At 35.3% G+C, this 54598-nt stretch overlaps 4 protein-coding genes across 4 annotated transcripts; all 4 read right to left on the reverse strand.

The window, feature by feature from the left end:
* Window positions 1–336: 336 nt before the first annotated feature.
* LOC147563530 (uncharacterized) lies at window positions 337–2693 on the reverse strand. The gene is made up of 5 exons (XM_086664732.1): window positions 1547–2693; window positions 1178–1270; window positions 995–1060; window positions 821–886; window positions 337–730 (listed from the first exon to the last, which is right to left on the reverse strand). Exons 1-5 carry the CDS (start codon window positions 2285–2287, stop codon window positions 605–607), a joined length of 1092 nt encoding a protein of 363 aa, XP_086520858.1. The 5' UTR covers window positions 2288–2693; the 3' UTR covers window positions 337–604.
* Window positions 2694–20083: 17390 nt separating this feature from the next.
* Window positions 20084–24133, reverse strand: LOC147563531 (auxin efflux carrier component 3-like). The gene is made up of 6 exons (XM_086638661.1): window positions 22048–24133; window positions 21629–21929; window positions 21462–21547; window positions 20956–21113; window positions 20726–20802; window positions 20084–20640 (listed from the first exon to the last, which is right to left on the reverse strand). The coding sequence occupies exons 1-6, from the start codon at window positions 23354–23356 to the stop codon at window positions 20574–20576; spliced, it is 1998 nt and encodes a 665-aa protein (XP_086494787.1). The 5' UTR covers window positions 23357–24133; the 3' UTR covers window positions 20084–20573.
* Window positions 24134–34368: 10235 nt separating this feature from the next.
* Window positions 34369–36780, reverse strand: HB17 (homeobox-leucine zipper protein 17). Its single transcript, XM_086664742.1, has 4 exons — window positions 36525–36780; window positions 36215–36423; window positions 35967–36046; window positions 34369–34879 (listed from the first exon to the last, which is right to left on the reverse strand). The coding sequence occupies exons 1-4, from the start codon at window positions 36610–36612 to the stop codon at window positions 34579–34581; spliced, it is 678 nt and encodes a 225-aa protein (XP_086520868.1). The 5' UTR covers window positions 36613–36780; the 3' UTR covers window positions 34369–34578.
* Window positions 36781–42127: 5347 nt separating this feature from the next.
* Window positions 42128–44598, reverse strand: LOC147563533 (putative GPI-anchored protein At4g28100). The gene is made up of 2 exons (XM_086638662.1): window positions 43599–44598; window positions 42128–42818 (listed from the first exon to the last, which is right to left on the reverse strand). Exons 1-2 carry the CDS (start codon window positions 44286–44288, stop codon window positions 42468–42470), a joined length of 1041 nt encoding a protein of 346 aa, XP_086494788.1. The 5' UTR covers window positions 44289–44598; the 3' UTR covers window positions 42128–42467.
* Between the last annotated feature and the right edge of the window lie 10000 nt (window positions 44599–54598).

The raw sequence follows: 54598 nt of genomic DNA on the forward strand, positions 1-54598 counted from the left end.
GATTCACATAATCTTACAATACATTATCAACACAAATTCATAATTCGGTCTATTCATTTTGGGAGAGTATGTTGGAAGAAATAGTGTTTCTCTAAAAAAGTTGAACACCCTTCCCTGATAAAACCTTTTAAAGTTTGAAGCCTAGAAATGTCAAAATAAATAATGTTACTAAGAGCCCAGAGGACTCGTATCATCGTATAAATGGGTGAAAATATCGGACCTCATTTAAGAAGACAAAAGAAAACAAAAAATGAATGTGGAAAATCCACCCCGTTTAATGTTTCTTAATGTTATATAGATGACACACGAATATAAGTAGCCCTAATATAATTAAGCTAAATAAAGTTAAAATCTTCCATTTTTTAATTTTTCTCATCATGATACATAGAAACCAGACTGCCTATTAGGTTAAGTTCCCCAACTTCCCATTACAGAGGTCAAAGGGCAGAACAGGAACAAAAGAAAATCAAATAATACAGAAATTTCTTGTTACTGAACTTCACAAAAGTTCAAACTATCCCTTTTTTGCTTGTGGATAATTTTGGTACTTTTGGTTTTTACATAAAATTTACTCCCAAATTCATGGAAAAAATTAGGGTTTTTTTTATTTTGGACTTGAGCTTCTTCTATCTCTGTGAGTAGATAAGATAGCATCAATAGCTTCCTTTACTTGAGTAACTTCAGGAGCTTTTCCACCTTGGGTTGGCCAGAATTCATCTGTAGCTAATACCTTCATAATTAACAACAAATAAAATTAGTTTATTAGATAATTAATTTAGCTAAAATCTCAATTAAGATTATTAATTGATGAAATTCTCACCTTTACTTGTAATTGAAGAAACTTAACATAGCTAATAGCTTTCTCTAACATTGTGACCAAATCAACCTGTGTTTATTAATGAATAATTAGAGAAAAGCTATCACTTTGAATTAAAGAAAAATTATCAAAATTATGGACACATATATGAAGCTAATTTTCCATGCATATAATCACCTTTGAACCGTTGGGTACGAGGTCTTGTAATGTCTTTAGCCGCTCGCTGATTCGTTCTCGTCGATTCTGAAATACAATCATAGTAGATTTTAATATAGGAAATATATAGTTTAATTTTTCAAAAAATTATGAACCAATGACTAAATTTTTTCTTGTTAATTGATATCAAAGTTATTTTCAAACCTTAGCGGCTAGACTTTGTGGATCCTTGGCTGGAGTAACATTCTTTGATGGTTTAGGTTTCTTGGATGCCTTGGTAGCTTGTATTTCACAATCCTGCAAAAAATAACAATTCCGTTATAATTTGATAGTTTAGCGAATAATGTCTAATATTAACAATTAGTATGATCGAATTAGTGATGACTCGTGTCTTCCACCTTCAAAAATATATATAAATTTGATAAGCAACTAGTTAAGTTGCATGGTTTCATAAATATCATATTGTCATGTACTATTTGATCGTGACGATTTTTTTTCTATTTCAGATTTGAACCCCGGTGTATCTAGTGAAAAGACGTACGTACGTGAAGAAAGATTTCATGTAATACTTACAGAGCGAGGACGCTTAAGAAAGTTTGTTTCTGAAGTTCCAGATTCTTGAAGGCTATCATCGGAACCACCACCAGAGTACAACCACCCGAACCGCTCAACTCCATGTTGATCATCTTTGATGGTAGTGGTCTCGAAAGAATTTAAGTTCCCTGGTATCCGAGGCTCCACCATACTAGTGCTCTTTGCATGACTCCATTGATAATTTTGATCAGTACTAGTACACATGACACTATCCCAATTGGGAGATTCATCTTCTTCTTGAGGAATCCTCGGGTAAACGTTATGGATATCGGGTAGTGTTCGTTCACCGAAACTAAGCAAAGATCCACTAGAATGCATCCAATGATCAAACCCACCTTTAAAATTGATCAAACCTTCATTATGATGATGATGGTGAGATTCTTCTGGTGAAGAATTCATATCTTCATTAAGCATAATATTAGTAGATGAAGTTGGATCAGCAAGAAATGGAAGACGGTTCATGGTATAGTAATTCTTATTACCACCACTACCACTTGTCTTTTCGGACCCGTCTGATCCTTCTTCATCATCATCAAGAACCATCTTGGTATAATTCTCATGATCATGAAAACCAAATGAAGGATCCGAAATCGATTGTTGACGATGAACTAATGAAGTACCTCCATACATATTATTTCCATAGACATGAATGAAGTTCATGTGGGAAGAAGAGGAAGAATCAGGTCCAGTAGTACTACTTCTTTCTTTTGCTAGTGCCATTAAAATTGATCAAATAGCTAGTACTACTAAAAAGTACTACTAGTACAAGTACAAAGAGAAAGGAGATATTGATATATAAGCAAGCTAGCTAGCTGAAAAACAGAGCTAGGTCTTTACTAATACATATTGGTCTTACATATATATAGTCTATCATATGTCTCAATATATACTATAGTATATAAAAAAAGTAGGTTTGATGAGTTGGGTTGTTGATTAATGACTTTTAATTACTAGAAGTGAAAACTGTGTAAAATTGTATTTGTTTTTTTGGGGATTGTTAGCTGGCAGAATGATGAATGGAGATGAAACGTAAGAAATTAAAGAGGGAGGGGGAGAGAAGATAAATTAGCATAACCTACGCCGAGTTTCTCGGTCTATCCCACGTCTACAGATTCTTCTTCTTCTCTCTCTCTCTCTCTCTTAAACACAGCCTTTAAAGAGAGAGAGATGGAACCTATACATACATTTAAGACTATATCACCTTCACCTAGCTAGCCTCCTGAATTTCCTTCTAACTTCCCCAAAATCTTTAGCACGTGGATTCATACCTTCGAAACTCTTTTTTTGATTTATCTTTTTGGCTACCATCAATGCTAGGTTACCTAGCTTTTGATTTATGTCGATTGAATTCATGTACTTAAATACTACTTAAACTTAGGTGTTAGGATTAATATTAAGGGTTTTTTAGTTTGTACTTTGTAGTCAACCGATTCAGAATTGGTAATCAATTTAGAACACCTACATATTATATTCTTAGTTACGATATTATAGTTTGTCTGTGAGTGAGTGAGACCATTCTCATGACCCGCATTCTCGTGTGTAATGTTCTTTTCAGTATATATGTTTGTTAAATTTGTAATTATCTCATTCAAAACAATAGAATGACACCGAGTGAAAAGTATTAGGTCTAGAATATAATGGGAGGGTAATCTTAACTTACTCTCAGACAAAAATGCGAAATTGCAAATATTCGTGAAGGTGATGTCCTTCGATCAAGATGACAATGCGTTAAATTTGTCGGACAAGACAAATCATGAAGACCATCAAGTAATGTTAAGCTATTAACCAACTACAATATGCGAGTTACTCGGATGACTCGCGTCTAACGACTACCAGATCCTACAACTGATTACACAAAAGAGTGTCGACTCAGTCAGAAGATTTGACTAGAGGGAATGGGATAAAAGGGTGCGAGTTAGATTCACCTTAAAGTACCCACAGAGCCCGTTTAAAAGCCGAACAAAGCTAGCAAAAGGTCGGGGCAACTGTCTGGGTCAAAATGGTGACATGGCCCTGGCCATGCTAAGGCCGACCAAAAGCATGAACAAGCCAGTCTAATGGGAATGGGCATAATGAAGTCCCAGATGGGACAAATTTCTTATATGAGAATCCCTTCAAATTTCTTATATGAGAATCCCTTAGTTTAGGTTTTATGTTTCTATTATTTTTAGGAGTCCTATTTTGATTAGGACTTTGACTATAGAAGTCCCTATAAAAGGACATGGTTCTAACAGAAATAAGGGCGGAAAATTTTTTCTGGCTACATCAAACAAAAGATAGAAAATAAAATACTCTCAAGATACCTATCTAGTTTAAAGAGGAGTTCTCATCTTTACTGTCCAAGAAGGTTCTAGCTAACTAGAACGGCCGAAGATTAAGTCAATTACTCGGGTGTCTCAAGTAGATGAGCTGCACAAGTGGACCTTTAAATCTTCGGAAAAATGTGACCAATTTATTCTGAGGGAAGGCGAATTAAAATAATTTAAATAAATACCTAAACTTCTAATTCATCTTTAGAGTGTATCTATTTTACTACTTAAGAAAGATAATCTGAATTAACCCTTGACAACTAAATTTTTTGGAATTGTTCTTGAGTGTTGCAGTACTAGAGTTGCTGCAAGGTTGGTGGTGCCAAAAGTTCATAATGCTGAGAAATTCCTTGTTTGAAGGAGATTTTATTGTTCCCTTCCTCCTCGAACATACAAGTATTTCTCATTAATTTCATCATACGTCACTGATTCTAATCATCTCTAATGATCAATTAATACTCCATTTTAGTTAATTAGTTTATTAACTAACATTTTTATAATAAGTTCCAGCTTAATTTATCAATACTGCCCTTATCTACGTTTAAAGTCTAATTAATTAATTTAAATTTGGGGTTATTAATTGATCGTGACTTAACAGAAGTGTTAATTTGATTAATCATTCCACCTGTCGGTATTTAAGCTCTTCTTAATACTTGTTAAATAAATATTGTATAATTAATTTTAGAACTAATTGTTGTGCCCTAATTAAAGGGTCGGTCTGATTACAGATAAATGAAATCTGAACATCATAAATGAACATTTAGATCTAAGATAAGTGGATAATAGTTACGGATACACCGAGAGAGATCATATATGCGAACCTAATGCAATTTTGTAACTAAACAATTCCAGTAGGCCACGACTTTGGGGCATAAAGAAAAGTCTCCGGGGAATAAAGATTTAGTCAATTAAGATTGACTTCGGGAGCATATTTATTCTTTAGTCCAAAACTAAACTTCTTGTTGTTTAACACTTAGTTTCATCTTCACCTCACCTCCACACACAAATCTCAGCCACCACCACCATAATTTCCGACCGTCAAACTCAGATTCCAAATTTCCATTTGTCAAACTTTTATACCATACTTTCCTCTTGTTAGAAAAACTTATTCTTGAAACATACCTAATCCTAAAATATCATAAAATCATCCATGAGTATCATGTTTCAGTAATGTCATTATCTAAAAGTCACTAATGTTCAGTAATGTTTCCTTTGGAGACAATTTCTCTTATTTAATTTAAATGCTACCCTAGCTTTGAGCTTTTCTCCTCCTCAGTACTCTTCACTCCCACTAGCTGCGAGAATTGTCCCACATGGGAGAATGGGTATCTAGCAACAAAGAATATAATGTCTAGGTCCTCTCCACTCATTGCCAATTGGTTTTTAGTTGGATGACCACAAACTTAACACTAGCAAGCTCTCAAAACCTTTTTCTCACTAACCTTTCCCATGGCTTGCCGACCATCAAGATGTTGGGAAAAACGGGCACTTAGGCGCAGCGGAAACAAGAGTTTTTCCCCTTTGTGTTAGTTACGAGGATAATATAGAAGAATAGTGGGAGCAATAAGCAAAGAACTTAAAGTAAATAAGACAACGATTTTTAACGTGGAAAACCTCCTCAACGTGAGAAGTAAAAACCACGGGACTCGTAGTCCAACCAAATCAACTATGATAGCAAAGTAGTTACAGACTACGTCCAACCGAGACTCAGACCCTTCCCAAAAGAATCAATCTCAAACACGAAGAAACACGGAGAAACCCTCACAAGAAAGAACAAAACAGTCCAGAAATCTGCAGCCCAAAACGACCCTAAATTCACTAGGATTCCGGCGACCAATCAACGATCCCTCCGTACAAATACTAGATCAATATGTCAAGAACAGTTCTGCCAAATTTCAGCTCAATCGGAGAAGAACTCACCGTCGGATTTTCCGAACAACGAAGACTGCGCGTGCTGAAAAAGTTCTGCCCCGCTCTTCTCGGCAACCTCCTTCTCTCCCTTCTTCTCTTGTGCGTTTCTAATTGTGTTGCCCCCTTTGGTGCTCCTCACACACATCTAAATTAGGTTAAGGTAGTATTTATAGACTCCCCCTTAATCCTAATTCCACCGTCATAAGTAACCGACCCAAAGAAACTCGACTCAGGTCCGGGTTTGGTTTCCTAATCCAAACCCAACTAGGTTTCCCCACTAGGAGGAAAACCCATTTTATTACTGGTTTTAGCTTTAAACTCATTTGTAACATCTCTGTATCCACGAGTTACAGTTTGAAAGTGAGCTTCTTCGTCACTTGTTTCTCAGATTCAGAAAGGGGTTTATCTAAGGTTTTATCATCGATTTTTGTGGATTTATAGATTGATTTTTGGATTTCTTTGATTTTGGGTGCAGGGAAAACTCCCTTTTGGAAGAGTCTTTGTTTAACATTTTTGTCGGAATTTGTGGGTGAATGGGAGGATGAAGATGAAGATTGAGGGCTAAAAAACAATTGGATTTATTTTTAGGCTAAAGAATAAATATGCCTCCTAAGTCAATTTTAATTGACTAAGTTTTTATTTCCCAGAGATTTTTTTTATACCCCAAAGCCGCGACCTTCCAGTAAACCAATCTCTCAATAAATGTACCTAGGTTGAATAGGGCGAGACTGTAACGACTGTCACTGAAATTCGAAAGTGTGTTAAACAATAGAGCCAAAAGCAGACCGAAATTCGGAGTGGATGGTTGGATTTGACAAATGTTTCGTTCGATTTTGGCTAAACTTTCTGAGCAGTGTAGGGCCGATATAACTTCCTCTTGTTATAGGCAAGCCCCATCTTACAGCATCATCGAAAACAAATACCTTTATCTAACTTATGTTACAACGTGAACTTACTATTTCAACAAACCTCAAAAGGTTTAGACATTTTTCACCTCTTCCACCAACTCAACATTGTTTCTATATACAATTCTGAATTAGATAAATTAAAATAAAGAAGAGTTGGCGAGTTTTGCAATAATAGATGTTAAAAACTTTTGTACCCTATCTATTAATATGTGATAATTCAAGTTGAAGAATTTTCAGAATAACACAATTCTTTTGGGAAAATTTTGCAACACTTTTGATCACATTTGGCGACCAGTATACATAAACTGCTAAAAAGTGACCTAAGAAACGTCAAGAGGTTATACATAAACTGCTAAAACTGTATTGATATGACAATCATGCATGATTGCGTCTCAGAACGAAAAAAATTAGGGTTTTCTTGATCTGGAGATTTTAAACCCAAAACTGTATTGCACTAAATCCAATATAAATTTTCTCATTTGGAGCTGTTAAACTCTTGTGGTTGTGAATAAAACTTAGCACCAAACCTGCTCCTTGTGATTATGACTCACTCGAATACTAACATACCCACACACTCTCTCGAGCCTTCTTTCAAAAAAGCAAAATAAAAGGCGCCTACTGAATTAGCAGCCCAAACATTTATAGCTATTATAGTTTGAGAAATTCTATGGGCACTCCCAATGGGTTAGATACTTAGATGGAAACTCTTTAAGTTTATTCTTCTATTTTACAAAGACATTATTTCAGTATTACCTAGTAAGGTTAATCATCAATTAAATATTTGAGATATCTGACCCACTCTATGTGTAGGGCCTTTACATTTTGATGACAATAAAATTCCGATGTGTATAAAGTACTCTTTGTATTGTACCATTTTAATACCCCATTTTTTTCGTACTTGATTACCTATGAAGTCGTTTGAAATAGACTTCGACTAAAATAAGACTTAGAAAGTAACTTATAACTTAGCTACCCCACTACCTTAACCAATGGACTATCGAGCTAAATGATTTCATGATCGAACTCAGATTAAGGGATCAAATTTTTCTTGCGCAGTTTCTTTTCAACAACTTCTTCATGTTTTTATCCAAGAAAAAAGTAACAATGTTAGAATGAATCGAAAATTATAGTTATAAATATCCGATGCTGAAAATAAGAACTACTTAAAGAGAACAGAAAGAAATTAGACATGGAGCTTCTACTTGACAAAGATAACTCCTAAGAAAAATAAAATGATTGGACTTGACGAGACTTGAATTTATTTTGGTAAGAGACCCTTTGTCACATTAGTCTGTTTCATGGTCGAACCAGCAAACAGATGGTGGAACCCAGTGGTCGGACCCAGATTCGTGTTAATGTTTGTGGTTCACCCAACATAGAACATGACACCCCTGTTTTGTTATATAAATTTTCGGTTCGAATAGTTGAATATGTGTCTTTCTTTTGTTGCCATGTATTTATTCTTATGTGATAATATTGTCCCATCCTATCCCCCCACACAAGCCCACTTCAATCTTTTCAAGCCCAATTTAAGTTTCATCAAATTATTGTGTTCATGTGTATAGCATTCATTGTTTCTATCTTCTTCTTAAAGTTCAATCACTTTCATGTCTGCTGCACACGTGAATTTTGCACGTGCCGTTACATGTATATAAAATACATTTTAGAATTATTATTGAATTAATCTTACTAGAGTACCCTTTACTTTACATTTGTATGTATATATGGTCCCATTTGCAGGCTGGCTGGTGGATAAAGGTTGGCAAACCAGACAGCCCAATATGTTGTTTGTCTAGGCCTCTCCTCTAATTGGGCCCATTTCTTAACTTTCAACTAGATAAGAGAAAAGAAAATTAGAAATTCCCTTTGATTTAAAATGAAAATAAGTTCATAATATATCTTTAAGATATATGTTTAGGGTTCTTTACACTTTTACAAGTATCATTCTTAACTTTTATCTACGATAACATATAGTAACAGATAAAACTACTTCTGATTAATTATCTACAATCATCATTTTCAAAATTATACAAATAAGAGAAGAAAAACGACCATGAACGTGGGCGGAGTCACTAGTAAGAATCCACTGTTTTATTGTATTTGAATCTCGATCAAGCTTATGATTCTCTATAGTCACGTGTCTGATATTTCATAATTTTTAATGAATTGAAAATGATTTTTCTTAGAGGATATGTAACGGGGACCAATTTTTGTTTCTATATTTCCTAATAAAGAACAACCAAAAAAATGAAAATGAACTTCTCTTTAAAGCTACAATTCTCTTTTTCTTGCAATAATACATAAACCAACTACATATGGGCACCATATGGTGTCCACATGAACTAGGACCTACAAATATTGATTAATAATTTGGCAACCGTGTTGATGATGGGTGTACGATACTAAGAAACATCTTCTGTGTTTTTACATCGTCGCTTGACAGACACCGTATGTATAACAATATGTAGTGTGCTTCGAGTTAGCGAACTAATAATTGGTCCAATACCTGTCATTACTCAAGACATCTTAGGCGCTAAGGTCATATAACACCCCTCAAGGCAATCTATTCATGTCTTTACTTTACTAGCTCTCAATTAACACAAGACAATAAATAATGTGTTTCTATTTCTACTGTGAATTTAATTCGAGACCTCAGAGTTTTTGGAGTGGCTGCACAACCAACTGTACAAGCAGTTGTTTACATGCAAGTAGATTGTTATTTATACTGAGAATATGGGGAAAAAGTAGTAAATAAAAAATGTATTAAGTAATTTGCTTAGGCAGTCCACCTAAAACGACTTGGAAACTCACTTAATATGATATGAGGGCCTATGCTCCCATTTGCATAGGCTCAATAGTAATATTAACCTCCCACACAAACTTTGTGAGTTTTGCCTTCAATTAGCAGGTGGCATAGGGGTTAAAGTTCTCTTTTCTTATCTTAAAGAAATTTTGTTACAAAGACTATGAGAAAGGAATCAATACCATTTGACAATTTGTTGCATAAGAGCAAAATCAAACTTCAAACTGATCCGAAGCATCAAACATAAATCATCTTAAGAGACATTGTTATGTGATGAATGTCACAGACCAGACCCTAGACCCTCGACAGTTTAATGCATATTGAGTCTAGAATTCGTGTTTTCTATTATTTTGATCCATTAAACAACGAATCACGTTAAGTCTAATTGTTAGATCAGAGACTCAAAGTAAGATAGAGAGAGAAACAGTATTTTCTCATTAAACCAAACTAAGGAGTAATCATCTCCTTATATAGACAAGATACAGAGTTCGGTAGAGAGAGAGTGAGAAAGTTTGTTATTATAACAAACTTTCATATTACAGTTATCTCTAACAGAATTATGAGAAGGTAAAAAGACATAAATGCCCCTAGTACTTACTCTTCCTTTATACTAACACTCCTATTACACCTTCTTCTAATATTAACACTTCTATTACACCTTCTTCTCTCTAACACTCCCCCTCAAGCTGAGGATGAGGAAAACAACATCAGATTGGATAGAAGAGAGAGAAACAAAGGATTGGAGAGTCCCTTAGTGAACACATCAGCTAGTTGATTTTGAGAAGAGACATAATCCAATCGAAGTGTACCTGAAGCAACCAATTCCCTCACGAAATGGTAGTCAATTTCGACATACTTGGTACGGGCATGAAACACAGGATTTGTTGCCAAATGTTGAGCCCCAAGATTATCACATTTTAACACATAAGGAGTATGAACATTGACACCCAATTCAGTAAGCACATAAGAAAGCCAGAGAAGCTCAGAAGAGGCAAGTGCAAGAGCTTTATACTCTGCTTCTGTGCTTGATCGAGCCACAGTTGGCTGCTTCTTGGAGCACCAGGCAACTAATGTGGAACCAAGGAATACACAAAACCCACATGTGGACCTCCTGGAATCAGGGCAGCCAGCCCAATCCAAGTCACTATAGGCAGTAAAAGAAGTGTAATCACCTGGGTTAATCGAAATACCAGAGCCAAGAGATCCCTTAAGATATCTGAATATCCTTTTAACCATTTGAAGATGAACATCCCTAGGAGCTTGCATAAATTGAGCCACATAGTTAACCCCAAATGCTATATCAGGTCTTGTCATGGTGAGATACTGAAGCCCACCAACCAGACTCCTATAATGAGTAGGATCATCTAGCAGAATACCATCATCTTTGGAGAGTCTTTTCCCAAAAGGAATAGGTGTAGCCATTGGTTTAGAGTCAAAAAGCTCTGCTTTCTGAAGAAGCTCCAATGTGTATTTGTTTTGGGTTAACAAAAGACCTGAAGAAGATGGAATAGGAGATACCTCAATCCCCAAAAAATAATGCAAGCTACCCAAATCCTTTATAGCAAAAGCCTCTTGAAGTGATAACACTAAAGAGTGAAGCAAATCAGTAGAAGACCCAGTGAGAATGATATCATCTACATAAAGAAGCAATACCAATGTGTCACCATGAGCCTGATAAACAAACATTGAGTGATCTGTTGCACTTTTCTGAAAACCAAAATCAAGTAGGAAAGAGACAAATTTAGTATACCAGGCTCTTGGAGCCTGCTTGAGTCCATATAAGGACTTATGAAGATGACAAACCCAATTTTTCTTGGAGCAATCCACAAATCCAGTAGGCTGAGCCATGAAGACATCCTCATCTAGAACACCATGCAGGAATGCATTTGACACATCTAACTGCTTGATGTGCCATTGATTTGTTACAGCAATAGTAAGAACAACCCTAATTGTGGAAGACTTCACAACTGGACTAAAGGTCTCTGAGTAGTCCAAACCATCAAGTTGGTGAAAGCCCTTAGCTACCAGCCTAGCCTTATACCTTTCAATTGAACCATCAGCCTTGAGTTTTGTTTTAAAAACCCATTTACAACCCAAGATATTCATAGAAGCATTTGATGGAACAAGTGTCCATGTTTGATTATGCTCTAAGGCATCAATCTCTTCCTGCATAGCTTTCTTCCATTCAGGATATTTAGAAGCCTGAGTATAACAAGTAGGGTCTGATGGATGCTCAAGTAAAGTCAAATAACATTGAGGTAATGGATGACACACAGAATAATGGGAGACAAAATCAGAAAGATTTCTTGGTTTAAGAGTACCAGTTTTTGATCTAGTAGTCATAGGATGAGCTGGAGCAGTATGAACCATTGAGGAACCTGCATTTTCTGTGGGAATAGTCATTTGAGAATTTGAAGGAGGAGGAACAGACACAGGAGTATTCTGATTTTGAGGAGAGATAAAAGAAGTGGTAAGCATAGGTAACACCACTTGTGTGGATTGAGAAGTATCAGCAATAGGAGAAGAGGATTCAGCAAAAGGAAATGAATCCTCATCAAATATAACATGTCTTGAGATATAGACCCTAGAAGTCTCAGGGTCTAGACATTTGTATCCTTTGTGAGTAAGGCTATACCCCAAGAAAACACACTTTACAGACTTAGGAGAAAGTTTATCTTGTCTTGTAGAGGCCAAATGAGGAAAGCAAGTGCACCCAAAAACCTTGAGAAAAGAGTAATCAGGAGTATGAGAGAATAATACCTCATAGGGAGACTTTTGATCAAGAATTTTGGAGGGTAATCGATTTATTACATATGTTGCAGCCTCAAAAGCATCAAACCAATAAGACTTAGGAAGAGAAGCCTGAAAAAATAGGGTATTCCCCACCTCAGTAATCTGTCTGTTCTTCCTTTCAGCAATCCCATTCTGCTGGGGAGTATAAGGACATGAACACCTCAATAGAATACCATTGTCATCTAAGAAAAGCTTGAAATCACCTTTAGATAGTTCAGGAGCTCCATCACTGTGAAAATTTTTAACAGTGGTGGACAAGAGATTCTCATAAGTAGCCTTGAACTTCTTAAAACAGACCAAGCTCTCTGATCTTTGCCTCATTGGATAAATCCAAAAATATCTACTATAATATCCACAAAAAGAATGTAGTATCTTGCCCCATTTACTGTTTCAACAGGAGCTGGACCCCAGACATCACAATGAATCATCTCAAGTGGTGAAGATGTGCTACTAGTAGATAATGTAAAAGGCTGACATTTACTCTTACCAAGCTGACAAGAATGACAGACTTTTACAAATTCTTTAGAGTCTAACTGAATAAGGCCTCTTGTGTTTAGTTTCTCTAGCACACCTTTAGCAGTATGGCCAAGTCTATGGTGCCATAAGGAAGGAGAAGCTGATAAAGTAGTGTTAAGACTCAATGGAGGAGACTCAGTGATGCACTCAATAGGATATAAGTTGTTAACCATTGGGCCTTCTGTAAGAACATCACTTGAGAGCAAGTCCTTTATGCTATAGCCCCATGGAAAAAACTCAACAGAACAATCATTGTCTTTTGTAAATTTAGCAATGGACAGTAAGTTCTTCTTCAAGTGAGGAACAACTAAAATATTATGCAAATCAAAATCATGATCTATAGTATTTAACTGAGTATGACCAGTGCTCACAATAGGTATAGAAGAACCACTACCAACCATAACTGATTCATGACCTAGATAAGGAGCAGATTGAGTCAGTACCTGAGGATCATTTGTCATATGGCTGGAGGCACCTGAGTCAGCAAGCCAAACTTTTGAAGAAACAGGTGTGGCTTCAGCTAATTGACATTCCTCAATAGCAACATTACATTCTTCTGGAGAAGATTCAATATTGTCTTCTGAATTGATATTTTCTTCAATATGAAGACCAGCAAAACTTTGAGAATTTAGGGGTTTTGAAGGAGTATACCTAAATCTGCATTTGTTTGCTTGATGTCCCCACTTATGATAGATACCACAAGGAATCAAAGTGAAGTCAAAATTCACTGCCTTCTGGTTCATAAGTGGATGCTGAGATTGTTGTTGTTGTGAGGAAGATTGATTTGTAGACTCTATCTGATTTTTAAACCCTTTAGGTTGCACAGATTTAGAGATCATAGATTTATGTTTTTGATTTGATTTTGATTGATTCAAGCCATGTTTATAGGGTGTAGAATTTCGATTTGAACTTTGATTAACATAAAAAGCAGTTTGTTCATCAATTTCTTGAGAGAGAAGCCACTGCTCATGATGAAGTAATTTTGATCTTAATTCAGGAAATCGAATTCTATCATTTCTATTATCTATAGCAATCACAAATTGACTGAATTTCTTTCCTAATCCAGCCAAAACAATTCTAATCATCTCTTTTTCAGTAACTTTATCATTTACTGAAGCTAAAGAATCAGGTAATGATTTGATCTTTCGAAGATAATCATTTATAGAAGCATTACCTCTTTGAATGTTTTGAATTTGTTTGCGAAGAAAGTCTTGCTTTGCCTCAAATTCCTCAGCATAAACCTCATTCAAATAACTCCAGATCTTGTGAGAAGTTGGAAGACCTAGAACATCTGCTGAAATTGGCCTTGAAAAAGTAGCTTTGAGACAGGATTTAACAAAATGATCATATTTACGCCAAACTTGAAAAGCAGGATTGAGAATCTCTCTTCCTTCTGAATTGATGATCGAGGTTTCTGGTTGCGAGATCGATCCATCCACATAGCCAATCAGATCATTGCTGATTAGAATTGATTCGAATTGATCACGCCAGACCAAAAAGTTATTCTCATCGAGTTTTTCAGAGATATAATTTGTGATATTAAGAGTTAAAGGTTGTGATGAAGATGAAGATGATGATGAAGACGACTCCATGATCAACGAAGGTTTCTCTCTCTAAGATTTAGATGCGGAAGCAAATTAAAAAACCTAGAAGCTCTGTTACCATGTTAGATCAGAGACTCAAAGTAAGATAGAGAGAGAAACAGTATTTTCTCATTAAACCAAACTAAGGAGTAATCATCTCCTTATATAGACAAGATACAGAGTTCGGTAGAGAGAGAGTGAGAAAGTTTGTTATTATAACAAACTTTCATATTACAGTTATCTCTAACAGAATTATGAGAAGGTAAAAAGACATAAATGCCCCTAGTACTTACTCTTCCTTTATACTAACACTCCTATTACACCTTCTTCTAATATTAACACTTCTATTACACCTTCTTCTCTCTAACACTAATTAAATTTTTGTTTTCAATCTGCATTGTTGTTTTTCTTCTCTAACATTACTCATTTGAATATTTATCTACCAATTTTTAACGATTTAGGGTAAATTTCAGTTCAGACACATGTATTTTCTAGAAATTAGTCTAGGGTTGTGTTTGTTTTTTTTTCTTTGTCTGAATCTGAATTAGCTGAACTGAATTGGCTGAATCTGAATTGACTAACTTATTTACAATTTAGATGTTTGTTTTTTCAATCTGAATGGTTGTGTCTGAATTTTATATTTGACACTTATACCCTTATTGGTTTAAAAAGAGGGTTAATTCCGTTTTGGCCCCCGATTTGTGACCAACTCGCCGTTTTGGCCCCCATAAGTGTCCGGCAGTTCGTTTTGGCCCCAAAACCTATTTTTCGGGCAGTGCTGACATCATCGTTGCATAAGCAATATAATCCTATACCCAAAATACCCCTCTGACCGAATCCCCCCTTTCCCAGGTAAATCTTGAGCCGTCACATCCCTCTCAAATCCCTTCGGCCATTTAATGCTTCCCATCCCTTCCCAAGTAAACTTTCCCTCTTTCATTACTCTTTTCTTCTCAACTTCATTACTCTTTCTTCACCTCAACTCATCAGTCAATACAGGAAACCCTAAACCCTATTTCTTCTTCTTTCTTCATCTTAATTCGTTGACTGATTTTCTTATTTCTTCATTTTAATTTAACCCCTCTTTCTTCATCTTCTTCAACCCCTCTTTCTTCATCTTCTTCAACCCCTCTTTCTTCATATTTCTTCATCTTCTTCACCAACCTTGGGGCGGCAAGAGATGGGCGGCAGTTCTTCGTCCCCACCAATAAGTTTCAAAGTTTCCTGTCAAATGTGTGATGAACCATTTCACTCAGCAATTGAATGTCCTTGGGTTTACAGTCAGTGCAAAAACCCCAAATGCATTGGCATCAGACGACTTGAGGTTGCTAAAACTAGAGAAGGTAGGGTTAGGAAATACCTTAGTTGTCAATTTCATACCTGTCTTGGTTTCCAGTGGCTTGATGAAGCCAAAGATGAAGAGAGAGTCGAACAGAAAAAGGTAGAGATAAATCAAGAGAAATCCCCTCCACAACAATTATTGAAAGATCTTGGTTCTTATGGCAAAGTTGGAGCATGCTTTTGTTGTGGTCTTCATGATCACTGGGCGAAAGATTGTCCATGGGTAGACACCCCCTGCCCAAGATCAAACTGCCGAGGTAGGAGGAAAATTCGAACATCCTTAACAGATCTGAATTTTGAAAAGAAATTTTTTTCTTGTGTTGTTTGCAACAAGTTCGATTGGGTTGAAGATTGGGTTGATAAGACTAAAGCAAGCAAAGGAAAGATGGTTACTATCCAAGATCCATATGATCAAATGTGTAAGAAGTTTAAGGATTTGGTTTAAGATTGGGCCAAATGGGAAATAGGGGCCAAACTGTAATTGTTATGCACGTTTGATTATGTGTCTGTTTAATTGTTACTATCCAAGTTATTATGTTTCTCTTTCATTGTTATGTATCTCTTTTTTTGTTAACCAAGTTATTATGTTAGTAACTGTCTTCAAATAAACAAGTCATAAAACTGAAATTGGGGCCAAAATGAGAAACAAGTCAGATAAAACTGCCTGAAATAAGTCATAAAACGATCTTCAACCAGTAACTGTCTGAATACATCCATCAACAAAATACCATATGATCAAAGTCAAAACATAATTAACCCATAAGCAAACACTTGGATCCAACACGACCACTGGTGGTTCAGACATGCAAGGAAAATCGATCAATGGACGATTTCTAACAGCAACTTGTTTAGGATATGTGATTGGTTTACCACCCCAGTGACGATTTTTCCTCGTCAAACACTTTGATTTAGTCCTAGGTTGTGTTGGTGGTGGAGGGATTTCAGGCCAGTCGATGTAAACATACATATGACAAATATTTTCAAAATCCTTAGGAATCCCAACTTCAACCAAAGTATTCAGACTTGTATCATCCATAATCTGAAGAAGTTCTGTTTCGAATAGACCAACCCGATTCTCAATCTCTACAAGAGACCAGACTTCCATGGTAACACATCCTTCTAGCCCTAACTTCTTACCAATGATATCCATCAGACGAAGCAACGTCAGTCTTTTTGAAAGAGGAACTTGAATGTCTGGCAACAGGAATATATCCCCCCCAATGTAATCAGACGGACTCACATTAAGCATGTCTACGTTTTCCTTCCACTCGCCATCATAATGAACGATGATGTTGATAATCTTCGACATTTTTAACTAAGATTTTCAGAGGTTTTGATAGAAAAGAAAACTGATGAAAGAGAAGATGAGAAGAACAGTAATGAAAGAGAAGAGAAGAAGAAGAAAGGGTAAAGAAAGAGAAGATGAGTTAAAAGAGAATAGATTTCTCTGTAACTGCCTAGGGAAGGGAAAGTGCAGTTGGGAAGGTAAGGGCGGCATTTAATAGCCGAAAGGATATTAGAGAGGGATGTGACGGCTGAAGATTTACCTGGGAAAGGGGGATTCGGTCAGAGGGGTATTTTGGGTATAGGATTATATTGCTTATGCAACGATGATGTCAGCACTGCCCGAAAAATAGGTTTTGGGGCCAAAACGAACTGCCGGACACTTATGGGGGCCAAAACGGCGAGTTGGTCACAAATCGGGGGCCAAAACGGAATTAACCCTTAAAAAGACCCAAACTTGAAACCCTAATTCATTTCTCTCTTCTTCTTTCCATCTGCCGCCTCTTCTCCTTCAATCCACACAAGAACATCATCTGTTTACTCTTTCTCTCTCTACAACCTCTTAACCTACCCAAATACCTTAGAATCAACTGGATTTTCTAACGAGACTTTAAATAGCAATGGATTCGTTAGGGTTTTCGGAAGAACCATAGTTAGTCTTTGTCCTGATTCTGTGAAGCATTTGTTGGAGGAATCGAAAACCCTTTCCGATCTACACACACAGAGGCTAGACGGAGGAGAAGATTACCTTCTATGTGGAAAATCCCTCAAAATCAGAGGCGAATATGTTTGAAAATCGCCTTGATTCAGATGAGACTATGAATCTAGGATTTCATCATATTAGAGGAAACGGAGGAGCCTATTGATTGTTCTTCGAAAAGGGTCTACAACAACTGGTTTATTGGTATTATAAAAGTTATGGTGTTCTAGAGAGAGAAAGGGTATTTTCAAGCTTTACTGTGACGAGGAGTTGGTTCAGGAGATCTTCCTCCATTACTTCATACATGTTTGATTTCTTATGGGATCAGGGTTTAATTTTTCTTTATAATTGATTTTCTGGATCCATTCTCTAGTGAATCTAGGGTTTATTTTATGAATCAAAGATCAAATTTTTTTGGCGAAGAAGTTAAATAAATTTTTGTTATTTGTCATTTGTGGTGGTGGCGGAGATCGCCGGTAATGGTGGTGGTGGCGGAGATCGCCGATAATGGTGGTGGTGGCGGAGATCGCCGGTGGTGGAGGATAGCCACGGTTGATGAGGGTGGGGACAAACTTTCTAAACACTTAACAATGGGCATAAATGTCTTTTACACATTTTCAGACAATTTCATTCTATTTCAGACTTGTTTTGAAGTCTGAAAAAAGTAGACATTTTTTCAGACAATTCAGATGTTTAAGATTTCAGCCCAACATTTCAGATTTCACTCATAAAAAAACAAACATCTGAAATCTGAAAATCTAGAAAAACAAAGAGCACCTAGGTCTCTAGGATGCTGGTAAACAATTATATATTCACTAGAAATCAAATTAAAGGTAAATCGTAACTGATAAGGCAAAGAATAGAAGACCCGGGTTTTAGTGTGTTGTTTGCTTCTCCCTACAAACCCTCGTGGGGGACCTTGTGAGTTGTGACTGACTAACTCTTCCCTCTCTCTCTCTCTCTCAATCTCCAACTCTCTTTCTCTCTCTCTCTCTCTCTCTCTCTCTCTCTCTAACATTTGCTGACTAAAATGGTAGTATTTCTCTCTCTCTCTCTCTCTCTCTCTCTCTAACATTTGCTGACTAAAATGGTAGTAGTAGCAGTAGTAACAATCACCCCAAGAATCGTCCCTTTCAAAGTCTTCTGACCAAGAAAGAAGTATGTTGGTTTCACCATGGCAGTCCTTCAATATTCCTAACATACCCTTATCCACTATCCCTAAATGGATATCACTAGACACTAGAACTAGCTACCCATCTTTTTTACAAGTTCAAAGAAGAAAGTGGTAATTTCAAAGACTAGCTATCACTTCCCCTCTTTGTGGGGAATCCAAGTCTTAAAAATAGTATAAATGAAACAAATTTCTAGCTTTCTAATTCTTCAATTCCAATCTTGTTCCCTTCTAATCCTACAATTTTCCCATTTTTAACACCTCATTACAGTGCGGGTTTTAAGAAAATGAAAATTTTAAAGTATTTGTCCATTTTTATATACGATGAGTTTGGAGTTCATTAAGCGAAAATCAAATGAGTGACATTTAAAATTCATTCAAAACCCATTATATGATCATTAGTATTTTTGTTATGTATTTTCTCATTCCTAAATGATATATATGCAGTATAACATCTATATTGTCAAAAAGAAATACACATGATATCAAAACTAACGAATACATACGAAAAAATAAATGAAAAGACAATTCGGATATAGATCTAATAATATCAAATTTAACACTAAAAAGGTCAGCATATTCCGTTCTAATGATTAACTGAAAAAAAACTTAATTGATAAAGTATAAATACATACTTATGTTTAAATTGATTTTAAGTGTGGATGATGATTTGAAAGATATGACAACCCAAAAAGAAGTGATGAATTTAAGTTTTAACAAACACACCACTAGTAATGATTTGAACCTACCCAACATTTTACAATATATGACCACTAAAGGAAGTAGTGGTGGCCCAAATCATATTTAAGATCACTAAAGTAGCTTGAGAAGATGGAAATCTTTTTATCTTTTTGAGCTCCCATTTTCTTATGACCTTCAAATAACTCAAAAGTGAGGAAGCAAAGTATTTATGCATGTGGAAAGGTAGAGTCCTTTCAAAAGGCATCTTTATCTTCTCATGCCTACCCTTTCCTCTTTTATTTTCTCTCTTTTATAAACAAGACAATACTGTTAACATCGATTTAAATACTATCTTATTTGAGCTCGAATTCTGTTTAAATAGACTGTTTATTTTTCTTGTACATTTTATCAAATCTTAAAACAGTAAGATCTCAACATTAAGATTGTTAAGTCATTGTGTTTGAGTCTGATGGTGCATTTAGTTCAGGCGCAGTTACTTTTTTTTTCGTAAATGGGTTTGAAAAAAAATATATATTGATTAATTTTTGTATCAATTAATAATGTACTTGACGAAAATGATGACGTCTTGGCTAAACGTCCTCTTGGGAAATAAAATTGACAAGAACAAAAATCAAATTACAAGAAAGATTAAGGAAAAAAAAGGACTTTCTTCCATAATGTTTTGGTTGATGTCGAATTTTCGTAGTCCTTTCTAGTGCGAGAAAGCAATTCTTATAGATCAGCTACCAAGCTAATGAAACACTCGATAAGATGTTTCCTCTCAAATATATTATAAACATTCCCTTCTACTTGTTTTTAGAGTAGTTTCACTCTGATCGACCTTCAAAATTCGATCCATGTCTTCTTCTTCTCCCAATTGAATCTTGAATTAATCGACGACCCATCTAAGCAATTTGTAGCGTCTCTAAAAGGGTAATTAAACCGGGGAACAACGTAGTTAATCTTCAAATGCAAGTGGTTAATTCGCTAAACTTCTTGGTTGAGTTCATAATCCTAGAATTATGTAGTAAACCAATGTAATTGGTAGTGCAATTAACATTCCAAATATAACCCTGAAAATGAATAACAAATAAAATCATTAGTAATTCAATTGAGAATTCCATAGATATCGTATTATATTCAGAAGATTTTACTTACGCTGTGCTAAGAATTTGCGGATGAACATTGTACTCTTTAGCAAATACAAAAGGAACAATTCCTTGAGGAAGTGCAGCCTGATAAAAAAATGAGAAAAAAAAGTCAATTGAAATCTAGAAGGCGGTCCAACAATGTGACCGAATGACCCAAATTGACTTCTCAACTTTACAGCCTACATACATGGGTTGATATCAAGTAGTAGATTGAATGAGTGAAAAAAGAAACATTACCTGAACGATAGCCACATGAAGAAGGGTGCCGCGCAGGCCAACTGCAATAGAAGCGGCGGCCATAACTGCTGGACCAGTTAAGAATCTAACGGCCATGGCGAACGTAGCAACCGAATTCCCACAAGCAATTATCTTAGGTTGCAAAGCCATGAACAAACCTGTGTGAAGAATACAATGTGAGAAACTGTTTTTAGCTAACATGCACAGGTATGGGTTACTCCTTTAACCTATGCACACCGACTAGAAACTAAACATGGACCACAACCAACTCTTGGAGTTGGCTTTGGTCCCATATGTCGGGTGGTGGTCAATCTCAAATTTATGATCTAAACCCAAAGATAACATATAAATCAATATAGTATTTATCTTTCCGAAAATACCCTTCATCCATATCTATTTGGTAAATCATTAGTCGTTCCATTTGTGGTCACCCTTCTGTATAATTTAGAAATCTGATTTTTAATCGCCTACATTCATGAAATTAAACGTTGTCTTACAAAACTTACCTAAACTGAACATAGCCATTCCCAAACCAGCGTCAGATAATATGGAAATAGATTTCTCTACTATTTTCGGCATTGCCACATGCCACCTGCAATATAAAGGATATCATTACGATAAATCAATTAAAATGACTAATTAAGTAAGTACACAATCATATTTGTTTATTTACCTGAAAGCAACGAGAGACCAGATAAGACCAATAAGACTGGAATAAGTATTGGGATTACGGATAAGTTTACGCCAAACCATAATTAAGATTAATCGAGACATAACACTAGCCGGTGGCATCTGTTTTACGGCACCGGATTCCGACAAACCACCAACTTTAGGGTGTAATTCAGATGTAGAACTTGACCCAAGTTTTCCATTTCCTTCCTTTTCTTTATCTTCTTCTCCTTCTCCCATAATTCCTCTGTTATCCATAAAACTAAAATCCTCCTCTCCTCCAAATTCCCCATTTTGAGGATGAGCTTCAAACAAAAACCCAAAATCATAATCATTTTTTAAATCCCACAAAAAGATACTACTAATAATTTAAGAATATTCAAATATATAGTTTCATAAATTAAGGGTTTTTTTTTTTGGTACCTTTATTTTCCCCATTTTGAGGATGATCAGAAACTAACATTCTGATTTCTTTGGCGCCATCATCTGACCGTCCAGATTGATCTGACGCACCATATTCACCACCACCAAATACATGTAATCCACCAACTTCTGATACTGGTGAAGCACTTGAACTCCAAACAAACATATGAAGTTCTTTAGCATCATGATTTGATTTACTATTCCCCTGATTTTTCTGCTGTATGGGTTCTGATTGTGCAATTTGGTTCTGACTCTGATTCTGAATTTGTATTTGTTGGTTTGAATTTAGGTTCTTTTTAGTTCCGGTACTAGTAATTTCCGGATTAGGAGCAGGATAAGAAGAAGCAGGAGCAACTGGAGTAGGATGAAAACCACCACCATATCTAGATGAACTAATACCACCACCTCCTGATCCTCCTCCACCTCCAGAAATTTGTTCTTCAAAATTAGAAGGTCTTGGAGTTGGTCCTCTTGAAGATTGAACAGAAAACAAATCATTTTGATTAAAATTTGATTGTCTTCCTCCTCCTCCTCCTCCTCCTGGAAACCCTTGAACACCCATCATTGAATAAAAATCAGAATGATTAAAATTTGATCCTCTTGGAGTTGAACTTAAACTATAAATCTCAGCTCCAGTTAAATTCGAAGGTCTTGGTGTTAACAATGATCTTCTTGATGCATTTGATTTTCTAACTGTAACATGAAGTTTTCCATCATCACCAATTTCAGCATCAGTTTCAAGAAATCCACGACCATCAAGTGAAACAACATCTGAATCAATTTTAAATGAAACAATTGAAGCAGCTGTTTCAGGAAACTGTTCCATTATTAACATTTTAGCACCTCTATATTCAAACAGAAACAGTAATAATGTGTACCAGATTATACACTGAAGAACAACAACTTGAACCATTAAACTACCTGAGTAATCTCCATACATAGCTATTAAAAGAGGAATTCCCATAACTAGAGTATTAGGAAGTGTAGAGAGAGAAAATATTGTAATCATCCATTCTAAACTTCCATTTTTAGTGAAATTGGTCCAGATTCCAAGTATTATAAGCATAATTACTTTCTGTAAAGTATCAGCAGCGATGAATCTGAAGTTCATAGCGTACGGATTGTTAGAAGATATGAAATGAAAAGATAGAAGTGGAACTGCGAATACTGCTACGAATCGATTTATGCCTGAACATTGATCCGGTGTGAAAATTTTCCACCATTTAACTGAACCGTAAGCTAAAATCATAGCTACATAAAGAGGAACTACGGCTGTTAATACTGTGTATAGATCTTTCCATGAAATCATCTTCAACAAATGTTGAGATTTTGTAAGTTCAGATCTGAGAATTTGAAGTGAAAAGAAAAAAATTGAAAAAGGAAAGTTTTGAGTGGTAGTGTGGATAAATTAGAAGTGATTATAAGGGTAAAATTGGAAGAAAAGAAACCGTTTGATAACTAACAAGAAAGAGTATAAATGTTGTTTCTGTTTGTTTCTTGTGTTTTGATTGATGAAGAATGAAGAATGAAGATGATTCTCTTTCTTCTCTACTACTACTGATCTTGCTGACTGAGACTACTGATCAAATTTCTGATTTGAGTACGGAGTTTTGTAGAGAGAGAAAGAAAGAAGCAAAACTAACAGAGGAAGTAGTGAGAGAAAGAGAGTAGTGTTTGGTTGAACGAGTGATGTAATAACTTGAATATAAGTAGGAGGAGAAGTTCACGGTTGACCCGTTAGGTTTGGCCGTTCGGGTACGAGAGATTCGTCGTCGGGTTAAGGTAATTAACCGCCTACTATAGTTAAAATTTTAACTACAGTTAGAGGTTATCATGCTCTCACTTTATGGCTCTATTTACCTTATTAATCAGCAGTTGTTTCCTATTTTTTTTGAGACCATAATTATTGATACAGCTTAACTTGGAATATCAAGTTTTGTATTTCGAACTTAACAAAAAAAAAGTTTTGTATTTCGAATTTCAACACTTGAGTAATGTCTACTCTAATTGGTAATATTGATATGTTTGTGTGTGTGTCTCCCAACGGCCTATAGAGCACAATGATTGTAAAAGGTTGTTTTCTATGCAAGTGTCATACCGTTTTAGAAAAGAAAATATTATATAGCATTTTTTTTTACGACAGTGTCATTGTTTTTTATTATGCAAAAGATTTGTGCAAGTACAATTGATTAGAACACCCAAGAAAGAAAAGGAATCATCAAAACAATGAAGTTAAGAACGTCGAACAATATGAGAAATGATTATTTTTGTTTCGAGAAAATAAATTGGATTTGGTTAAAGAAAGTGGTTTTATCACGAAGAAAGTAATCATTAAAATGCTTAAAAAACGGAGTTAATGAGTTTCTTTATTTTTTCTAACGATCAATTTAAAAAAATTTCTTGATACAAAATCATTTTCAAGTTAGTTTTAAGGGTGGGAATCGGACCGGACGGGCAGTCTGCAGACAACCTTCCTCCGAGTCCCGGCGGAACGGACACATGCCATCAATGACCGCTCGGACCATCGGGCTAAATGGTCGGACTAAACGGAATTTACTTGGGGAAAAAGCTCGTCCATAACTGTTTTTTTTTTGTCGGACACCGGTCGGTCGCGCACCGGGTTTAATAACTAAAACATAACTAAAGATCTCATGTTCTTTTTTTTTTTTGTTGAAGAGGATCTCATGTTCTTGAAAATTTACTTTCAATGTAACTTAAATTACGTGATACATATATTTAATAACAAAATAAAAAACTAAAATTAGGAAGTAAAATCATAAGTATCTTCTTCCTCATGTGAATGATCTGTTCACCCTCTTCAACTCAGCTGCTTGTTCATTTAAATTGTTCATCAGGGGACCAGGCACTAGATCAAAAGCTATATAAACACTAACAGAAAAAAAGATCAGATTTGGACACCAAGATGGAAAAAAAAAAACAAAAATAAATCGAGGAAGAAGCAAAGGATACTTACATCGTGAGAGAGTCGATGTGTTGAAGATTAGAGTTCGTGAAGATGAAGTTGATTTCCACATTCGGAGTAGACAAAAAACAAAGAAATTTTTCAGATAATCGAAGATGAAATGAAAAAATAATAAAAGAAAATTAATAGACTAAGAAGAATAAGAAGATAATTACAGAGATTCGAAGATGACAGGGGTAGATATCTCGAAGAGAACAAATCTATGAAGTTCTTGGCAGGAACGAGTTACGATAGAATACGTCTTGTTTATCTCGACGAAATGGGAGGAATAGATATCCCAATGCCCAAAATATTTACAATGTCCAGTATCTTCTCGATGGCCTCTCTTGCAATCGACTAGAAGTCGGGAACAATCACTAGAGAATCAATCGTCGATTCGATTCATGTTAGATCGTTACTTTTACTCGTTAGGGATCACTGATTAGGCTTTAGGAACTGAAGAAGAAGATGGACTGAGGAGGAAAAGAAAAGAGGCAGTAGAGAGAGAGGTTCGGTCGATCAGAATGAGATGTTGAGGGTTAGAAGTTTCAATACCTGTTTATATATGGTGGCCCTAGGTATTAATCTAACCGTCCATATTAAAACCCTAGTTAATCTAAGGGACTAAATGTATTCGACAGGCGGGTTATCCTTCGAACTAACGGAAGGTTTTTCGGTCGGATGGACGTGGGCGGACTGCCGGGTAAGAGTTGTTGCCCGCGTCCGTCCACTTTACCCTTCCCGGACAGTCGGATTTTGTCCAAGCCAGTTACCGGATGTCCACAGACCTTGGCGGACCCAGGCGTCCGTGAACGGATCTGGGCCACGCACCAAAACCCGTCCCCTGGTTAGTTTGTTCATGTTGAATTAATCAGGAGACATGCCCTTGACAAATAGAGTATGAAATTAAATCTACGAAGTATAAAGTCAATAGGCATGTCTTATACTTATTTATGGTTCCATCCATGCACGATTTATTAATGCCTTGGATTATAAGTAAAACAATATTTACTAGTGAAGGTACATATAATTTTCTTCAGATAAATATTATTTATTCTAATACCTTTTGTAATTGATCAAACTAAATATCACATGGATTACATAAAGAAAATAGAAGCCTTTAACAAAATAAGGTCCTCTGTATGGCATTAAAATTTTTGTTTTCCCCCCAAGTTAGAAAAAATATATTCATTACAGATAATGTTAAGTTTGCGACCATCCAACTCAAAACTAATTTGCAATGAGTGGAGGTGACTTAGGCCTTATATTTTTGTTGCTATATATCCATTCTCTCATGTAGGATAATTCTCACACGCCCCCTCACGTATGAGGTTCTTTGAGCCTAACACACGTGTATTTCTTTGGGCGACGTGGAGCACGAGTGGTTTTTGAGTCTATCAGATGTGGGCCTAGCTCTGATACCATGTTAAATTTGCGGCCATCCAACTCAAAACTAATTGGCAATGAGTGGAGAGGACCTAGACCTTATATTCTTAGTTGCTAGATACTCATTCTCCCATGAATGACTATTCTCGGATAAGATTAAGAAGAATTAATAACCTGAGGAATCAAAATTCTTTGTTAAACTTTATTTTACTTGATTTCAAATTTAGCTTGATTTGGTACGGGGCGGAGGAATGTTGTGGTGGTATAGATAGGGGTTTATTATGATCCCCATATTGTAGAACGTGCACATTTTTACCTACTTAACGAATAGATATGTCAACAAAACGCAATAAGAAAATCTTCAACAAAAAAAAAACAATGAAACATACTAATTTCCTTTCTTTCTCTAAATTCTTTCATTTTTCCTCTCCTCCATTGAGGAACATTAACAAACCTTTCTTTGTTTCAAAGCCTTTCTCTCTTTTTTCTTTGTTCTAATCTTCAATAAGAGCTCATGGTAGCATAGGAGAAATCATTTTATCCTGCCGTCTGAAACAAAGAAAGAATAGAGATTTCCTAAATAGATGTAAACCATTTTTCAACATAAAAAAAAAATTCATGTAAATATTTAGTTACATCACATGATACAAATGATACCCAAAACTTTTCCATGTGAAATTACCAAGACATTAAGAACTTGGGGAAGATTGAGATTTGACAGAAGGGTTTGATGGAACATCATTAACAACAAAGAGAAAATCTTTAGAACTTCATTCTTGAAACTTGAATGTAAAATCTTGATTTTCTTCCCCTTGTCACCTTTCTTGATTAACTTCGTGATGAAACGGGTCAAAAGATGTGAGCCTGTCGGGGCATTAAGGACACCTCCCACACCACCTTCCCCAAACTCAACCACCTTTCCCTTGCCCCCAAATTAATAAAATTTCCATTTCTATCTAGGGATTTCATATTTCAACCAAAGTCTTTTATATCTAACTTCCAAACACTTCATTTCATGGAACTGTTTGTAACATTGATTTCAAATTTGCTCAAATAATTTCCTCTTTAATTATTTGAGCAAATTTTCTTTTCTTTTTTTTTTTCTTAAAAAAAATTATTTGAGCAAAAAAGAAAAGAATGATGACTTGTCCATGTTGATAGATTTTTTTTTATTTTTTTTGCAATATAGATCACATTTATTTTAGAGTTATTAAAATAAACATCTCTAGTCACTGTGCCACTTAGAACTTAGGTTTCATTATATTCGCCGACTGTAACCGACTCACCGTGGATGTAACCCGAGATTATAAAGAATTTTTTGACTGAACTGCATTAAATTATTGTATCGACTATTTCACTTATCTTTTCGATAATCAACTAATTGTGAATTTAACACTGTAAAAATTATGTCCACAAAATCAAAATTGTATTATTTAACTATAATATTAGTAATGGCGTGGAACTCAATTATTTAGTTCTTGTCTTGGAATGAATGGGAGTCATTGGTAGAATGGTGTGGAACTCAATTCAATCTCATATTATAAATAGTAGTAAAGAAAGAAAGAGGGAAAGGATGTGGTGAGAGTTCCATAAACAAATCTCGATCAAGGAAATTGACAAACATCCATTCATCCCTAACTTCCTCCTCTCCTTTATCCACCTTTTTTTGGTGTTTGGAGATACCTCTTTGTCTTCTTATAACTTCTTTTCCCTTCTTTTTTATTTGAACAAAGAATGCCGGGCTAGAGCTAGGAGCTAATCTACTTTTCATGGTCTCTTTTTTTATAAGAAGTGGGCAAGTACCAACACAACCTAACTCAGCTTCTTATGCACTAAGTTGTTCATTTCTCTTCTAGGGCTAAAGGCAAAGGTAATGCAATCCCCAAATCCACTAACTCCATAGAGTCTAATGGTAAAAAGCACTTAGGTTATATTTAGCACCTACAAATAAATCACGAAACACATTTCTAGGAGAATAGGATTCTTTTTAAGAGGGAAATACCCAAGAGGTACTAGTGGGTTTGTCCCTTTCTCTTAAAATTTTGAACCAATTAAGCAAAATCAATTTCTACCGAACATATTCCTAACTCAACCACATAGTAAAATGAAGTAATTCAAATACAGGAATCACACTACGATCTACGAGATTGTTGGTTCCTAGTAATTGCATCATTTTCCGCTTACCAAATATGACCTTGTAGTAATCCACTTACGAGTTATTTAATGATCTCTAGCTCGAAACGTTCCTTAGGTCAATGAGAATTTGTGAGTCGAGAATTGAGGAGACAATCCATAAATTGATGATAATTTGGCGGGCAATCCCTAATACTGTAATACAATCTAGTAGCTAGTGGTTAATAGTATCAACAACGGTTTAAAATTGCAGGAAGGGAATTAGGGAAATTCTGTTACAAAAATCAAAATAAATGTTAAATGCAAAGAGCTAGGAACAAAAATAAAGTGAGTGCTTTTATCTTTTCTTATGAGTGTTCTATGAGTTAATAGTGTTTTATAGATATAAAATACAAAAAATATGATGCAAAAATCATGAATTGTTTTTTGGCTTAAGTTTCATAATTTTGGCCTAAGGTGACTTAAACTATGATTATGCATAATAAAGGTGATCCAAAAGACAATCAGGGCTTCTTAAGTTGTACTTTATGTACATTAAATTTGTCAAAGTGTTGTTTTGTTCATTTTTTTTTTTGTTTTTTCTATTTTTTATTTTGAAGCCAAGGGCATTTTTGTTTGTTATTAATCCAAATTGTCTACGCACTACATCAATTAATTATAATTTTTAAGAACATATAATTTGCTACTTGGTTAATGCGCGTAACTTATATAAAAAATATTAGAGTTAATTCCTATTTGGCCCCCTACTTTGTGACCAGCTTTCTTTATGGTCCCTTTTTTTTCGTAAATTCAAATATGGCCCCCTTTTCTTAACACCGTCAGTCAACTTTTATAGTTAATCTTTTTGTTTCCATTATTACCCTTGTTTATAGAAGAGATTTTAAAATTCAAATTTGACCCCCCTTAAAAAATGGGTTGATTCTTAAAAAACTTAAGTTGTTTAGAAAAAAATTAGGGGTCAAAACAGAATTTCTTTTAAAAAATTTCAAACACACTTTCTCTCACCTCCATGTCATCACTAACCTGACCACGTCATCAATCACCTGCCACCTCGCCATCTTCTCCGGCAATGATCGCCGGCCGGCAAAATTCCGGCGACCATTTTTTTTTCTCCTCTTCTTCTTCTTCTTCTTCTTCTTCTTCTTCTTCTTCTTCTTCTTCTTCTTCTTCTTCTTTCTCTCTCTTCTTTCTCTCTCTTCTTTCTCTTTCTTCTTTATTCTCTCTCTCCCTCCTTTCTACTCTCTTTCTCTCTCTCTCTCTAATGCTCCGGCGAAGGGGAAGACCCCTTCGCGGGAGCACTGGTTTCCAGACGAAACCAGCCTGGTTTCGTCTGGAAACCAGGCCAGACCAGACGAGATCCCGTCTGGTCTGGAAACCAGACGAGATCCCGTCTGGTCTTGAAACCAGACGAGATCTGGTCTCGTCTGGTTTCAAGACTTCCAGACGAAACCAGGCCGGTTTCGTCTGGAAACCAGTGCTCCGGTGAAGGGGTCCTCCCCCTCGCCGGAACATTAGAGAGAGAGTAGAAAGGAGAGAGAGAGAGAATAAAGAAGAAAGAGAAAGAAGAGAGAGAAAGAGAGAGAGAAAGATGAAGAAGAAGAAGAGAGAAGAAGAAGAAGAAGAAGAAGAGAAGAAAAAAAAATGGCCGCCGGAATTTTTGCCGGCCGGCGACCATTGCCGGAGAAGATGGCGAGGTGGCAGGTGCTTGATGACGTGGGCAGATTGGTGATGACATGGAGGTGAGAGAAGTGCGTTTGAAATTTTTTAAAAGAAATTCTGTTTTGACCCCTAATTTTTTTCTAAACAACTCAAGTTTTTTGGGAATCAACCCATTTTTTAAGGGGGTCAAATTTGAATTTTAAAATCTCTTCTATAAACAAGGGTAATAATGGAAACAAAAAGATTAACCATAAAAGTTGACTGACGGTGTTAAGAAAAGGGGGTCATATTTGAATTTACGAAAAAAAGGGGGCCATAAAGGAAGCTGGTCACAAAGTAGGGGGCCAAATAGGAATTAACTCAAAATATTATTTAATACTATTGTCGTGTTCCGCCTCCTTTTTAAGTAACTCTATCGTCCAATACTGTGATCAAAGTAAGATAAATGGCTTTTAGGATAAAATTCTTTTACATGACATGCAATAGAAAAACAATATGGTTAAAAACGGTCCCTCTGTGGTTCATCAATAAGTTGACATACAATACAATAATTTGTTGACGGAAAAACAATGTTAAGGTTCTATAATTATTCTATCTTAACCTTAAAACAAACTTATTTAATTTGCTTAATACATATTTTTTTTGTGGTTAGGTTACATTTTTTTTTTTGATGAAGGTTGTGGTTAGGTTACATGTTTACCATAAATTAAGTTAAATAAACATGATGTATGCAATGGGTTAAAAATATCACAAGCTACAAAATTACAGTGTATTTAGCATTTTGTCAAATGGTTAGGAATGAGAAAGAAATAATTAGTAAACACCTAAAAATGACAAAAATAACAAAAATGAGAAACTTTTGTCAAGGGCGAGTGTGAACCCAATTAAGGTGTGGAATGTGGACTTTAATTACTCATTTTTATAAAATGTCATAAGCGAAGTCGAGGAGTAAAGAGAACAATTCTATTTATCTAGCAAGTCCATTATATACTTCCAACAAGAAAAAAAAACAAGCCTATTATAAGTTCGACTAATTCTATAAAAATGTTATCCCATAACAAGATAGAATCTCATTACTTAGTTTGATTACACTAATACACATTTTGATTAGATCGATCACTTCCAAATAGGCAAATACATTGATAGTTGAACTAATATTGACTTCAATAATGCGTTGACACGTGCCGACACTGTACTGCTACGATAAAAGGTTGACCTCGTCCTCGAGCCCGTGGAAGTCGAATGGGATAAGGATTTGGTGCTTGTAACAAGAAATTAAGAAATGTGATTAGTAACAATTTTTATTAATTTAAGACTGTGTTGGAGTAAACCAGATAACGTGATTATTGGGTTGTTTAATAGTTTATTATCTCCCATGCCTAGAATGTGAAGAACATTCTTATGATTTGGTGTTGCTCAAAGTTCCTAACTTATTTTTATAGTTTCAAGGACCAAATTCCCAAAAAAAGGACCAATTTCCAAAAACCTGCCTAATTTTCTCACAATTTCATTCCATATGGCTCCTCCAATTATAGTCCTACATAATTAAGGCCCCTCACCCAGCAACAAAGGGGGGAGTCCAATTATAGCTTTATGTGATAAATAGCTCTTTTTGTACTATATTTTTTTTTTTTGTTGAACTCTCTTTTTTTACTATATTAAAGCTTGTATTTGTATCATAACTGAGCAATAATGGTAAATGCCTAAATGGTGATTGTAATTGATGCAAGATGCTAAAATGTGTAAAGTGGAAGAAAAAAAGGACGGAAGGATCATAATAGTAAAATAATCGTAAAATTACAATTGATTGAATTTTCTATCTATTAACTCCTTTTGACAATATAGTAGTTGTTAAACGTGAATTTGGAGCATCTCCAATGGGACACTCAAATTCTAAATCTCAGAGTATCAATTAGAATAATTAGAGATTTGTTAAAAAAACCTTCTCTAGAATTTTAATAGGACACTGTATTTGACACTCCATGATGATGTAGAGCATTTAATATATAGACTCTCAAGAAATACACTCTAAAATTGGAGTGTCTTCTTGAGAATCTCTAAGTATCACTTTAAAATTTTAACCAATATAAAATTTTGCTTGTTAACCACTTTTTTCCAGTTGAACTCAAGAGTTACGTGTGTATTAAGTAGATATGTTTTAGAGATCTCTATTGAAGACAAAAATGTTTTTAAAGTGTCTCTATTTTGACACTTATAAGAAAGAGAATCTCAACTCACACTTGACACCTAGAACTTTTAGAATTTTTCCTATAGTGCTCCATTGGATATGCTCTCACAGTCATAGTGATAATCTATGTTGTAACGGTAATAAAGTTACATGGTAAAACAATGTTTGTTTGCAAATTATAATAACACAAAAGATTCTGTAATTCTTTCTACGAATCTCACTAAAGAAACTGGTAGACTGACATTAGACGCGGGCCAGACTTATCCATTTTACATCTAGCATTTAAGATCTTGAGATAAGTTCCGCACTGATTTGAATTAAGTACCGCTCAATTGATTTTTGAAGCTTTCATCTTTTTTCTTGAGCTTAAAATTGTATGGTCTATTATCTACAAAAAAAAGTTTATGGATACTAACAATAAAATAGTTACTTGGTAACAACGTCAATCAATTCATACGACCCATAAAAAGTTTCACAACTAAAATTTTGCTCAAAAGAAAAATAGACTAATGTGACATACCCCATCAAAATTATTAATGTCCAAACATTGATAGGTTAAGTGTCTCAATGATAAATGAAAAAAATAAAAAGGAAGATCCAAGAAGAAGAAAGAAGTAGTTTAGTGGAGAGGTTACCCCACAAGGAAAGAACCATGCACCAAATGACATTATTTCATGTAGTCGCTAGGGTACACTAAAGTATGGTCTCTGTCTATGACAGGTTGCCCTACCTATGGGCCCATTCTGAAAATGCCCTTCCACAATTTTTTCCCTTCTACACATGAATTCCTTGCTGTATTTGCCTTGGCCAGTGCCATATTGTGCCTTACTACTTTTAACTTTTATATTTCAAACTAACTCGTCTTGGCTTTCGGCATTTTCGTATTTTAGATTTCAACTCTTCTGCTGGCACAAAATGAGTAATTTTCTAACTTGTTGAATTATTGTATTCTTTTTTGTAGATTTCACTAACATATAAACTAGCTAAGGATTAGAGTTAGTGTTTAGTCGTAGTCAATAGAATTTTTATTATCTTTTTTCAAGGAATATTGTCTAGCAAAAGAGTATGTTTGTGGCATTTAAGTGACTAATAACTAATCTTTTTTTTCATGGATAAACTTTACAACAGATTAATAATTCAATAATGATTGAGAATAGATTTTTGGCATCTGTTAAATAAAACTAGATTAGAGATAAAAGAATACAATTTTCAGGCTATTGAAATATTAATAAACAACGAGAACTAGTACTGCTGTGAAACTGTTTTAAGGAGAATCGTAGAGGTCATAGAAACTACCCTAACCACATTCATTATAGATTAATAAAAGTCATTATAGATCAATCTACTTCTATTTATACCTTCAACAAACACGATTCCATCAATGATTTATTTTCACACACCCCGTGTAATGTATAGATCTTATGACATTGGGATTTTCAGAGTAGCTGGAGTCGAACTCATGACTTTACATTTTATGACCGAAACCAATTTTTAAGGCACACTAACCACAATCACTGGACTAGGATGTCCGGTGGACTGAGCAATTCCGGTGGTGCCTATAGAGCATCCAACCGCCACCGGATACCTTCGACGAGTAGTTAGAATGGACCTGAGCTTTACTAGGGGAAGAAGTTGTTCTGATATGTCCATAGCGCAGGCCCATCTAGCCAAAAAAAAGTATGTCAATGGTAGGAGAATTATCCATGTAAGAACTACTTGGACTTTGACCCAAAATCCAATTGGGCTTTCCTAATTTCAAAACATCTGAAATGGAACAATCATTGAGCCGATTGAGCTTAGATTTGTTGAGAAATGAAAGAATTTATAACCTAATATGTGTCATCTAAAAGGGCACTAGAAATCTCACTTGAAAATCATTTTGATTTTCATTATAAATCGTGATACTATTTAAAATTCATGTGACATAACTTGCAAATAATGATGTTTTTCGATCCATGTTAGATTCAAGAGCACAATTTTAGTGGGTAAATTCAAGCTTATCTAATTAAGCTTTTCTTCACTTAATTTCATCATTAGAATGTACAATTTCTATCTAAAAATAACCAAAGTTAGAAAAGGAAAAGGTTTTCCCACATGGAAAATTTTTCAACCCTTGGAAGTGAGGAGAGATTAAGCAAAGTGGGTGATGATAGTTGATTTTACTTAACCATCCAAAAGTGGGTAATCAAATTCAGACATAATACTAACAAGCAGCCCAAGGCAATTGAGAGTGGATTTTATGAGATTTAGAGAGAGAATTGGGATTGTTTATGGTGGGACCTCTTTGAAGAGCACTACTGCTGACGCGTTCACAACGTGGACACATCGTGATCGTTGATGCAGGTAAGGCATCACAACCATTGGGAGAGATCACAGTTGGTGGGCCTACTCTTAAAGCCCTAAGTTGGTCCACTTCTCTCTGAAGTCTTCTATTCTCCTCTGTTAATGACCCAAACCACCTCTTTAGGTACTCACACTCCATTTCAGTCTGCTTCAATTTCGTCCTGTTTTCCATGCCAAATAACAAAATAACATTCAATGTCAACAAACTATGGTCAACGGTTAGAGTCAACGGAGTCAAATTCAAAGTCAATGTGCACGGTCAAAGTCATTTTACATGTCAATGGCCACGATACCAATTCCATTGTTTTGAATGAGGAAGAAAAACGAATACATGGCTTAATACATAGTAATATTTCTCTAATAAGTATGATCGAACTACTTTAGATTAACCTCAATGTGAAGGATTCTTTCTTTTAGAAAAATGTATTTTGAGTGTGTGACATTATTTAGACAACAATAATTAATGGAGTAAATCAACAAATCAAAAAATAAACTAGAGAGAAAAAAAGGTTGGGCATACTTCTATGATTAATGATTTAAATATTCACCAGTAGCAAATATAAATAGTGGTCGTGACATATTTCATTGTGGCTTCGTTCTACTTTTATCTGAGAAATATTAGAATCGATATAATCACGATTGAAATTGAATTTTTTACTATTCAAATATTTTACCCACTTCTACTGATGGTACTGATTTCAATGTTCCTCAATGGAAAAAAAGGTGTACATCTTATCATGTTAAGAAAGCATGTTATAAAAATCTTACTACATACCCTAAACTACCCATCCTTAGTCGAAAAAACATATACTCCTTTTATATAAATTGTAAGTTTCTTTTACAAATAATTTTATCCGTAGAATAATCATTTTAATACAACAAACTCGAACAAATTTTTTTTTTCATGTAGGTGATTATCTATAGTAAATATAAAACTTAAAAAGATTAATAACTAAATTTTACAGAATAAATATCACAATAGGTATAATTTCTGACCCTAGGCCACTCTCCCAGCTGAATCCCGACCTAACAAGAATTAGATAAAGTGTTTAACATTGTCACTTTAAATCGTGTCAAACTGCATACCTTGCCAGTGTAGTAGTGGGGAATAGGATCATTTTCCATAACATTTTTGGTAGGTGCTACACAATTTATTACTAATCTATGAGATAGTATATAAGAGTGAAACCGTCGTCAATATGGTAGATATAGTCTGTGCATGGTAGTAAATAAATTAGGGTAACGTACCTAGCTCTCCGGTTTTGAAACCACACTTCAACCTGTCGTGGTTTCAGCTTCAATTGATTTGCCAATTCTTCTTTTTGTTTCTGCACATCAATTCACATAACACAACTAAATTAATGAAATACTATTCAAAAATACAATAATGATATTTAGATCATATGGCTCTCCGGTACAAAATAGACGACCAAAGTTCGAATTTTACTGTATGGAAAGAACAAAAAAAAAAAAAAACAGATTTCAGAACGACATACAGGGTTTAAGGTGTGATTGTCTCGGAAGCTTTGTTCGAGTAAACGAGATTGTTCTTTAGTTAGACGAAGTTTCTTTCGAGATGGTAGATCACCACCACTCATCTGATCTTCTAGTAATAGTAGTTCATCTTCTACCATTAATGTTGGTACTTCATTTATGTCTAAATCCTTCATTATTCTTCCACCACCACCACCATCACCACCACCACCTGTTTCAAATCAAAAGATATAAACACCCTTAGCTAGGTATCAAACAGTGTCTTTTTCTGTCCCTTAATGAGTTTAGAGAGAGAGAAAGAAAGATGCTTACCAAGAGAAGGGAAAGAAGGAGAAGAAGCAAACCCAGGTATAGAAATGGATAAGTCCAAGTAAGAAGGGGATGAAGGTGAGATCTCCATTAATAAAGAGTAGTATCAAGAGAGAAAAGGACGACTGATCAGAGACCACCAGGGAAGATGAAAAGACTAGAGAGACTAGGAGGAGGAAAAGAGAAGAAGCAAATAAATAACCAAGAAAAGGATAGAGAGAGAGAGAAAGAGAGGGGAATTGGGATTCCCTATTGGGGTGTTTTCCGTTTGACTAGTACTAGTAAGTAATATAACCGTAACGTGAAAAGAAGGAGAGAGAGATAATTACATGTAGGAAAATAGCCGGCAATATTTTCCCCTTTTAGGTGTTTGCCTAGTCTTCTTGTCGGTTCATCAGGTCGGCTTTGAAATGATTGGTAACTCCCTCTCTCTCTCTCTCTCTATACTTCTTACACCCCCCTGATTTTTTCTTTATCACACCCCACACGTTACCACAAAAAGTGTAACAGTTTCCAATATTAAATGTTATTTTATTATTATTTCATGGTTGAAGAAGATGATGATGATGATGATAACATTGATATAACATTATAAAGTTTGTGTTGACTTGTTGACCAGAATAGCTCTGTGTGAGTTTGTGGTGATCATTATGTTTATGGGAGTTAATTTCTTATATTTTGACCGTTATTTGCCATCACTTCTTGGGCTAGAGTTGTCAAAGTCCTCTCCCCTCTTAATGATCATGTAGTAGTAACTCACAAGTTTTGGGGTTAGAATTAAAACCCCTTTTATCCTCACAAATAAATTTTGTATACTTTATTTCTCAATATGTTGACTGACTCGGTATTTACTTATACTTTTAATAATTTTTTGGGTCCAAAGATGGACCCCTAGTACCAAAATCAATCTACAATTAAATTATGTATACTTTTAATACTGTAATATTCATTCACTCAGTATTTACATGTACTTTTGAAGATCATTATATCTTGATTAGATAATTTTTATAGAATTATTTTCTTCTAAGTGTGGTTTCGAAGTCTGTGGTCAAAAACATGGTATTAGGGAATTCCTAACGTTGCATGAATGGGGAGCGGCGATTGAGTCTAGTTTAATGTAGAGGTGCGTGTATTAGTATTATCTTAGATCTCACTAAAATTGTAAAAGTATGAATTGTAACGGGCAATTAATTCTTCTTTCACATTTTGATTTTCTAAAAATATATGTTCATAATAAATCTAGTATCTTGGATGGATGGAAAATTTGTAACCTTAAACCCTACATTGAGGGTACTAACTTTGACACCTGCATTGAGAAGAGAACTAGAAATTATAAAAAAGTACTCCGATAATGGAGTACTTTTTTCGTGGGTTATCAATTCCAACCGACTTAAACACATTTTATGTCATAATGCTTTTACGACTTAACTAAGTTTGGATTAGATTTCCTAATATAGTGGAGAATTGTTTAAGTGAGCTAGATCTCCTAATGAAATGTGATCTTGTTATTGATTAGCTTATTATTATTAATATATAGATATAGATTAATGAAAACAAGAGTAGAAGAAGACATAATTAAGATGGGTAGTACTTTATAAGACAATATACACTTGACAAGAGATCTTATGGTCAGACCACAAACACTTCCTTTTTATCTTTTTCTTCTTTGGTTGTCGACATCTTTATTTTGTCATCCCACGCATGCATTTCCCAATTACCCACATTTCTCTCTCTTCTCTCTCTTCTTCTGTCTCATGGAGAAGTTTTGGGTGGTTTCATACTTTGATGTGTCTAGGGAGAAATAAAGAAACGATGAGTTATGTTTACATCAGACAGCGTGAAATCTCCTTCGTATCTTATTTTGACAATCGAACTTTTAGCTACCTTTTCGGGGGGCTGTTTGGTAATTTCGTTCCTGGGGTTCGTCATTTATCTGGTCAATATGAAGGACCAGGAAGAGATTTTTGGGTAAAGATAGTCAAATTAGGGTAAAAGGTATCATCAGATGTGAACTCGTGATGCACTTTTCTTTTGTTGAAAGAACTCGTGATGCTGATTTCATGTTGTACGGCTTATTGAATACATAATGCAAAATCCCAAATTCTTTTTTGTTTTGTTAAAAGAACAAATTCCAATATCTCATAAAAAAAAAAAAGAACAAATTTCCAAGTTAGGAAGTAAAATTTGTCAACAAAAAAAAAAAAATTTAGGAAGTAAAATATTTCAACAAAAAAAAAATTAGGAAGTAAAAAATTGTTAGGTTTTTTTTTTAACACATAACATCTAATTGATAATAATTGAGATCAGTTACATGGATGTTATGATAAGATAAAGTGCAGTTAGGGACACAAGAGGAAGAGCTAGCTAATACCAGTTTTCCTAGAGTTATTAGCAAGAGTGTTAGCTTTGCTATTGAACTTTCTATTGACAAACAAAAAAGAGATGGTGACAAAATAGGAGACTAGTTTCTTGATTTCTTTTAGTACATGGATCGCTGTCCAGTGGACCGAGCTCATTCTTCCAGTCAAAAATTTATAGACATTTGTCGAGTCTCATTCCAAAAGCAATTTAGTAACTCCATGTTTTTTTGCCCACATGACGCCTAGAAGTGCAGCTTTCCCTTCTCCTTCGTCTACTGTTCTGGAGGTGGTGGTGATGGATTCACTTGCAAGTTGATTACCTGTGTGATCATGCATGGATAACAATATCCAACGAAGAAAGCAATGAGTTTTTCACAAAAGAAACATCGTAATTTATTTTCAAGACTCCTTGTGGAGGAGGTGTCCACTGTTGTGTGATTGATGAGGAAGGCATGGAGTGTGCTCTTAGAGACATAACTTGTGATCGAAGGAAGCTTTTAGTGACTGATAGAAGAGATGACATATTGAACTGAATCCCTTTGAAAACAATATCACATCTATGTTTCCAAAGATGCCAAAGAGTTGTGGATAAAGTCTCCAATATTGTGAGAGAGACAGAATGATCACCTTCCCTATCCGGGTTGTAGAAATAATCAAACCATTCTTTGAAGTTTGTAAAGCTCTGGTTAATAGGGTAAGATGCAGATAAATCTGCAAGGAACTCTTTCACTAAGATACAATTGCGAATGAAGTGTAATTGTGTTTCTTCCTCATTAGAACATAAAGGACAGGTAAGTGAAATGCCAGTAATAATGCTACCTATACCCGCATTGAGAGGTAAAATACCTTGGCTAATTTCCAGAGGAAGAGTATAATACGCGGGGGCACTCTAAGTTTCCACAAAACTTTCCAAAAGTGTTGAGCAATAGGTTTTGATTGATTAATGGGGACAAGTTCACGAGTCAAGTGTTTATAATAAGAAGAGACAGTGTAGTCTCCTGATTGAGAGAGTTTCCATTTATAACTGTCTGTGGCTGAAGTCAAGGGATGGATTGTATCTTCTGCTGAACATCAGGGGTGAAGAGGAGAAAATATGAACTGAATCGTATGAAGTTTTAAAAAAAGGAAGAGGTTGAAGAGGTTGAATCGTATAAATTTTTAAACAAAGGAAGAAAATATGAACTGAATACTAAGAGGCAGCATGGGCCAGCAAATAGCCTGATCTTGCTTCGTGTGTTATCTTCATAAACTGATTGATATGAACCTCAACAAAAAATTTGAATATCGAATATTGAATCCAATTTGTTTCCAAAGAAGAAGAGTAAAGAAGAACATGAAGGATTTTGGGGGAGGGGATATAACTGAAGAAAAGAGTAATGGTGTGTTTGGTTGTCGGATTCCTAAGTAGGATTCTATCAAAAGTGGGATTTGGTAGGAATCCTAAATCCTTAGTCTGTTTGGCTATCAAGAATCTTAGGACTCTTGAATTCTAAGGATTCCTAATTCCGAAATTTGTATTGGACCAAGATCCCACCCTACCCCGTAGGATTTTGGATTAATAAATCTAAATTTCAAACTTAAAACAACGAAAAAAATATTTCCTTCTACAAAATAATTATTTTAAATTTCAAAAATATTTTTATTTTTCTAAAACTATATTTATTTTTCAAAAATCATTTTTTTTGAAAATTAATTTTTCCCCCAAAAATCATTTTTTCTTGGAAAAATTATTTTTTTTTTTTCAAAATCTGATTTTTCCGACAACCATTTTTTCCCCCGAAAATCGATTCTTCCCCAAATAAGTTTTTTTTTCCAGAAAACAGATATTTCTTTAAAAATTGTTTTTTTTCCTCCAAACCCGTTTTTTTACTAAAAAATTATTTTTTTTCTCGAAAAATATTTTTCCGAAAATTAAAAATTTATAAAAACTTTTTTGCTTGATAGAGCCTGTGTTTTCCCAAAAAGAAAAAACAGCGCTCGAAAAAAAAGGTTTCCGGGAAAAAAAAATTCGGGAAAAAAATACCTAAATAATAATAAATCATAAGATTCTTATTAGTGGCCAAACAAACAAAAAAATATTACTTGGATTCTTGAATCCGGGGAATCATGAATCCAAAGGACTCATGAATCCGCGGATTCATGATTCCGTCATCCAAACACAGCATAAAGGTATTTTCGTAAATTACAAAAATGTCATAGGACCCGAAGACTAGAAAATTTTAATTAATCTTTTTTAATCAAAAACCAATTAGGGGTGTTTTGACCAAATCTCCTCTTTATTTTTATTTTTTGGACCAAAGGCCAAATACTCTTATCTGAATCTGCCCCTATTTTCACTTCTTCGCCTCAAAACAATCAACTGCTGTGCCTGTGAGTGTCTTTCTTCAGGTAAATATATTCAAGTTCAAACTGTTTGGGCTGTGCAAAGGGAGGTGCCCACAGAAACCTATGTTGTGTTTGATACAAGCCGGGCTGAACTCATTTGGGTTAGATGCTAATGGGTTTAGTTATTACCTTCAGTAGTGGCCCATCTACCATGATTTCTTGAGAAGTTAAATGAGCCCACGTTTCACTAAGGGCAACCCCTTATACAACTAATTGATTGAAAAAATAAAACAAGATGATGGTGTTCATTTTCTCCTCCAACATCAACCACGAAGGGTATGTTGGTCGTTTGCCGGCCGCTTTTGTGCAACACTCCAAAGTCGTCAAAATTTTGTGAGTATGATCTAATTTGGTTGACCTCGGATTCAGTTCGGTTGGAGCAATCTAAGAGATTCAAAAATGTTAAATGTTTCTTAAGATCGGTGTTATGCACACATGAATTAACTTACTAATTTTATAATCTTATCTTAAACAAAATATTAGAAACTAAAAATAAAGCTCATTTTATACTAATAACAATATGGATTCAGTTTGAATATTGATCAACTAATAACAATATGGGTTCAGTTTGAGCTTTGAGCAATTCTATAATGCTAAGTCAAAGTATGACTAAATTGATCAACTAAGTGTGACTGTCCGAAAAGTGTTCGGCTTTGGATTACGGAAGTCATTACAATAACATTTGAAATTTGATATATCAAAGATGTGATAAGCTCGTAAGACCTTGAACAACCAAGTATAAAGGCTAACTAAACTAGTGGCTTAAAGAGTTAAAGTTAAACGAATAAATGGTCTAAAATCCATCTACCAATATTATTTCTACCTTTAATAACTCAAGTTCAATAAATTATAGATTCCACCTTTTCTAGAAATCCAACTTATTAGAACTTTCAAAATTTTGGAGTTTATATCAACACTTTCAACCACTTGCACAATAAAATGTTGACATAGACAACGACATGTCACAACATAACTCAAAAAATCTTTGATGACAACTCACCAAGAAGGCAAGAACCTACTCAGCAGTAGGCCCCCCCGACCTGCTCGTGGCCCCTCATATCACATGTTAGTTGATAGAGTTATATATCACCCCCTCCTCTCAAGCAATTTCCATTTCAACCCACACTAGCCAAGCAATTACAATTCTAACAACAACTAAAATTACTCAAACGAGAAAGAAAGAGTAAAAAACAAAAGAATATTAACGGATAAATGGAAGGACAAAAAAGAAAAGCCATGAAACGAATCCTATGGTTATATGAAGTATGAGGGGGGATTGAAGACTGATTGATGAAGATTTATCATTAATGTCAGCAGAATCAACGGCTAGGGGAAGTCCATCCCTTGTAAGACTACAAGTACGAGGATCAGAACCGTCTGTAGTCATCATTAATGCTCTTAAAACTAGTGTAACGGTGGGCATGTAAGCTTCTCTATTTTTAGAAAGAAGCCATGTCAAACCCATCAACTCGCAATCTCGACCGTGCAATTTACTCTTCCTATCTGGTGATCTGCTCTTGTTTCTCATCAAATTCTTGTCATCGCTGTTAAGCTACAAAAACGAATAAAAAACAAATCAGATTTTTGTTTTAGTAAATAGTGTGGTTTAATCATGAAAATCTTTTTTTTGATCTAGTTAAATTTTTGTATTGGTTGAATCAATCAAGAAAATCGAACTTTCACTTGTCAAAAATGAAAAAATGTTTAGGGCTCACAGAGTCTTCATTTCTTACTGGTGTTACTTCAAAAGTTAAAGTAAAGATGGGATAAAATCATGATAGTGTTTCATATTTACCCAATGATATTGATGACCATGATAATGATTGACAAATGAATGAAGATATAGATAAAACAAAAATGAAAACAGAGATGACAACCATTAGTTTGCCACTAGAGTTTAACTCTTCCCCCACACACAACTTAACTAATCTTTGATATTCAAGTTCAACCACCTACTCCTATCTCTCAATAATAAAAATTCATGACCCTATTCCAAAATAAGCTTACTGGTTACCAGCCAGTCTTGAAAAGAAATCACTTTTTTTTTTCTTTCTTGTCTGGAGATAACAAAATGGCACCTGGATATATCACTAGTATGGACACCAATAATTGGGTTTTGGCAAACGAAGCTTTTACTACTTTTAACACTGAATATGACTTGAGACCCTAACAAACTATTTACCTTCATATATCACCTAAACCTAAAAACCCCACCCTATAAACTTTACCAATTAACCAAGAAATTAGATCAAATGGGGAGGAGATAATCAAAACCCACCTAAAATCCTCATCTCTTATACCCATAGAATGATAAATGGATGAAATTTCTTACCTGATAAAGTGAATTCAAGCACTTAGAACACCCAGAAAGACTAGAATACCCTTTTCCTTGTCCTCCATTATTGTTGTTCAAGCAATTTCTTTCAAGCTTTTTAACACTTTGATCTACAACCAATTTCCCTTTATCTTTGGGTGCCACTGAAAAAGCTTCAGTACAACTTAAAGGAGGTAACCTAATCCCACAATAACAAAAAACCAAATCACAAGTTTCATTTGGTTTTCTTAATTCAATTCCTTTACCCTTTAATGCTTTATCTAAATTATCAACACAAGTTTCAGAATCATCAGGAAGAATAGGAAGATCATAAGATGAAGAATCACTCATTCTACTTGCTCTTGTTAAAGCTGTGTTTGAATAAGCAGAGTAAAGCCAAGCAGCTAGAACAGGACAACATTTTGATTTTGATAAATGACCCTCTTTCTTGTCTCCATCACAAGCTTGATTAATACTTTGAAATAGTTCATTGGGTAGGTCTAAAGGGCAACCAGCAATGTTAGATTGTTCAGGGAAGGCTGGAATTGTTGTGGGTGTGGTTGGGGTTGGGAGGAATGATTGAATTGGGGCAGGATCTGGTTGGGGAAGTATTGGTAGAGAAGCAGAGTGGTGGTGATGGAAGAAGAGAGAGAAGATTATCACGGTGGAGATTCCGGTTGGGAGTCGGAGATGAGGAGTGAAGGACATTTCTCTTGTTTTAGAGAGAGAAAGAGAGACAGAGGGTAGAGAGAGAAAGTGTTTGGGATTATTGGAGGAGGAGGAGGGAGGAGGGGTTGCTTTAATACTGGGGGAGGGTGTTGGCAGCCAAATAAAGTTAAGGTGGGGTTGGGTTAGTTATGTTGAAACTCTAGGGTTCAGGGAATGTGTATTTTTGGGAATTTGGTTAGCCAGATGGTTTGATTGTAATCTACATTTTCTCTCTATGTAATAAGTTGTGGACTTGTGGTTCATCTCAAAGGGCCCATTGAATGTGGTTTCATTTGGCAATCATCTCTATGATTTCTAAGTGGGTACCAACTAATGGTTTAAGTTGGAAAAAAAATCATGAAGATCGACGCCTACGGGACATGGATGCAGGGCTAGAAAACTCGCGAACCTGCTAGAGTTAAGGCTAAGCTCGAGTAAAATTTCTTGGCCGATTGGCGATTGCTCACTCGAGTTTGAGTTTTATAGGGTAAGCTAGATAAATTGGCTGGGGTAGGGCGGGCAGAAGGCCCTCCAATTTTGTGAAGTGCCATACTAAACCGCATGACTTTCCTAAGAGCAAGAGCCTACAAACATGATGTTCCCCACTCTGGCCCATACTTCCTTCTAGTCCAAAATGCCAACAAGTCGAGCTCTATGATTAAAAATACTATATGTATAGAATGTTCTACACTTCTACTATGTCATGTTAAAGTTCTAAAAGAGGTCAAGCTAAGTGTTATGAGCTCGATTTCACTAAATTATATTGATAAGTAAACGAGGTCAAGCTAAGTGGTATAAGTACTTTTAAGTGGAGTAATTTTTATAATACACACCCTTTCAAGTTGACGGTCTAGTTATTTGTCTCATTGAGAAAAGAATAACGAGTAACAGTGGCGTGGCTGAGAAAAACGGGACCCGGTGCGAAATTCTATTCGGGGCCCTTCGATAATATAAGACGAAAATAATTTCTTATACATATTATAGTTAACAAAAAAAAAATTAACTTTGGTTACTAAATCCATTTTTGATATTTTTAGATGAATGTGAATGAATATAACAATTGACTATGATTGATGCTTCAAAGTATTTAAAAAAATTAAAAAAAATATTTAGGACAAAATAACTTGCCAACCAATTATCTTTTTTCAAGAGAAAAAACATTAATTTTAATTCTATACAAATTTCAAGAATCATTTTTGAAAAAAAGGACAAAAAAATACTTATTAAACTCCCTTTGAATCATTAGACTAGAAGCATATATTTGTAATTGATATTTAGAAAAGAAAAAAAATGAAAGTAATGAGGTTTGGACTCTCGACATTTTGCTTGTAGAACAAGGAGATTACCAAATGAGCTACAACTACAAGTTAGGATATTAGTCCTTCAAACATTTATACCAAAATAAGTTATCCGAGACACCCCAATTTCTTCGGTTTTTCTTGTCGTTTGAGGGGGGTCCGGTGCCGTCGCACCTATGGCACCCCCCCTTCCACGCTCCTGACGAGTAATGCCTAGTAGAGAGTATAGGTCAAAATCTACTGTAAATGTGCACGAAATCAACAATTTTTATTTTCGAGTCAACTCTCTCTCTCTCTATATATATATATATCTCTTTTGATAAACTTTTTTGCTCTGGAAAGATGATTTAATTCCTATTTAGGTCTAATATAAGTTTTTACTGTCTTTTTTATTACTTCTCAAGAATAACAGTAAAAACATATCAAACTTTTGCGTCCTGTGCTTCTTTTTTTTAAGTCAAAGAATTAATTTTGATTGATATGGAGGGTGACAAGCTCACATGCACCATGCCATACCTACAACCCCTTGTCTTTGATACTTCAAAAAACCAAAGCATTTATTTTGTTCTTATGCTATATTTTTATTTGAGAATTTGTCCTTGTTTGAATTATCTCATCTTATTCATTCTTTCTCAACCACAAAAGTCTTATTATTAGTGCCTATTATCGTATGCTTCTTAAAAAATATACAACTATTTGAATTATAAGACCTTAGATTCCCAAACTGTAGCTTTGATGAGAACGAAAATTCGGGATACATTGATCATTTAGTAATCATTTTATTATGATTTCTCATTGCTTTTTTATGTTCACTATACATAAATTTTCTTAAAGTTTCCACTTTCTCTTATAACAAGATTTAGCGAGAATGCGTGAGGATTATTTAAGAAAGAAATAAGCTAGCTTTAATTTCATTACAGGAAAGGTACTCATATAGAGGGAGATTAGGGTGATTCCAACATAGCTACTTGGGATCTAGAACCAGCAATCGAGAAATCCTCCAATGATAATAACAATAATGAATTCTCCACCCCTAAGGTATTTTATTTATCGAATGTTTATAACGAATTAGAAAAGAAATAAATAGAGATATCCAATCAGATATAAGAACACAAGAGGTTACGTGGTTCAGTAATCTCAAAGACTTGCTCTAGGGCGAAAAGTCGAACTGATCTCACTATATGAATGAAGAACAAGGAACCATAATTTTCTCAAGAGCTTCTTATCAGCTACCCTAATAATCAACACTACTTCTCTCTTTCTCTCAAAAATCGAAAGAAAATAAATGAACAACATACATGACAATCGTCGTTGTAAGACTAGGGCAATAAACGTAATCAGACTGAGTCAAAAATATTTCTCGATTCAGGCTTCATATTTGAGACGGACATGTACTTGACACTTTCCACGTATTTCAACCTAGACAATATGTTATTGAAAAGAAAGTACTACGTTTTGAGAAAATTCCACCGGATCTAGTGTCTAGTTGATAGGATTTAGGGTTAAGATCTAATTGAATCTAATCTCTGTTTTTAATGTGGTTTATGTTTTTAAATTAATGATCTCCTTTTTGTTTCTTTTGAGAAGCAAAGGGAACTTTATTTTATAAGAAAGTAAACTTCCCACTAGCTAATAGCCTAATATATTCATTTTATGTGGTATTGATACTTTAAAAAGCTACCAAATTTGTCTTTTGACTGTTCTCATCAAATAAGGTTCAAAGCAAAATTGTTGATTCTTCCTTTTTCACATTTTATCCTATTAAAAATAGTCCATGGGAATTTATACTTTTTGACTTTTTTTTCAAGAGTAGAGAAATGAGGTAAAGATATATATATATATATATATATATATATATATATATATATATATATATATAGAGAGAGAGAGAGAGAGAGAGAGAGAGAGAGAAGGGGGAATTTGATCTACTCAATGAATGAAGGATGATGATGGTACCTTTCATTGCACGCGTTTCAGTCTAAAAACTCTAAAAGCTGCTCAGAGAGATTCAATGTTGTTGTTTAAGGGTTTCATTTCATGCATGTGACTATGTGAGGGGGTGGGGGTCTTTACTACTACTCCAATTTAGCATTTGGTGGATGAGAATTTCTTCATTCTCTTCAAAACTTCATTTATGTTCATGGATGTTGACATTAGAATACTATGTATTGGTAAAATATGGCCTCACTCTATCATTTCATAACTATTCCATTGAACTATAGGATAATGCTATTTAACCAACCCAATTTATGTAGCACCATTTTGACTTACAATATTGTTTTAGATATGATTGTCCTATTTTGTATTGCTAATATATATACAAGTTCCCATCCCATCTAATGATTCAATAATTTTATAGATTTTTTTTGTTGAAACTAATAATTTTATAGATCGACAACCATACATAGTTATTGTCTTACAGGATTCAAGGATAAATTTATAGAAAGTGTGGCGAGGACAGGGGCGGATTTATAGGGCTGCCGTATAGGCCATGTACAACCCTAAATTCCAAAAACTAACTTGGTTTAGTGGTAAGGGTGCCAAAATTTATGCAACAGGTCTTGGATTCGAAACCCATCTGCTGCACTTAAAGTCGTTTTTTCCTCTTCTATTTTTTTCTCTCTAATCCCCCCCCCCCCCCCCCCCCCCAAAACCCTAATTATCCGAGACCCCAAAACCCTACGTATCCCCTCTGTCTCTTTCTAAAACAAATTAAACCCTCTATTGTTGCTCCCTCTCCAAAATCTCATCTGCATCTCCCTCTCCAAAATCTCATCTTCATCTTACTATCTCCCTCTCCAAATTGTCACAGGTAATAATATTTTTAATTTTCTCCAACAATTAAATTCGATCTCCAAAATAGGAATAATTTTTTGATAGTTGTTTGAATTAGAGTTCTGAGGTTGGCAAGATTCTACCCAAATGACTTTAAGGATGTTATTGATAAGGAGTTATCTAGCCAACTTGAGACTTACATTGAGTGTGCTAAGACGGACGATAATTTTTCGAACTTGAAAGGTATTTCAGATCTATGTAGGACTCTTGTTCGTACAAAAAAGCACAAGTCCGCAAGTGCTGAACGAGTATTTTCTGGTATGAAATATGTGAAGAATGAGTTGAAAAATCAAATGTCTAACCCATGACTTAATGATTGTTTAGTGACATTTGTGGAGAAAGATGTGTTTGCTACAATCGACGATCAAGATATTATCAAGCGCTTTCAAGGAATGAGTAAAAGGAGAATGAATTTACGCTTGGACTAAAAAGAGATTTTTCTTTTGAGTTGTAATTAAAACATTAGTATATTTGATTATGTAATACTCGGATATTTTTATTTGTTTTTCGTTCTATAATATTTTCGGCATACCTTGAGTTTTAATCCTGGATCCGCCCCCGGGGCGAGGAATGTGCTTTGGAATTCAAGGGATGTCATCATAGATCTCAACTAATTCCATACGTTAAAAGACAGTTGAAACTAATTGATTTCGAATGTAAATTCTTATTAAAAAATACTTCTTGGTAGTGAAGTTACTGATTGGATTGATTTAGAAGTTTATTTTTTTTTTTTGTTGAAATGATTTAGAAGTTTATTTGAAGCCAAAATTTATAAAATCCGTACTTGGGGCACTTCTATAGGCGGCCCATGTTATTGTTTTTTTTTGAAACCACCCCATTTAATTTCAGAGAACAACCAAATAAATTAAATCAAATAATGCTTAGAACTAAAAACAAAGTTCAACATAAAAACGTACAAGTATTTTTAAAGGCCACCGCTTTGGGGAAAGCAGGAATATTTCTGGGGAAGATGGTGGAAAGCAAAAAAAAATAAAACCAAACGCGCCTTGACGTCGCCATCTTCCTTCTCTCTCCCCTTTCTCTCTCTCTCTTCTCTCTCTTCTGTTTCTCTTTCTTCTCTTTTTCTCTCTTTCTGCTCGCCATCTTCCTTCTCTCCCCCCTTTTTCTCTCTCTATCCTCTCTCTCTCTTCTGGTTGCAAACCAGCCGGGATCTTTCTTCCTAGTTGCTTCAGCTTTAGATGATACTGTATGCTAGTAATATCTAAAAAAGGCTCAACCTGCCCCAAATTTTCAAACAATCCCTAATTGAAACTTCAACTAAAATGCAACAAATAGGTTTAAAACTCTAAATCAACAAAACAAAATTGAAATTTTTAAAGGATTCAAAACTCTAAATCAACAAATTACCTTATCAAAACTAGGATTGCAACCTGGAGAAGAAAAAGTAGAAGACAAATAGACTAAATCTTGTTTAAACCTAAACCCTAATTTTAAAATATCAGGTGAGATAAACATTTCTCTCAAAAGTTCATAAATTGAAGAGAGAGAAATCACCAAGAGGTCAACTAGAAAAACCCAAAAATCATTTTGTGAATTCGAATCGTCCATAGGTGAGTCATGTGTTTCTTGACTGACTTGGTAGGCGATTTGGAGGAGAGAAACTTTGGGGAATGAAGGAGGATGAGAAGAGGAGGAAGAAGAAGTAGATTGTTGATGGGTACAAATCGGTTTCCATTCGGCGTCGAGTGCGACCAATGAAGAACGAGTTAAAGCCCAATTTAGTAAACTGAATTCTTCTGAATCGGTTGTTGATAAGAAATGAATCTTTTGGGGTTTTAGTTTCTTCAGTTTTGAATCCATTTTTGAAGCTGTTGTTTTCATAGCAGGTGAGATAGGTTTTGATGGGAATAGGTGTTCTTGTAGAAAAGGACTTTCTTTAGACTCAATCCGACCACATACCAATTTTTATTCTTTGGAAGTATTTATTTTTTTGAAAATTGACTAACATATACAGTAGTCGTTATAATTGATGGTGGAAGTCACCGGAGAAGATTCAAGTCGCCGGAGAAGATTCAAGTCGTCGGAGATGGTGGTGGTAGGTGAAAGGAAGAAGAAGTTAAAAAAGATTTGGTTGTTTGGGGGAAATAAAAAAGTCTAGTTTTTTTTATTTCCACCCAAAACTTTAAACCCCGGAAAATTTCTTTATTTCCCCGTAACACCGACCTTTTTAAAACATTTTTGAAAATGTTCGCAACAATAAGAAACTTTAGAGAACAACCAAAATAATGAATCGCATTAATCCTCAATGGTGATAACTGATAACATTTCTACACATAAAAATCCACGGTCATTACTTGAGCATTTCTGCAAATGTTCAACTCAATAAGGCAATTGCAAAAACCAACAAGATTTAATCAACAATATAATCGTTAGTGCGTAAAATATTTTGCAGTCAAACACCCACCGGTAAAACTTAAACATTCTACACTTTGTTAACAACAAACGAGGACGTGCAAAAAGTAACCAAATAAAATCAACATAATAATTTGTTGTTGTTTTAGTCTAAAATTTAATGTTCATAACTCCAAAGTATCTTCTTTAGCATATTTTTTTTTTTGAATTGTTAAGCTTGTGCCTCGAACCCTTGACCTCTATGTGGAAGATAATACCTCTTACCACTCCAACCAAGGGTTGTTGGCCTTCTTTAGCATATTTTACTATAGCCTTACTTCGGGATTTTTGGCAGATTTATGCACTTCTGCTCCATCAGGGTTAGCATTTTTCGCGGGCTGGACCTTATAATGGATTCTGCATTAATTTTGGAATTAGTTCATTTTTTGTTGGACTTTTAGATATGCTCTTTGTCTTCACCATATTTTTAAATCTTGGGTTATTTCTCTAATGGCCCCCAACTTTGTGACCAGCTTCCCGCCTGACCCCTACTTTACGAGAAATACCCATATGGCCCCCTTCCGTTATAACACCGTCACTCTCTCTGCTCCATCATGTTTTCTCTCTCTGCCAACTCACGCCACATCATCTGTTACACCACCTCATCACCTTCTCCGGCAGAGGTCGCCGGCCAGCCAAATTTCCGACCGACGACCTTCAATTTTTTTTTTTTATTCTCTCTCTCTCTAAATTTTTTTTTTTACTTCCTCTCACATCTCTCTCTCTCTCTAAACCCCCCTTCGTCGGAGTTTAGAGAGAGAGAGAGAGATGTGAGAGGAAATTAAAAAAAAAAATTTAGAGAGAGAGAATAAAAAAAAAAAAAATTGAAGGTCGCCGGCCGGAAATTTGACCGACCGGCGACCTCTGCCGGAGAAGGTGATGAGGTGGCGTAACAGATGATGTGGCGTGAGTTGGCAGAGAGAGAAAACATGATGGAGGAGTGAGAGTGACGGTGTTATAACGGAAGGGAGCCATATGGGTATTTCTTGTAAAGTATGGGGCCAGGCGGGAAGCTGGTCACAAAGTTGAGGGGTCATTAGGGAAATAACCCTTAAATCTTCTGTACAAAAAGAAATTAGACTGTTAGAGACATATCTTGAAAAATGACAAGCAAAAATCGGCGTGCAAACAATTGGAATCAAAATGTTAAAACAAAGACAAACTTGTTGGGAGATCTCTTAAAAAAACAAACGAAATTTGTCGAAACACAGAAAAAACTGTAGGGGGATCTCTTCAAAATTCCTCAAACACCGAATTTGCTTAACAATAAAAAAGAACATCAAAACCTAAATTTTTACCCCCAAAAATATTTCTAGATTTACCAACAAAACTTTAAAGTTACCACCAGAAACCAACATTTAAGACCCAAAACTCTAGATTTAACAGCAAATAGATTCTTAATTACTTACAGGAAACACGACATAATCCTCAGTTTGTAAAAAGAAAATTAAAATCGCTTATCATTCTTTCATACCTATCTAATCGATGTTCTCAACATGCAACACCGTTTGATCGTGAAATTTAGAGAGAAAAGAAGATGTAAATGTTTGGGCTCAAAATGTAGAGAAGAAGAAGATGCATAGTTTTGCCTCTGAAAAGTGAAATGAAGAGAGAAAGTTTTTGGGTTTTAAGCCATGTCTGAATTAATGGGTTGGTGTGTCCCGCTTATTTGAAATGAAGAGAGATAAACTTTTGGGAGATTTTAAAAGGCCTCCCCGTTTTTGTTATAAGGCCTCCCCATGATTTCGTTGACTTAGTAAAAAACCTTTGACTTAGCTTGGTTAAAGGGCCCCCTCTTTGAATGGGTGAAAAAAACCCCCTTTAAAGGTGTATTTCACCCACATCATTTGACCACGCCACATCATCATCTTCTCCGGCAGGGTCGCCGGTCGGCAGTCGGCCGGCGACCTTCAATTTTTTTTTTTTTTTTAACTCTCTCTCTCTCTACAGATCTAGAGAGAGCAGATCCATAGGGTCTGCGAACAGACCTTCAAAGGGTCTGTTCGCAGACCCTTTGGATCTGCTCTCTCTAGATCTGTAGAGAGAGAGAGAGAGTTTAAAAAAAAAAAAGAATTTTGTTTTTAGAGAGAGAGAGAATAAAAAAAAAATTTTGAAGGTCGCCGGCCGGAAGTTTGGCCGACCGGCGACCCTGCCGGAGAAGATGATGATGTGGCGTGGTCAACATGACCGGTCTTGGATTAAGTTTGACCTAACGGCGTTAACTTTGCCGTTAGGTCAAATATTGATGAAGGAGGTGCTCTTTTGTAGAGAGGGCCCTATAACCAAATGGGTTATAATGAGGGGCGCTTTTAGCGGGGAGGCCTTTTAACAAAAACGGGGGGGGGGGGGCCTTTTAAAATTTCCCTAAACTTTTTGACGGGAAATTTTGAAGGGAGGAGGGAATAAACCCCGCGGGCCCGTATCGGGGCCCGCTGCCCGCTAACGGGCAGTACCCGCCCGTACAGCCGTACTGCTTGGAAAAAATGAGCGGGCTCGGGTGACAACCTTGCGCCAGCTACCCGCCCAAACCCTTGCCATTTTGCTGCCCAATTTGGCCCGTCAAAAGGACCTGTTCTAATTTTGTAGATAGCTTCTTGTGTAGTTCAACAAAAAAAAGATAGCTTCTTGTGTAGTTCAACAAAAAAAAAAAAGATAGCTTCTTGTGTATGCTATATAAAGCTCAAAATCTTATTTATTCCTATCAATTAAAGATGTGGGTCTTTCATCAAAAAAAAAAAAAAATTAATTAAAGATGTGGGATTAAGTCAAAAGATGTAAGGAAGACAAACATGTCCCACATTGGAACATGTCTGGGTAGAAAAAAAATTGAACTCCTATAAATTTTCTCAAGTACTGGGTTCCTACTAAAAGAGCTTATTAGCTTTCAGCCTATTTTTAATAACTTGTGTTGGTGCAGTAAGTAAGGACTCCAAGGTTTTCATACGATTCCAACCTTAGGAATGAAAAAGCTACCTTGTAACTGAGTTTCTCGAGTACCGTGCCCCTTGAATTAGTCGGTTGCGCTTCGACAAAAGATAGGGTTAACTCAGAAGTGGTAATGCTTTGATCTTCACGGCATGACATGTAACATTCAACCCTTACTTGAATTACTAACTTACATGGCTAACCCTTTTTATCTATGATCATACTGTAAGGTCCATCAAAAAACCGTTGCTATCCGATGTTCGACTAACGAGCTTACTCGCCCCGCGAATTTTAAGTGACCGGCCTACTAAAAGGGCATCCGACAGACAATGGAGGCTTTGTGGTATAATACAATAGCACCTCTTGTATTATACCACAAATTTAGCGGTATCAAAGGGTCTTTTACATTGGAGCGGGAATTTCATTTGCTCCATCATCAAAGCTAAGAGCATAACTTAAAGCAGCATACTCAAATTTATTCAATTTCTTCTTTCCTCCATTGTTATTCATTACTTTCTTCACAACAGCTCTTGTATTCCAGAAAACAGGTGTACAATAAGTCCAACCCATTTTAGAGATTTTGAAATTAAACTTGGGTTTTCAATTTCTGCATGAAAGGACAAGTTTAGAAATTTAATACTGATAAGAGAATTGAAGAATTAATTTCTAGTGATAATAGAGCAGGGTTCTTCTTATTATTAATCAACAACTAGTTTAGATAGAGAAGAAGATGGTCATCACAGATGTCAACACTTTTCACATTGGATCAGTTAACTCTCAGTCCCACATTGCTTGTTACTAAGAAGGTTGGGTGGAATTTATAAAATAATTTTGGAGCCA

This window comes from Eschscholzia californica, unplaced genomic scaffold (assembly GCF_041429995.1).
Source record: "Eschscholzia californica isolate CP2 unplaced genomic scaffold, dmEscCali1.0.p SCAF_1, whole genome shotgun sequence".
NCBI classification, from domain to species: domain Eukaryota; kingdom Viridiplantae; phylum Streptophyta; class Magnoliopsida; order Ranunculales; family Papaveraceae; genus Eschscholzia; species Eschscholzia californica.

Bases quoted from the DNA above. Each gene is read 5' to 3' on its own strand.
- LOC147563530 (XM_086664732.1), bottom strand. From the start codon at position 2,287: ATGGCACTAGCAAAAGAAAGAAGTAGTACTACTGGACCTGATTCTTCC. The intron at 887-994 runs GTGATTATATGC...TAATAAACACAG, and splicing joins TCGTACCCAACGGTTCAAAG to GTTGATTTGGTCACAATGTT. The intron at 731-820 runs GTGAGAATTTCA...TTAATTATGAAG, and splicing joins TTCTTCAATTACAAGTAAAG to GTATTAGCTACAGATGAATT.
- LOC147563531 (XM_086638661.1), bottom strand. From the start codon at position 23,356: ATGATTTCATGGAAAGATCTATACACAGTATTAACAGCCGTAGTTCCT. The intron at 21,930-22,047 runs GTACCAAAAAAA...TTTTGTTTGAAG, and splicing joins TCAAAATGGGGAAAATAAAG to CTCATCCTCAAAATGGGGAA. The intron at 20,803-20,955 runs GTAATGTTTCTT...TTTTTTTATCAG, and splicing joins TTCATGTGGCTATCGTTCAG to GCTGCACTTCCTCAAGGAAT.
- HB17 (XM_086664742.1), bottom strand. From the start codon at position 36,612: ATGGAGATCTCACCTTCATCCCCTTCTTACTTGGACTTATCCATTTCT. The intron at 36,424-36,524 runs GTAAGCATCTTT...GATTTGAAACAG, and splicing joins TCCTTCTTTCCCTTCTCTTG to GTGGTGGTGGTGATGGTGGT. The intron at 34,880-35,966 runs GTACGTTACCCT...CATGGAAAACAG, and splicing joins TTTCAAAACCGGAGAGCTAG to GACGAAATTGAAGCAGACTG.
- LOC147563533 (XM_086638662.1), bottom strand. From the start codon at position 44,288: ATGTCCTTCACTCCTCATCTCCGACTCCCAACCGGAATCTCCACCGTG. The intron at 42,819-43,598 runs GTAAGAAATTTC...TCGTTTTTGTAG, and splicing joins GCTTGAATTCACTTTATCAG to CTTAACAGCGATGACAAGAA.